The sequence below is a fragment of the Eptesicus fuscus genome, chromosome 15 (assembly GCF_027574615.1).
Source record: "Eptesicus fuscus isolate TK198812 chromosome 15, DD_ASM_mEF_20220401, whole genome shotgun sequence".
In the NCBI taxonomy this organism is placed as follows: domain Eukaryota; kingdom Metazoa; phylum Chordata; class Mammalia; order Chiroptera; family Vespertilionidae; genus Eptesicus; species Eptesicus fuscus.
This window is the reverse complement of record NC_072487.1, coordinates 57,563,530-57,635,618: the sequence shown is the minus strand read 5'-3', so window position 1 is coordinate 57,635,618 and position 72,089 is coordinate 57,563,530. Positions and strand designations below refer to the sequence as shown.

Here is a 72,089-nt window from a genome sequence, read left to right as displayed (position 1 = left end):
GCAGCTCTGGGGCGGTTTGTTCACGCCTGAGTCAGGGATCTGGATCCTTCCATCCTGCAGTTCCACCCCACCAGAGTCCCTGGCCGCCAGGTGCCCACACAGGGAAAGAGAGCCAAGGATAAGGATACTGCCGAGGGAGGAACCGGAATGGCAGGCAAGTGTCACTTTCCCCAGAAAATTCCCATCCAGCAGGGCTCTGCTGGAAGAGCCACCAGCGAACGGGGAAGGTGTCCTGTCCCCTCAGAGGGGAGGAGGCAGTGATGGGAGATGAGAGGAGGCCCAGCTGCCCGGAGGAGGGGGGCCTTTCTGTCCTGGCTGGTCAGGCTCTGCCTCCCAGAGCAGTGAAGCTGGTTCTCACCCGCAGGGAGAGGGAAGGCTGGACCCTCTCCTGTCTCAGGCTGAAGCCGCCCTGCCCCAGGGATTCTGCCCCTTGTCAGACTCCTTCCCCAGAGGCAGGAGCCCCAGAGGCACGAGCCCCAGCCCCAGCGCCAGCGAAAGTGGCCAGTTCTCAGTTCTCAGTCCTCCCTCGGCTTCACGCGTTCCGTGCCTGGACTCCCTCCCGCAGGGCAGCTGCTGCAAACCGGCTGTTAATCTTCAGGCTGAGAGCCACGGGGAGGAGGGCAGCCCCGGGGCAAAGGTTCCTGGCTCTGATTCACAACCAGGACTGACAGCAATAACCATAATGCCCGAGACTTTAAAAAATAAGGCTCGGCGCTCACCTCTAGCGCATTATTGGCTGCCTCTCTTTCCCACCCTTCACCTCCATTTCTCACTCGTCCTTTCTCGCCTGGATTCCCGGCACCTGCGAATCACACAGCACCGTGGAGCCCTGGAGCCCGAGTTCCCTTTCCTTCCCCCCTCTCCCCCCCCCCTCAGACCCCCACCCCCACCCCCGCTCCCCCAGACACAGAGGAACCAGCGAGAGCTGCGAGGCAGGGTAAAAGCACAGACCACATCCCCAAGGCTTGAGCAGAGTCCACCCGGAGCTGGGGACTAGAGGACGAACTCAGTATTGGGTTAAAGAGTGAAATTTTAATTGAAATCCAATTGAAGTTTTTAATATTCCAAAATGAGTCTTTTCTGATACCTGAAATGGCCAGAAATGTTAATATCTCGATCTGAGAGGTTAGCTAGGAATAGGAAAAGGGTTCCCTGTTCCCTATTTCCTATGAGAGCTGGTTTAAAGAGCAGTGGTTGGAGGGGAAATAAAATTATTTTTGGATTTCACTCTACCAAGTTCAGCCCATTCGACACACAGGTAAGTTATGCTTGCATTTCCGATGTGCTCAGATGTAAGGCATGCTGGAATCTGGGGGAGACAGGTATTAAATGTGGATTATGAGCTGGAAGGAGACACCAGGAGGTGGCACCACAGAGAAGGGTCTGGGGAAGCTAAGCTGGCCCAGGTCGGGGCTGGCATGGGCCAGTATGGGGGCCCCAGCCCAGCTCCCGAGGTCTGGTTCCCCACATTCCTGGGTTGGGCAGTCTGACTACTGGGGAGACTGATGCAGCAATGGGGGTCCAGGGCTCAGAGGTCAAACACTCCGGAGCCAAGAGGAGGTGGACCTGGAGCTGGAGGTCTCAGACAGTGGACAAGGGACCAGGCACATCCCATCCCCCGGAGGAAAGGGGGTGCCAAAGGGAGTAGGCAGGGCACCCGGGTTCCAACCACATTCACTGCGGTTCCGAGAGGGGCTCCCAGCCAGAGGTGGGACTGAAGACTAGAAAGTACAACCAGTAAAGCCCTTTCAGTTAAAGCAGAAATGAGTCCATGGGTGGAGTCAGAGGGCCCCTCGTAGCAGAGACTCAGTTCCCTGAGTTTGCTTCCCAACCACCCCTCCGCTCTGCTCAGCTCCTGAATGGGTTTTCATCTCTTTGTTTGCATAGCGCTCTATGCTTTCCTACAATTCAGTCCTTATCATCCTGTTGTGTAACTGTCCCCTTACTTTTCTATCTCCCACACTGGGCCTGGGGGGACAGCCTATCTGAGAACAGGGGTTTAGTAAATGTTTCAGGAGGGAAGGAAGGAAGGAAGGAAGGAAGGAAGGAAGGAAGGAAGGAAGGAAGGAAGGAAGGAAGGAGAAGAAGGAGAGGGAGGGGAGAGGAAAAAAAGAAAGGAAGAGGAGGGGAGGGGAGGGGAGGAAGGAAGGAGAAGGAGAGGGAGGAGAGAGGATAAAAGGAAAAGAAGGGCAGGGGAGGAAAGGGGAAGGGAGGGGATCCCTGCTCCTGGTGGTACATAGGCCCAGAATTTGGTTAGCCCCAAACAGACTTTAACAGGTCGGTTAGGGGGTGAGTCAAGAGGAGACCATGAGTGGTGGCTAGCTGGCGGAACCTGGATCTGGAGTAGATACTGAATTCCTCTTTTAGGGGAAAGGAGTACAGGAGCTTTCTCAGGCATGACGAGTTCAGGACCAGAGGAAGGAGAGATCCTGTGGGTAGATGTCAAGGAACGCAGTGGGAAGTGCTGAGGAAGGCAGAGCTCCGGGTAACACGATGCCAGCCGATCCTTGGTCTTTCTACCGTTTCACAGCCGACCCTGGAGGGCCACGACCATGCAAGGACATCTGTGCTACCTAAGGCAAGGGCAGCCCTTCCTCGGGGGTGCCTCCCGAGGCACTACAACTTGCAGGCCGAGAATCCCACCGAGGGGGCAGGGATCCAGCTCTTACTGCATCTAGTTCCCACTGCATTATACCGACAAAAGAGTTCTGTGGTTTGGGAGCATATGCTAAGAACACCTTCCCAATAAGATTCTTTCCATGAAAAGGCGGCGTTTCGATCAGAGCGAGCCGGTCCATATCAACGAGAGGCAACTGATTCCGACTGCCAGAGGGACGCGTCAAGCCCAAAACACCGTGTGCCTCCACCCTGCCCCGGAGGGTAGAGCTGGACAGACAAGGGGAGGATGGTCAGGCATCACACCCAACAGAACTGCAGATCTCTGAGCCCCATGCCAAGATTCTGCCAAACCGTATGGCACCCAAGAGATGGGAGTTAGACAGGAAAAGCATATGGCGGGGGTGGGAGGGGCTGCACTAGACACAGACTCGCTTTCCGAGAGGAGGTCTGCTCCCGCATCAGACTGTGGAGGAGAAAATGTGCTGCTTGAAACAAAACAAAACAAAAAAAAGGTCCTAGTGTTGCCTTCGAACACCAGGAGCTGTGTCCCGGCAGGTGGGCTGCGCCCAGCCCACAGTGGGCACACGAAGTGCAGACGCTTGGAGGGGTCCCCACGGGGGGTGCAATCCCCAGGAATCTAGACCTTCCTGGGTGCTGTCAGAGGCATCTGGCAGAAGGAACTTGATTACTTGATTCAAGACCCACACTACATGTTTTGCAAGTATAATTTTTTTCTTTTTATTATTTCTTAGAGGGTAAGGGGAAAAAAAAAGTACACACATAAAATTAAGTTTTGGCATATTTTTAGTGTTTTTTTGCCAATTGCTACATGGGGGAGGGGTGTCAGCTTTGGTTCTTTAAATTATGTATTAAAAAAAAAACACACACACAAGTGGTCATAAGTAATCTGAAAAGAACGAAGGAAAAGAAAGCTATCACAGGAAGCCAAAAGGCTACTACTACTGGGTGAGGAGAAACCACTCTAGGAATTTCAGAAAGAGATGAGCGCGGCGCTCGGAGAACTGGGTCAAGCATGCCCTATCCAGGCAACAGCCTGTCCTTCCGCATTTAACGGCAGACCGGGCCCTGGACGTTCCAAGAGTGAGACACTGTGCCCAAGGGCGTTCCTTGGCTCAATAAGACATGTGACGTTAACATTAATTAAGAGTTTTGGAGGACCTACAACGTGTCTGCTCCTATGCTAAATTTCATAATCATGCACTTCTTAAAATCCTCATAACAACTGTGAGGACATAGGAGGAGTTGCTATTCCCAATTCCCAAGTAAGGAAACTGGATGAAAGAAGAGTTAGGTCACCTTCCGGGTGTCAGATAGTGTCCCGGCACGTCAGGATTGGCCAGGGGATGGAGAGTCTGGGTTAGGAGAGTAGCACCGAGCTGGGAAACTGCCAGAGGGGAGAGAGGAGCCAGGGCACATCAACAGCAGGGACATGAGATGTTCTGCCCAAGATGGCCTCCTTTTCACTTCACCCACCTGTTGACTTCCTCTGAGGCACCTTGAATATTCCAAAAAGCTTCCGACACTCAGGAAAGCTGATTCAGGATTCAACCACACGTAGTGATGATGATGATGATGATGATGATAGTGGTGGTGATGTTGATGGAGGGGAGGAGGAGTAAGAAGAAGAAGATTGATGATGGATGAAGATGAAGATCGATGAGGAGTATGATGATGATGGTAATGATCAATGAGGAGGAGGTGGAGGAGGAGGAGGAGGAGGATAAATAAAGCAACCATCGAGCTCTTTCTATGTGCCAGGCAACTTTAGGTACTTTAAATACTTTATCTCATCGTATTCTCACTATAACCTTGTGAGGTAGAAATTATCATCACCCTCCATGTAGCAGATCAAGAAACAGCCTCAGAGGGGAATGAGTTCCCCAAGGTAACATAGCTAGTAGGTGGTAAAGCTAAAACCCAAATTCAGCTCTAGAGCCTCCAAAGGCCGTGGGCTTAGCCAGTTTGCTTGAGGGCCTTCTGATAGCAACATAGCCACAAGCCCAGCATGGATCTAAACCCCCACAATGCCTGTCAGGAGGAATTTGACCAAAGGAATTCCTAAGGTTACATGCAGATATGAAGGGCTATGACCATGACTTTGCTGTTATCATTGCAAATGCATTCAAAATAGGTTTGCCTTTTAAGTGTTGATTATTTTTGTTTTTGGGCAGAAGCTTTTCATTTTATGGGCCCAAACTTGGAACCCTTTTCTTAAGATTATTTTTCTGTGACTTCAATGCTTGGTAAGGTATTCTACTATGGCGGGGGGGAGGGGGGGAGGGGGGATGGGGAGAGAGATAGCAACTCTATTCTACTTTGGTCTTCTTTCTGGCTGTACATTCTTTTAACTCTTGAATCCATCTGGAATTCATTTTGATGTGTGGTAGTCATCACATTTTAGATCCATGGGTCTAGCTAACACTATTTCTGACAAAAGCCTCCTTATTGCCTCTTCCTGCAATTACTACCACAAGACAAGGCATTTTTCTCTCAAAACGGGAGTTCTCCAAGTACTTCTGCAATAATTTGAATTCCTGCCAATACATCCATGAGTCTCAATCTTCCTCAACTATGTATAGGTAATTCAACATTAGAACCTTTTAGCAAATAAATCTGACCAGAAAGGAGACTGGTGAAGAGAGTGACTATAGCCAACATTTGATGTCTCCACTCCCAAATTTCCATGAAATACAGGTCAGAGTAAGAAGAAGAAATCTTTTTTAAGAAATGCTTTTATGAAATAGATTTACTCCAAGAAGCAGGAGAAATTTTGAAGCATTTATGAGTCATTTTCTCAGCAAGATTCAAGAATATATTGCATCTATGAAGCTATAGCAAAGTAGAAATAATAATTTGATATCAAGAAATATTGGATAGAGATGAAAACAAACTGTCGAATTAAATCTGTAACTAAAGCAATAGATACTGCAAAAAATCAAATTACCAAGTAGAAGAGAAATGAGAAATTTAAAACTCTAAGTATAAAAATAAACATGTTTAAATGTAAGAAGACATGAAGGATATATTGAGGAGATTCAGTCTATGTATGACCCCAATGTCCACAATATTCTAGCCATTATAACAGTTTTATTGAGATATCATGCACATACCATATAAATAATCCATTAAATTGTATAATTCAATGGCTTTTAGTCTATGTATTTCTTTATAATTCACCATATTTATACTTTTTTAATGTTAGTATTTTATTCTTCTCTAGTTCCTTGGTATAAAAAAACATTTTTTCTCAAAAACTTGAATCACATATTTTTTCTACCATGAGCTTTATAATGGATCTTTATAAAAGTCTATAAAGTTATACTAATTTGTGATCACCTGAGAATCTGTCAGATATGTAAACTCTCCTGCCCCACCCACTCCAGACTTAAAGAACCAGAAAGTCTGTGGGTGGGGCCCAGACCCTCAGGTGATTCTGAAGGCCCTGGAAGTTAGAGAACCACGGATCTATGTCAGGCCTTGTAGAAGTACAACATGATTCTACACGACTCATTAAATGGTTACTATAACCACTCCGCTTTCTTTTTCATTTCTGTGTTCCTAACATATTTGTGCCTATTATTTTATTGTTGAAATAGAAACCACTGAATTTTATAATCAAATCGGATTAAGTTTAACTTTAATTTAAAAAAAAGAAAATTTTAAACTCCAGTTATTCACATACTTGTTATACTTGTTCATTTTTTTTAATGCCATCTTAGGCTTTCTAGTTTTTGTTTCTTTGAAATTCCCTTTCTGTTCTAGATTTCTTTATAGGTTAAACTAATTTACTCTCCTATAAATACTTTGGAAATTCTAGCAAAAATTGCATGTAAAATTTCAAAGGCACTCTCAAATCTGTATTTACTTAATCTAATATGAATATTGTAATTTTAATGTAACTATGGAAAATATGAAAAGTAGCACTTGCATTTTCTCTTGCCCTCTATTATTTCTGCTTTTATTTTGGATTCAGATATTATTTTCTCCTTTATATATGTAATATGTATAATAGTCTTTACATATAGCCTTCTGCCTTCTATGCCACTACTTATATCACTTTTGCTTAAATTATATCGGTGAGTTTAATTATTCAATGCTCACTGCAGTGTAATTCATATCTCAGCGATCTGGTACACCTTGTGACTAATTTGTGAAGCTATATTATGTGGGTGGCATATTTCCCCAGAAACCGGCATATCTCAGTGTCTTCCTATACCTTTCACATAGAATCCACAACCTTCTCCAGTAAGTTCTACACACAGCACTCCATTGTTTTCTGGCAATTGTTGTTGCCATGACTTCTAGCATCTGCTTTCTGCTCATATGTCAGAAACGGGTTTTCCTTTCTTATCATGATGCTTGCATGAATATTTCTTTTTCTTTGCAATCTTTTTTTTTTTTAATCCAATGTCCTTTTTTCATTTCTCCTACTGCCCTTTTTTTTTTTTTTACTCTACTCAGTGTGTTCTGGATTCTTTTATTTTCCATTATGCCTATTCATCCTGAAGGGAATTTCTGCTTTCTATTGCTTATAGCTGCCATCTCCTTGGATATTGCTTCAATATCTTTGCCCCTTTCCTCTGCAGACTGAGAACATCTAAAGTTTTGTCTTCTACCTCAATTAATTGCTTTTTTAATAGGATCCTGTCTCCATTTTCTTGATTACTGTGTGGATTTCATTTTCGCTATTATTATTTTTTTCACTCCTATGTATCCTTTTATTTTCTTACTCCCGTCTCTCCCCATAACAGCCTGGTCAGTTTACTAGAAGCAAATGTCCACATGTATCTTATTAGAAATTGGTCTTTTATTCTTTTTTTTTTTTAATGTGTTTTCAGTTTCTCGTAAGAACTATTTCAGAGGAAAGTGGATTTACGTAGTCACGGTACATTACCATGCCTCTCTGGTGCTACAGACTTGTTCTATAAACCTTAGAGTGACTTTTCTCTGTCCTCATCTTTATGAGGGAGACATATACTCATGCAGGATTGGAGCATTAGCAAGAAAGAATTTCGGACGAGGCAGAGGGGAAGGGGAAGAGGGTCCCTCCCAATGCCTCACATTCCCAGGCTCAGACCCACAGGAGAAAAACGTTGCAACGGGTATAGAAACGTGCAGAGATGAAGCAACCTGGAGGGGCGGGACCATCTGCGGGGGTCTTTTAACACCTGTAGGAACCAAAGACAGGAAAAGTCCTCTGGCTGTGCTTCATAAATACATTCCTGGTCCCACGATATTTTAGGGCCGGAGGATAACCAAGGCCCAGATGGGTCAAACCATCTCCCCAGCTGTGTGGCCTCATCTGCCTGGAATCCAGGCGCCTGACCTCCAAACTCCAGCCGTCCCATGACGTCACACAGCTATGCACTAGGCCAGTGGTCGGCAAACTCATTAGTCAACAGAGCCAAATATCAACAGTACAATGATTGAAATTTCTTTTGAGAGCCAAATATTTTAAACTTAAACTTCTTCTAACGCCACTTCTTCAAAATAGACTCGCCCAGGCCGTGGTATTTTGTGGAAGAGCCACACTCAAGGGGCCAAAGAGCCGCATGTGGCTCGCGAGCCGCGGTTTGTCGACCACTGCACTACACCATCCGGAGGGCTCCATTCACACAGCTACTCCCCCAGAGCTGGGCACCCTGGCAGCCTCCATTTAAGAACTGTATTGGTCAATCTCCTTGGAATTTTCTTTATTCTCGGATTGCCTCTTTATCCTAATATACTCCTCTCATTTTATGAGAACATTATCATCGTGACTAATTCACATCTTTAATAACCCTTGGAAAGTTCTCTTCCCCTGAATTATCCCTGTTTTCTCTGGGGTCAGTTCTGTTAGTTCATGCTCATTTTTTTGCTTCTCATTCTCTTCATGAGTCTTCCACCCACATTTTTGAAGGAAGGTCCAGGTGGATGAATGGAGAGGGGGGTTTGTGTAGCTCAGCCATTCCCAGCATCTCGCTGGGGGAGAGGCGTGAGGGCCCTGACTGGGCAGCAGCATCTCTCAGGGTGTGAGACAGGGACCATCCCCAGTGCCCACCGCCCCTCGGGCCTGAATAAAGAAGGCTGTATTCTGGATGACAACAGTCCCTTTTACGGGGACTAGCTTCTTGCATACACATTTCTTTAGACAATACTGTTCTCCTTCAGCCTTAGGTGGAACGCACACTTCCTGTTCTGGAGGATTGGAGGGGAAGAATAAGGAGGGAAGTTTGAGAAGTTAAACAGGGCAGCCCAGACCTTTTGTTCGTTGTCTCCCGGTCACTCCTGGAGCTGGCCACTCCTCTCCCACTCGGGACTCTCCCTGCGGGGAGTTCGGGAGGTGAGGAGGCGCCCTCCCTCCCAGGAAAGCCCGCTTCCCCTCCCTTTGCTGATTTCTGCCAGGGCAGACCCGCCCCCGCCCCCTGCACTCTGGCTCGTCCAATCTGCCTTCTTATTCGATCCTCTAATGTGTGACACCGAATTCTTTAATTAACTTATTCCTGGTGATACTTTTAAGAGTGACAGCGGTTGGCTGTGTGTCTCAGTCTGCCACCTGAACTGAAAGCTGGTAGAGGATTTCCAAGAGTTAAGAAGTGGAGAGCAGCTGAGAATGTTACAAATATTCTTTTAAAGGAACTTTCCTTAAGTGCCTTAAAATAGTATGTTTTTATGCTAAAATTTAAAAATGCTTCCTTAGATAGTATATATTCTATATAGAATCTATAAAATTACATATGTTTATATATTTTATGATTATATACATTTTATATAAATATATTAATATTTTATTTGTTTGGGTTTTTTAAATATATTTTTTTATTGATTTCAGAGAGGAAGGGAGACGGGAAAGAGAGATAGAAACATCAATGATGAGAGAGAATCATTGATCGGCTGCCTCCTGCACGTCCCCTACTAGGGATTGAACCCACAACCCGGCATGTGCCCTTGACTGGAATCAAACCCGGGACCCTTCAGTCCACAGGCCAACGCTCTATCCACTGAGCCAAACCAGCTAGGGCTGTTTGGTTTTTTAATCCTCATCAGGGACATGCTTTCCGATTGATTTTAGAGAGAGGAAAGAAGAGGGAGAGAAACATCGATGTGAGAGAAAAGCATCCACTGGTTGCCTCCCTGACTGGGAATCGAACCCATGACTTCTGTGTATGGGGCAACGGTCCAACCACTGAGCAACACCATCCAGGGCTATATTAATATTTTATATAAACTTTAAAATGCAATACTTTTTAAAGTAATAGATATTTTTCATAATGATAAAGGAATATTTTAAGAGGGTGTTGAGAAAATGTAGTTATCAGAATAGTGGCTTAAAACTCTGTCCCATGGAGACCTGAGGTTCAGAGGGGGTGACTCAAGGATAAAGGAGGAGGAGGAAGGAAAAGACTCCCAGTGTTCCTGCCCTACTTCAGAAAAAGTATTGCCACTTTTACCTATTTTATATATTTGGGGTTTGGGGTAAGACTATCTGGAAAATGATCACCATACCCTAATAAAACTGTCTGAAAACACAGTGTATTCGAGTATTTATACTTGGTTTACTCAGGGCTGCTGTGATTTATAAGTAGGCTTTGTTGTTTATTTAATAATCACTAAAGAGTTGGCGGCTTTTAACAACCAGAATGTATTACTATCTCCCAAAACATTTTTTTTTCCTTCTTCTTCTTGAATGCACCACAGGTTTCTCCTGCCACCTGGTGGCAACATATGTGTATTGCAGGGGCAATTGCTAAATTTAGCTGGTACCAGCTGCAGTCGCATATACAACTCACAAAGCAATGAAGATTGGTAGAGGACTTTGTTTTTTAACATCCATTACAAGTTACAAGGCATTTCTCCCTCCCCAATGCTATATTCACTGGTTCCTTAGACTCCTAGCATTCTGGAGCTGGATGTGTTTATGATAATTAATTATCTTCCATTTCAGATTGTCCTCTGTGAGGATTCAATAAATAGTTATTAACCCACTTATTGAATGATTTATTCAATTAAATAATTAACAAATGGGTGTGTGATGCTAACAAAGGCATACCCGCCCCATTGTGTTCACTGCCATCATCGTTATTAGTCACCTGGATTTTTGTAGTGGCTTTTAACTGTTCTCCTTATATCTGTCTCCCCTTCCATTTTACCTCAAGGCACACTTCCCGCTCCTCTGCCCAGAGCTCTCCAGAGGAAGAGCCAAAGCCTTCATCATGGCTTACAAACTCCTGCATGACGGGGCCTCTGAACTCAGCTCCACCACTCACTGCGTCCTGGTATTGCACAACATGCCCTCCTCCAGCTCCTCCGGGACCTTGTCCCAGACACCTGCCCGCTCACCCCTCCCAGCCGTCAAATCTTTGCTCCCGTGACACTTTCTCATGGAGGACTCCCCTGATTCACCAAGTCCAACGTTTTCAACATGTTCCTCCTTCAGAATTCCCTCTCCTGCTTTATTGTTCCCACCATACTCACTACTTCGCAATAGATGACACAGTCCACTTACCTTGCTTCCTTTCTGTCTCTCCCAATGTGAGAAAGGGGTGGTGGTCTTTTGTTTATTGCTGTTTCCCCGTAAGCTGGCTCTCAGGATTTGTGGAATGAAATCCTGGGTTCTCAAGTAATTTGATTCTAGCGCCGTGTCTCATTCAACTAAACCAGTGGTCGGCAAACTCATCAGTCAACAGAGCCAAGTATCAACAGTACAACGATTGAAATTTCTTTTGAGAGCCAAATTTTTTAAACTTAAAATTCTTCTAACGCCACTTCTTCAAAATAGACTCGCCCAGGCCGTGATATTTTGTGGAAGAGCCACACTCAAGGGGCCAAAGAGCCGCATGTGGCTCGCGAGCTGCAGTTTGCCGACCACGGAGCTAAACGAATCCAGCAGCCACAGATAATCTGAAACTCCAATCAATCACAACCCAAGTGAAACCTCTTAGCATTTTCCTTTCCACCCTTTACGTTTAGGTTCCAGAAGCTGCTTCCTCTCACGTTCACTTCCACGTCTCTCCCTGAACCGTCCCCAGGTTCCCTGTCCATGTAGGTTCCTCAGGTTTCCTCCCTCATCCTCCACTCCCCCCACATCCTCACCAGAAGTCAGGGCTCTGATTCCACCACCACTGAGCCACCAGGAGGGCCGGGGCCCCGTCTCTCTTGATGGAGGCAAGTGGGCCAAGTCCTCTAAGAAGCAAGGTTCTCTCTCTCTCTCCCTCTCTCTCTCTCTCTCTCTCTCTCTCTGTGCTTTTCCCAAAGTGATTGTAATAAAGACATTTTTTTAGTAATACTTTTGTCTATTGTTACATATGCAACCTCAGACAGCAAACAGGCCAAGGGCCCCAATATTTTCCCAAGGAGTCACCGTGTTGCTTAGTTGAGACACTTGTGCTGTCCTTGTTAACGTCTCTATGACCAGCTGGGTGGAGGTTAAAGACTTCCCTTCCCTCTAAACTCTAATTTGAGAACCTTGACCTTTCTGGGGAGATTGGAGGCTGGGGGACTCGAGCATTATGGGTTACCCGAGAAGAGAAGAGGAACTGAGTCAAAGCCTGACAGCCTCACCCCCCTACTGAGGCGCTCAGCTCGCTAGAGAAGCCTGTTGCAGGGAGCAGCCAGGCTACCAAGCTTTTGGCTCCAGAGAACTCGCCATCTCAGCTGGCAGCCAGGACTCTGGCGTTAGGAGAAGAGGCCTTTACCTGGAGAAAACCCAAGGGTGCAGGCAGGACCTGAACGTTTCTGCCCTTGAATCAGGAGGAATAGTGAGCAGGGACCTGGGCCACCACGAGGGGAGGAGGAAGACGTAGGATCATAGCTGAGCCACGCACGCACCCAGGAATTCCTCTGAGAGCAAGTCTTCGCAGCAAAGGAAACTTGGGAAGCGATGATGGTGTCGGCCAATGGGCACGGTGGGGTCATCTGGTCCCAGTCAGGCCTGGGGGTCCGGATGCTAATCATGTGAGGCGCCTACAGCAGAGCTGCTGATAAAATAGCTCCCCTGTTCAAAATGGGCACAAGACCTGGAGCAGAGGGAAGCCTGCACGATCAGGAGACAGAGCAGCCAGAACACTGCATTCACTCACTCAACAGACACTGGCTGAGGGGCCTTCTATTGTCAGGGGCTCTCCCTCCTGGAGCTGACATCCTAGTCAAATGACACAGCCACTTAGGACAAGTCACCACCACAGAACATCCCTGGCTCCTCCATACACGCTGGATCCACACCTGAGGTTAACTCTTTTTTAAAAAATATCTTTTTGTTGATTTTTAGAGAGAGGGGAAGGAAAGGGATAAAGAGATAGAAACATCTGTGAGAGAGAAACATCATCGATCAGCCGCCTCCTGCATACCCCCCCTCCTGGGGACCAAGCCTGCAACCTGGGCATGTGCCCTGACCGGGAATCAAGCAGGTGGCCTCTTGGTTCATGGCTCGACACTCAACCACTGAGTCACACCAGCGGCGCTGTGGTTAACTCTTAAGACAAGCTTCGGGGAGTTCAGTCCACTTGTACTAGAAACATATTTTAACCCTAGAAAAACTTTACCAACCAAATCAAAATCATAGTGCCTTGAAAAAGAAAAGAATGCCCATGGCTGATTTTATTATTGCTGTTTCCTAGAACTCTTGGCAGTCCACTCGGAATTCCAGGATTCCACAGAGCGTGATTTAACATCCTCTGTCCTCAGTCGGACTGACCTTCCGGGAGAGAAGTGGGCACACCCTCTCCCCCCCTAGGCAGCAGCAGTGTGAGATCTATCGAGTGGAGGGAGCCAGGCTTCATTACCAGAGCTCCGAGGCCCAACAGGGGCCTGCCGGAGGGTCCAAGCAGACTTGTAAATAGATGCAGTAAAAGAGTAAATAATGAATCTGCAATTGGAGGGAAAAGCTCCCAAGCAGCCCTGGCGATGCAGAGATAACCATTTTAGAAAGCGTGCCTGCGCGGGTACGCCACCCAGCAACGGTAATGGCTTCATATACATTCATGAGCCTGGGTCTCCCAACCCTTCCTCTCTCAATCACAATCATAAAAGACAAAGGCACAGGGAGAGGGGAGAGGAAGATAGATAAACTTTAAGAGTCCGAACTGCAAACACAACCCAGAGTTTGTAAATTGCTTGGAGACCTTTGGAGGGAGACTCGAGGAAATGAAAAGTAGAACATACAGGAATATTGCTGTTCAGGGGAAAGTCTCTGCCCGGGGCATAAAATCTTGTCTGGAGAATGGTCGTGAGGCGCCACAGGGCTCCACGTGAGATTGCTTTGTATCAAGGCCGCGCCTCGTTCTTTACCCTCGTTCTGTTCCGCCTGCCTCCGGTGGCCACCTCCGAGGCCGTTTCCTTGCGGCCGTGCCAAGGCGCTGTGGTTTTAGTCATATTAAAAACCGGGGGCCCGGGAGTCCCGGCTGCGCTTGCTGGCCGCTGCTACTCGCCCTCCCAGATGGACCCCCTGCCACAAAGGCAGGGGTCTCAGAGCTCAGACCCTGGAGCTTAAATCCCAGCTCAGCCGCTTTTTGTGTGACCTGCTCCTTCTTCCAGAAACGATGTAAGGTCATCTGCAAAAAGGCTTTTCGATGTTGTGCAATTTGTGCATGTGTTACCTGGTAGTTAGAATGGGGGGGGGGGGTATTGTTTTTAGAAAAATACACACACACACACCCCGCCAGTCACTTGAGGTGCAGCTACTGTTACAGGCTGGGGTCGGGGGTCCTCAAAGGCTAACATGTTGCTAACTTCTGGAAGGAATGCCGCCTGCGGCGGACAAGAGTGCGAGATCCCCGGCCCGCTTCCGTTCCCGCGGCAGGCTGTGTGTTTAGAGACCAAAGGCGGCCGAGAGCCAAGCAGCCGGCTCAGCTGAGCTGGGTCACCGGGCTCCGCGGCCCCTTCCCCGCGAGGGAGCCTGACCCCGGGCCCCACAAGCTGTTAGGGGGCTCCGGGCCGCTGCAGGAGCAGCTCTTCCGAAGCGAGGCGAGAGGAAGGTCGTACCCATTGGTGTTCAGCGCCGGCCCGGCTGCCGCGCGCAGGAGCCCTGGCGCGGGGCCAGCGGGATAATTGCATTTCACCTGCCCGCGCTCCCCCCGGCTCCCCCCGGAGAGCCGCGTCTCTCTTCCAGGCTGCCGCGATCCGGAACGTAAATACTCTCTTGAAGGCGGTAGTCCATGCCGGGGCAGCTGAGGTTTTGTTCCTTAAAAGGAAATCTTCTTGCAACGATACACTTACTCTAATTCCTTCGTTACTTCGGCAAACATTTATTAAGCAGCTACTGAATCAGTGCTCCACACTGTGCTGAGCACCGGGAGGTGGCGGCGGGGCATGGACGAGGCAATACATTTTTTTATTTTTTATTTTTTGCGTGGGGGGAGGGCCTTAAGAAGCTCGCGGTCTTGTTTGAAATCCATCGACATAAAGTAGCAAACGCCATTAAAAGTGGAACATGGCTGGAGAACCACAAAGAAAGGTTCTAAAGTCTCCTTAGAAAAGCCACGGAAGGTCCCCAGGGTCGGGGATGTTGGAGCTGAGCTGTGAACTGGAACCTCAGTTAGCAGATGAGGAAGAAGAAACTGCAAGGAAGGGGAGAGACGCAAATGCAGACCAGGGGGCAAGCAAGAGCTCAGAGTGGAAAGAATCAAAGGGAGATGGCAGGGGTGCCTGGTGCGAGAGGAGCGCTAGGAAGAAGGGAAGTCCCTGCTTGGGGGGTGAGGAGCCTGGAACTTCACGTCCGTGGGTTTGGAGGTTTTTCAGCAGTGGAACAGCTCATCTAGCCGTGTTTTGGCAAAGTCGCTCTGCGGCAGTGTGGAGAGAAGAGCGAGGGAAGGATCAGAAACAACTGTGTGGCCCTCAGTGTCATCCAAAACCCAGGGAGGGGGCAGGAGGAGAGAGGGGCAGGGACAATAGCATCTGGAAGGGAAATCCACGGGTTCTCGGCGACTGGGATGAACAGAGACACAGCAGAAGAACCCAGAAGAGTGGGCAACTGGGTGGATGGTGACACTGTTAAGCAGGATGCCACAGGAGGCAGAGGAGGGGCATGAAGGGCGCGGGTGGGGGTTAGGGAAGGCGGGTGGAAGTGTGGGTCTGGGCTCACCAACTCCCAAGGGTTCTCTGTAGTGACAGGAGGCTGCATTTTATCAACGAATTCATCTCTGGGGACTCTTTGTCAGTGGCCTTCAAATCTGAGCTTAAGAATCACCTACAGGGCTTGTTAAATACAGACTGCTGCACCCCACCCCCAGAGTTTCAGAGTTAGGAGGTCTGGGATACCCAGCCCCAAGATTTGTATTTCTAGCCAGTTCCCTGGGACGCCGAAGCGGCTGACCTGGAGCCCACGCTATGGAAACCGTGGCTCTAAACTTGTGTTTGGGCTGTGCTCCTCCCGCTCCCCTTGAGCTGAGAGATCCTCTGGGTGGGTAACTGAAGGGCTAATACAGGTGAAGATGATCACAAATATTCCCATTTACCAGCATAATTTCAAGGATTATTTCTAACCATCTATAATAATAAAAGCATAATATGCTCATTAGACCAGACGTCCTTCCAGATGAAGCTGGGGCTGCTAGGGCCGAGGTGAGGGCCGAGGCAGCCGCCATGGAGGGCAGGGGCCGAGGCAGGGGCAGCCGCGGTGGCAGCGGGGACCAAGCCCCTTGCATGAATTTCATGCATCGGGCCTCTAGTTAAGAATAAGTGTTTGGATTTGATGGCCAATCTCCCACTTTTTCTTATTCAAATGAGAGTTGTTGTGTTTTTTAAATCTTAGCCCATAAAAATAGGTGACATTTTTTGAGGACCTACTGTATGCCAGGCACATGACCTTGCTAAGCACGATCCATACGCTGCTCCTTGCGTTCTATCAATAACCCTATAAAGAGAATAGCATTGCCGAAACCGGTTTGGCTCAGTGGATAGAGCGTCGGCCTGCGGACTGAAAGGTCCCAGGTTCGATTCCGGTCAAGGGCATGTAACTTGGTTGCGGGCACATCCCCAGTGGGGGTTGTGCAGGAGGCAGCTGATCGATGTTCCTCTATCATCGATGTTTCTAACTCTCTATCCCTCTCTCTTCCTATCTGTAAAAATTCAATAAAAAAAAAAAAAAAAAATAAAAATGAGAGAATAGCATTGTAACCCCCATTTCTCAGATGAGGCACTGAAATGGTGAAAATTAGCCCAAGGTGGAGCTGCTGTTAAATGGGAGATTTACGACAGAGTCTATGTTCAAATACTCTAATATACTGCTTCCTTTACCATCCCACATTTTGTTCTGTGAAATAGGCTAGCTTACTCCAAGACAGGAATCTTCCACAACTTACCGTGTCATTAACCTACAGTGGTTTCCTGAATCTGTTTTCAAAAAACCTGCCAGCACATCGCTGGCAACCACAATGCAGTGTAATGATCATCTCTCAGCGTCTTAATAACCCTCGTGCATTGAACAATCAAGAGAACAGAAGGGTCAAGTGGAAGGCAACGCCCTGTAGTGCTGTGAATGTGTTTGAGGATTCTCTGCGCTAATGCCTGGGGGATACATGGGCATCCTCAGCATATTAGAGTGTAAGAGCCTCTCACAACATCTGTTCCAACAACATCTCTAGACAGTACATGCAGTATCGTCCTTAGAAGACAATTTTCAGAAAGCCCTAAACAATTGTTAAGATGTTTTTGGCCACCTCCAAAGAGGAAAGCAGACAAAACAAGCAATTCATTATCCGACTCTCTCCATAGAATTTATTGGTTATTTAGAACCTAGTAGTTATTGAGCCCCTCAGTTACATGCCTAGGCTGTAAGATCAGAAGACATCAGAAATTTGTGACCTGTGTCTTAGCATTATTTTACAGTAAGGAATTTGTCGGTACATTTGAAGATTTTTTAAGCAGAACAACTGCTGTAGCTATCGGTGACTTTGGCAAAGTCACTCTGCGGGCAGTGTGGAGAGAAGAGGGGGAAACTAAAGATGAAAAGTTCAGAAACAACAGTGTGGCCCCCTCTCTGTCATCCCAAAACCAGTGGGAGCCTGAAAACAAGGTAGCATTATTTTTTAAAATTTTTTATTTATTTTAGAGAGAAAGAGGAAGGAAGAGAGGGAGAGACATAGATGAGAAAGAACCATCGATTGGCTGCCTCTTGCACACCCCCTAGTGGGGATCGAGCCTGCAACCTGGGCATGTGCCCTGACCAAAAATCGAACTGGTGACCTCTTGGTGCACAGGACGATGAAGGCAGCGTTATTTTAGTGCACAGTCCTACAAGCTGGGAATTGTGAGTAGGGCTGCTTGAGAAAGCCACAGGTACCAAGATACCTCTCTCTGAGCAAATTACGCTCTTTGATGGGCATAGGTGAGTAGCCTTCTAGAAACGAGTGCTAAAGAAAATTTCAGGAGGACCACCCCCAAACTATCACAGAGCCAAGCCTGGCCCACAGAATCCCAGGCCCCCCAACAGGGGAATCTGAAATTAAGTCTTGCTGTCACAGGCAGAAAATCCCCAAGGCAAGCCCTGACATGTGACCTACTCCACCTCTCTGTCCATATTACTAGCCTCCCGTCTCACCACTGGACCCTGGACCTATGTCCCAGAATCCTAAGCTACTTATTTCTTAAGAGCCCAGGGCCTGGGCCCTGGCATTCATAACTCTCACCACCACCACCATCTCCACATCGCAGCTGGCTAATGCCTCACTCCCTACTGGGCAGGACCGTTCAAACCGAATGCTGCCTCCTGCCCGCCCCCCAGTAAAATCTTGGCTTTAGCTCCTGCTGCCCTGAGCCAGACACCACACCACTGCCCCTTATGCAGATGCGCCTGACATGGCCAGTCCTCACTAAATTCATTTCCTCTGCTTCTTGGGCTTCTAGCCCAGTCTCTCTTGCAGTTCCATGTGGTCACATGATTCAGTTCTACCGAAAGTGAGAAGTGGTCGCCCAGGTCTAGCCCATGAAAACTCCCATGTGCCTCTTTCCTCTTCCAGCGACTGGGTGTTGATTTCCAGGGCATCACTGAGAGCCATTCATTGAAGATGGCAGAGCCTATCAGCCTGGGTCCCTGAATGAATGCCTGTGCACAGTCCCCACCAACTGGAAATGTCTTGGGCTGTTCACATAAGTGAAAATGAACTTGAATGTATTTGAGTCATTATACAAACTGCAGTTGGACTATCCAACTAATATAAATAGATCAAGTCCCAATCTACGAATACCCTTTAGAGAATCCTCCACAAGGACCCCCTATTCTATTGATGAGGTCCCTGGCCCTGTACTCAGACTTTGCTTGACGGGTTTTTCTACCATGCGTGGCTGAGATCCTGGCATCTTATCTGTCCATCCCATCTAACTAAGCACAGCACTATGGGCTCAGGGATGGGAAAGCTAGGTTTAGGGCAAGGAGATGAGTGAGCACATGCACTGCCCTGTGCCCATCTCTTTCCATCTGCTCACCCAGAGACGGCTTGACTGGCATTCCTCAGTGAGGACAGTGCGAGTCTGGAACGTCAGTGTCACTCTGTGAAGAGAGGAGAGGGTGCAAAAAAACAATGCCCACGTATTACCCCTTTCCTTACTTTTCTAGAGCAGATTTCTTCTTCTTTTTTTTTTTTTTTTGAGCAGATTTCTTTAAAAAAAAAAATGGTTCTTGTGACAGGATATATGGAAAGTGCCACTGTGGAAAATAGTATGACAAATCTTAAAAAAATTAAAAATAGAATTACGATAGGATCCAGCAAGTCCACTTTAGGATATATACCCCAAAAATTGAAAGCAGGATTGCAAAGAGATATTTGTACACCCATGTTCATACAGCACTGCTCACAATAGCAAAATGTATAAGTAACCCAAGTGTCCACTGACTGATGAGTAAATAAGCAAAATATGGTATACATACATACAATGGAATATTATTTAGCCTTAAAAAGGAAGAAAACGCCGGCATATGCTTCAACATGGATAAACCTTGACATTATGCCAAGAAAAATAAGCCATACACAAAAAATAGAAGGGTGGTTGCCAGGGGCTGGGGAATAGGGGGGTGGGGGTGGGGGAAATAGGGGCTATTGCTTAATGGATAGAGTTTCAGTTTTACAAGAAGAAAACAATTATGGAAATGGATGGTGGTGATAGCTGCACAGCATTAGGAGTGTATTTAAAACCATGAATTATACAATTAAAAATGGCCATATACACTGTTTTTGACAATAAAAAAAAGAGGGAGTTCCCTCTGTCTGCCTGTCTCCAGTCTTGGGGTGGTTTGTCATGTTCTCCCCTTTCTTATGGATCCAAGAGTTGTTGTTGATTTTTCAATCTCTTAGGACCCAATGGTGACTTCCAAGCTCTTTTCATGTTGAACTGGAAATTGGAACTCCCTCTTTTTTTATTGTCAAAAACAGTGTATATGGCCATTTTTAATTATATAATTCATGGTTTTAAATACACTCCTAATGCTGTGCAGCTATCACCACCATCCATTTCCATAATTGTTTTCTTCTTGTAAAACTGAAACTCTATCCACATTTTATACAGCCCATTATGTCTGGGTATCAAGAAAAAATTAGAAGGCATACCAAAAGTCAAAAAACACAATTTGGCCTGGCTGGTGTTGCTCAGTGGTCGGGTGTCAACCCCTGCACCAAGAGATCACCAGTTTGATTCCTGGTTACAGGCTCGATCCCCAGCAGGGGGTGGGGGGATACAGGAGGCAGCCAATCAATGATTCTCTCTCAACGTTATGTTTCCATCTCTTTCTCCCTCTCCCTTCTTCTCTAAAATCAATAAAAGAATATTTTAAAATTTAAAAAAAAAACACAAGAATTTGAAGGGATAGAGCATCAGAACCAGATATGGCAGTGATGTTGCAATTATAAGGCCAGGAATTTAAATAATAATAATTACTATGCTAAGGGCTGTAATGGATAAAGTAGAAAATATGCAAAAATAGATAGGCAAGCAGTGTAAGCAGAAAAATGGAAATCCCAAGAAAGAACCAAAAAGAAATGCTAGAGATCAAAAACACTGTAATAGAAATGAAGAATGCCTTTGATGAGTTTATTTAGATGAGATTGGCTAAGGAAAGAAAATCTGACCTAGAGAATACATAAATAGAATTCCCATAAACCAAAAAGCAAAGAGAGTAAAGACTAAAAAAAAAAAGAAACAGAATATCCAAGGACTGTGGGAAAACCACAAAAAGTATAAAATACATGTAATGGAAATACCAGGAGAGAAAAAAGAGAGAGAGAAAGAAAACTGAACAGCATATGAGATAATAATGAATGAGAATTTCCCCAAATTAATGTCAGACACCAAACCACAGATCCAAGAAACTCAGAACACCAAACAGGATAGATGCCAACTATTTTGGAAAATTTTTTGAAACTATTTACAAAAGCTGAGTATGTTCACACCCTCATGACCCAGCACTGTCACTTTCACTCCTAAGAATATACAAAACAAAAACAAACAAAATAACACATGTGTACCAAAGATATACAAAAGAATATTTATAGCAGCAGTATTTTGTAATAGCCCAAAATGAAAAACAATATAAAATTTCCATCAATCCAATGGATCAGATACACAAATTGAGATGTAGCCCAGCCACTGTGGCTCAGTGGTTGAGCACTGACCCATGAACCAAGAGGTCACCAGATTGATTCCCAGTCAGGACACACGCAGGCTCAATCCCCAGTAGGGGGCGTGCAGGAGGCAGCTGATCAATATTTCTCTCTCTCTCTATTCCCCTCCCTTCCTCTTTCTAAAGTCAATAAAAACCTTTTTAAAAAATTAAGGTGTAGTTACACAATACAATACTAGCAATGAAAATGAGTGAACTACAAGCTACACTAAGTAACATCTATGAACCTCACGAACATAATACACAGAAAATAAACCAGACACACCAGGATAAACACATGAGTATGCTCTCTTTGTGATCAATTGACAAACAAATTTTGCGCAATTTTCAGAATGCTATACATCAATTAAAAGTTTTCAATGTAAATCTGATAAATGCTGTTTTGAAGAAATGTTACTGTTTCTAATAGAGGTTACTTGCCTCACCAGTGTCCTCACATCCTTGCCTGAACTGAACTGATGTTTGTTTCCTTTAGGTCGTGGGGTGCCTTGTCAGTTTACATGTGTATTGTAATTTCTCTTCTAGAGTGAGCTGTCAGCTGCATTTTGAATAGTCAAGAACTAAAAATGACCTTGAAGCAGATCTTTCTTCTTCTGCAAAGAATCTCTTGAATGCCTGTCCTCAGAGACTTATGAGCAAAACTAAGCATTAGCAAACCTAACAGCATTTTGAATGGCTTTCAGTATGATCCCTTGTGCAGAGTCACCAAGCAGGAGGCAGAAATAAGGGTTCCAGATGTGTGTGCTGGAAGGTAGTGTTAAGTGAAACAAAGAGAGTGCACTGCTAAGAGGTCTATTAGAAAATTAAAACATCTCAATGGTCTATGACCCAGGATGACTGTCCTTCAAACAGGTGTGAAAGAACTTCACCTTGGCAGCCTTGATGGCAGCTAGAGCAGAGCTAGCCCCTGTCACCTTATTTCAGATAAGGTGATATTTGGGGGGAACTGTGCCGGCACAGAAAGCACTTGTCCTCCCTGGAGCTTTCTTAGGAGCCCCATCTCTTCCTAGAAAACGCTCAACCTTGTTCCTGCTGCCCACACCTTCTGCCCCAACATTTCTCAACTGCTTCGCCCCACCACCTATCGACTCAAATCTTTACCACTTCTGAGGAGCAACCATCAACTCAACTTGTGCCATTCCCACTGCCCTAGGGTGGCCTCGCATGCCATGGATTTGGTTCAAAGAGGGAGTGGAAATTAAAGTTTCTGGACAGTTTGGCTTAAACGTCTCCTTCACAGACAAACAAAATAGGTCCAGATAAATGGAAGCACGGAACAGAATGACAGATCTCAGAGGGGAGGGGAGTGGAGAGGATGGGAAGAGATTAACTAAAGATAATACATGCATAGCCCATGGACACAGACAATAGTGTAGGGAAGGCCTGGGATGGGGCAGGGGATGGGTGGAAGGGGCCAAAAGGGGGGTGGGGGAGAAATGGGAGACATCTGTAATACTGTCAACAATGAATTTTTTTTTAAAAAAGTCTCCTTCACTGAGAGTTCATTAACAACATTGCTCAAGATATGGAGGCAGAACCAAACCTGAAGGCTCTTGAACACACAACCACATTGGAGGGAGAGAGAAGGGTTCAAATGGATTTAATTACCACAAAAGTTGTCATAACACATAGACTGCAATCACAGGGAAGATAATGGGAGCTTCTGAGGACCTGTAGCCAACTGAGAACATGAAAGGCCAGACTGTGACTGATCACTGGCATAGGAGTGCAGTGACAGAAATGACAGAATTAGGAAACTAAGGAGAAAATAAACAAATGGGACTACATCAAAATAAAAAGCTTCTGCACAGCAAAAGAAACCATCAACAGAACAAGAAAGCCCACTGCATGGGAGAACATATTTGCCAATGTTATCTCCAAAAGGGTTTAATCTCCAAATTTAACAGTGAACTCATACAACTTAACAAAAGGAAGATAAACAATCCAATCAAAAAATGGGCAAAGGACCTAAATAGACACTTTTCGAAAGAGGACATACAGAAGGCCAACAGACATATGAAAACATGCTCAAAGTCAATAATCATCCAAGAGATGCAAATCAAAACAACGAGGTACCACCTCACACTTGTCAGAATGGCTATCATCAACAAATCAACAAATGACAAGTGCTGGTGAGGATGTGGAGAAAAAGGAACCCTCCTGCACTGCTGGTGGGAATGCAGACTGGTGCAGCCCCTGTGGAAAACAGTATGGCATCTCCTCAAAAAATTAAAAATGGAACTGCCATTTGACCCAGTAATCCCACTTCTATCCCAAGAAAACAGAAACACCAATCAGAAAGGATATATGCACCCCTATGATCATAGCAGCACAATTTACAATAGCTAAGACTTGGAAACAGCCTAAATGCCCATCAGCAGATGAGTGGATTAGAAAACTATGGTACATCTACACAATGGAATACTATGTTGCTATCAAAAAGAAGGAATTCTTACCATTTGCAACAGCATGGATGGAACTGGAGAGCATTATGCTAAGTGAAATAAGCCAGTCAGTGAAAGAAAAATACCATATAATCTCACTCATTTATGGATAATAAAGAACATTATAAACTGACTAGAGGCCTGTTGCACAATATTCATGCAAGAATAGGCCTTCCTTTCCCTGGCTTCACTCCTGGCCGCCCGGGAGCCGCCAAGTCCCCGCTCCCAGGCCACCCAGGAGCTGGCAAGCCCTCCGCTCCCGGCCGGAGCACTGCTCCTGTAGCTCCCCCTCATAGCAGGTGTCCCGCCCCGACGCTCCACACCTGCATATGCAAATTAACCTGCCATCTTTGTCGGGTTAATTTGTATACTCATTCCTGATTGGCTGTGGGTGTAGCAGAGGTAAGGTCAATTTACATGTTTGTCTATTATTAGGTGAGATTAACAAAAATAGAGTCAGAGAAGTATCGAACAGACTGTCAAACTATAGCGGTAAGGCTGGGGAGGGTTGGGGGGGGCAGTAAGAGATCAACCGAAGGACTTGTATGCATGCATATAAGCATAGCCAGTGAATGCAAGACACTGGGGAGTGGGGGGGCGGCAGTGAGGGCATGTGCTGGTGGGTAGGGAAGGCCGGGGGAAGGTCAATGGGGAAAAAAGGAAGACATATGTATTACTATTTGTAATACTTTAAACAATAAAATTTTTTGTAAATGATAGAATTATTTAAATATACCAGTCAGAAGGCCACACACAATGACTGGGCTCCTCTGTAATAATACCATCCCATCATCACACCATCATAACAACAATAATAAAACACAGCAACAGTGTCAGGAGGAGAAGGGACTTCTGAACTTCCTGTCTTATTGACTTATGGGGTTCAAGTATTACACATGGGAAATGACTGGCACACATTATTTGTGCTCCAACCTGTATAGACTTCTGGTTTCACCCATAAATTGACTACTCTTCTCAGTGAAATAACGTGTTAAAAAACATTTTAACATACATTATCTTCAAAACAGTCCTTTCAGATCAGCAGTCATGGCAAAGACTGCTATTTGTCCTCTAACATGAATTACTCTCTTCCTCAGTCACATAACTCCAAAATGTCAGGCTGCTCAAAATAAAGACTGTAACCTGCTAATGTTTCATGAATTTTTGTTATTCAAAGTTTACTACAAAATGCATGCATATTTCCTTAGGCTTGAGCCTTATATAATTCTTCCCAGATGGATACTTACATTTTTTAAGCTGAATCATTTTTCCAAGCATATTTTTAATCCTTTATATCTTTCCTGTCATCACAGGCTTTCATAACACCTAGCGTCCTTTGAAAATTTAATCAAGATGCTATGTACTTCCTCTCACAGCTCATTAAGATGTCAACATAACCATGCTGCTTATCAGCCCCTGTAGCAGATTCCTTTTATTTCATATTACTCTCAAGGAAGGTTCAGTCAACAGTGTATTTTTATTGAGAATGGGCTGAATTTTTAAGTCAAACTGCAGGATTACACAATATATTTATAAAAATACATATATTCATTCTCAACTTTATTCTCTTTAAAAAATACAACTTTACAGAAGTAAAAATAAATTGTCTGACAGAAGTCCCTTCCTTTCTCTCCCCTTCACTAAACCATTGTTTGCTGATAATAATCCCAACATATGAATTGCTTAATTTTTCTTGATCCCAATGAAATCTTAATTCTCTTTATTAAGTGTCATGAATTACCAGACAGCCTACATGTAAATTAATCTAAGGTCTACTGATTTTCCTATCAGACCACTGCTCACCACACACATGCACTAATGAGATATATATTTGGACCACTACCTTTCCAACCAGTTCCATACCTACTCTGAGCTTAGAGAACTTACTTCATTTTTTAAAAATTTTCTGTTACTACATTCTTTTTTTAAAAATGTATTTTATTGATTTTTTTTACAGAAAGGAAGGGAGAGGGACAGAGAGCTAGAAACATCGATGAGAGAGAAACATCGACCAGCTGCCTCCTGCACACCCCCTACCGGGGATGTGCCCGCAACCCATGTACATGCCCTTGACCGGAATCGAACCTGGGACCTTTCAGTCCGCAGACCGACGCTCTGTCCACTGAGCCCAACCGGTTTCGGCTGTTACCACATTCTTATTCACCATCTCTTAAATGAAATATCAGAGTTGTGACAAACCAAAGTCAAGCCTGACTACAAAAAGTCCCTAAATAGACACATACAGAAAAGTCCTAAATTCCTTTAATGGAAAATATGTAGCACAAGCTCAGGAAAAGTTATCGATATATAAAGTGTACAATGATTTTCAAAAAGCAGAATAAAAAATTAGAGCTAAGTGACTTGCTGAGTGACAAAATTATTAATTTACATAACTGTATAGGGTTTCTCTTTTAAGTGTTTCTTCCTTGTTTCAGCTTCTTCAGATGGGCAAACAATGTCATGACTTGGAGGCAGGCAAAAGTTTCTTAAGACAGAAAATAATAACTATGAATAAAATACTGGGAAATTAGATTGCTTCAAAATTAAAAATCCATGATCATTAAAAGGCATCATTATAAAAATGAATAGGTAAGCCACAGCCCAGAAAGAAAATAAGTGCAAAATACCTGTTTTACAAAGGATCAATATCCAAGATAAAGAACTCATACAACTTAATAATAAAAAGACAAATCCAATAAAATATGGGCAAAAGATCTGTAGAGACACTTTACAGAGGGAGATAACAAATGGTCAATGTGCACACAAAAATAAGTACTCTACATCATTAATCATCAAAAAAATGCAAATGAAAACCATAAAAATCACAATTACCCATTGAAAGCAGACAAAATTAAAATGTTTGACAACCTCCCCCTACTACTCTCTTGGAGTCTTTAACAAACAAATGTAGCACAAGTGTAAAACTCAATTGTAATCAATTTGTGATTTGAAGTAATTTTAATGAAATGGTGTTAGGCCTTAAAGGAGTAAACAAAAAAATACACTCAAACAAAAAATATACCCATTACACATATTTGGCTTCTCCAGCCTTTACCCTCAGCAAGGAAGAGTGACTAATTTAAAAAGTCAGAATTGGTATTAATTTGGCCACATTTTATTAGAATGTGAGATCACTGAGTTAAGCCAGCCAATGTTCTTGTTAGCTTCTTATCTCCTTTTAGGTAAGGAGATCTACTTGACTTTCTCAGGGTTACCAATAATAGGCTGTTAAGCTGGTCAAAAGGTCTCATTTATGCTACAAGTTGGGTAAGGAATCTAACAATCTGCTTTGCAAATCTCAAGTCTCTGGACAGCAAGGGTAGATTCAGGGTGGGAGTTTCAGGCTTAAGCTATGTTCTCCAGAACATCTTTCTCCTAAGATCTTTGAACTGAAGGTTTTAGGGAGCTTGCATAGATTTTTAAAAGTTTGTACCAATGTCCCATTTGGACAGTAATTATTTAGTACATACTCTGTCAGTCAACACACCTGATGAGTTTTGAATGGGTAACTCAAGAAAACTATTTTTTAAATCATAAAATAATATAATACTTCATTGGTGCTAAATAACTTATTTTAATAGCTTTGTCTTTAACACAAGTGTAAAACAAGATTTCTGCCATTTCAACTACAGTCAAACCCAAACTTCAAAACTAAGTCAACAATTAGTAACACGTTAATTTTGAAAAGTACAAGAGTATCAAACGTAACAAAGAACTCATATTTTAATGCCTTTTGTCACAATATTAAAAATAAATTTCTTAGTATACAAAAGCTATCAAAGGTCCTATCCCATCCCCCAAAAAAGTTTTTTAGCAAGTAAAAGTATAGTCCCTGCTGGTGTTTGTATTTGTTAAAAATGTTTTTAAACTTTTAATTTGAATGTGATTTGAGTACTTCGCCATCCAAAAATGCTGGATATATACTAATTCTTTGCAGGTAGGCAGGTTCATAGTCTGGATAGAAGAAATGTCAGTCACAGAATTTTAAAATCATAACTTGACTTTTAAACTATAAAATAAAGCAAGAAAATCTAAAAGAAACCAGATACAATGTCATCAGTTTTCATTCAAGTGGACTACCATCTGAGATTTTAGTTTCTGTTTCTTGGTTAGCTGGTTACTGCCAAAGGCACAAGGACAATTCTCATAAAAGCTGAGCATTTTCGCATAAGGGTAATTATATTTAATTTAAAATAAAATTAATAATATATGTACATACAGATTAAAATACAACACAAACACATAGTCAGAGACATTTCAACTAGAAAACTGAAAAGTTCCCTTTAGAAAAGAGACATAAAGGGAAAATTTTTAAATTAAAATAATACTTTTTGTTAAATCATTAAGATGATATTACCATCAGTGTATTCAAACCAACTAAGATCAAAAGAACATGTGAAATGCTGAAAATAATTTCTTCAACAGTTAAAAACAAATGAGTTTTAAGGAAAGAGAAAAAAATAGTAGCTTCTCAAATGAAACTTACAAAGCAAAACATAGGACTAGTAATTTATTAAAAATTATACCCCTGATTTTTTTTTGAGAAGAAACAGTATAAACAAGGGCATGAAATAGACTTCGAGACTCATGCTAATACTCTGTTCTTACTGAAAAAAAAAAAAAAACTATTAAAAAAAAAAACTAATGAAATTTCAGATATTTCCATTTAATGTGGGCAAAATATACAATGTTTATATCTGAGATATAAACTAGTAATTTACTTTCTTTGCAATATAAAGTGATTTAGGTAAAGTTTACTCTTCCCCGTGTTCAAATTAAACAGGAATTGTTTTCCATATCTAAAAATTATAATGGTAATATGAAATAGAAGTTTAATTTTGCTAAACTAAAGCTCAAATAAATTTTAAAATATCTAAAAAAAATAAAAAGAATTTAATTTTTGTAATTTTGCAATGATAATAGGTTCACTTTCTCTAACACTGAAAAAATCTAGCCTGCTTTTATCAATATAAAACTATAAGATAACCACAATATTTTTATATAACTTAGAAGAACAATTTCACATGATACACTCACAACACTGGAGAATTACAATCCAGAAAGGAATAGTCTCCCTGAAAAAGAAAGAAGTTCTTTCTTTTTGTCACCTCCATTCCTTATGTGTAATCTTTATTTCACATCATTTACAATAGAAATACTTATCACAGTCTGCTAGGTAGATAAGAAATTTTTTTGCCTTCTAAAACACATCAAGTAAATTTACTCAGTCTTCTTAGTGCCCTTCTTTTTAACTTTATCTGAAATAACAGCTGTAGACTTTGTGGTCGATGTGCTTATTTCACTTTTCTTTTCACATGGTAAGAACTGCTGCCAGCCAAACAATATCCGACTTACTGTAGCCTCAAAAGGAGCAAAAGGCACAATAGAGGTCTCTGTAGTCATCATGATTATCTGGAAAAAAAGTTCAATTTTGAATTTAAATACAAATGTTTGCTCTCAAAGTAAAAGGGATAAGTAATAAAAAAAATAGAGAAAAATTTCAAAATGTGTTCTTTTTTTATTGAGATGTAATCAACATTTAACATGCTAGTTTCAGTGTACAACGTATGATTCCATATATGTACATACTGTGAAATGATTACAATTAGTCTAGTTAACATCCATCATCATACATAGTTACAAAAAAATTATTTCTTGTGATGAGAATTTTTAAGATCTACTCTCTTAGCAACTTTCAAATATGCAATATAGTTTTATTAACTATAGTCACCATGCCCAATAACTTACTTAATTTATAACTCGAAGTTTGTACCTTTTGACCCCCTTCACCTATTTGGCCCACCACCATACCCTGCCTCTGGCAACCACTAATCTCTCTTCTATCTATGAATTTGGTGTGTTTTCTTAATTTTTAGATTCTATATGTAAATGAGGTTAAACTTTATTTGTCTTTCTCTGTCTTATTTCACCTAACACAGTGGTCAGCAAACTCATTAGTCAACAGAGCCGCAGTCTGCTGACCAATGACCTAGCATAATGTCCTCAAGGTCCATGCATGTTGGCACAAATGGCAAGATTTCACTCCTTTTTATGGTTGAATATTTCATTGTATACATATTCATCATATAGTCTTCATTCATCTTTTGATAGCCACTTAGGTTGTTGTCATATCTTGGCTACTGTAAACAATGCTGCAATGAACATGGGGTTGGCATATACTATTTTTGTTGTTGTGATTAAAATATATTTTTATTGATTTCAGAGAAGAAGAGAGAGGGAAAGAGAAACAGAAACATCAATGATGAGAGAAAATCATTGATCGGCTGTCTCCTGCCCACCCTCTCTCTACTCACTACTGGGATCCAGCCTGAAACCTGGGCATGTGCCCTGACCAGGAATCGAACGCTGACCTCCTGGCATATATCATTTTTGACTTAGCATTTTCGTTTTCTTCTGATAAATACCAGAAGTAAAATGTTAAATCATATGATAGTTCTATTTTTAATTTTCTGAGGAACTTCCACACCGTTATCCATAGTAGCTATACCAACTTACATTCCCACCAACAATGAACAAGGTTCCCTCTTCTCCATATCCTCACCAAGACTTGTTATTTCTTGTCTTTTTTATAATAGCCATTCTAACAGGTGTGGGGTGATATCTTATTGTGGTTTTGATTTGCATTTCCCTGATATGATGTTGAGCATCTTTTCATGTACTGTTGGCCATTTGTATCTCTTCTTTGTAAAGAAAAAAATCTATTTAGGTTCTTTGCCTAGCAAACAGCAACAGCTGAAATGCTAAAGAGCAGAGCAGAGACTTCAACAGACAGGTTGAAGTTCAAGGCTAGGCAAGGTGAAACTGCCCAGAGATACACTTCAGGTTTAAATTGAGATCCCAAAAGGGTCACATTCCAGAAGGCAAATCTGAAACAGAACAGCACTAACAAAGACTAAAAGTAGCCATCAAGAGGATTTAAATAATTTGTTTGCGCATTACACCTGGCTGCTAGAAAAATGTTGAAAGTAGTCCCTGCCTTCAAGGACCTTACAGACTAGTCAGAGACAAGCAAGTAAATCAATAATTATAGAACAGTAAAGAGAAGTGCAGTAACAGAGGTTTGCCCAGAAACATTTAAGTACAAGATATAGATTTGGAAGTCATTACCATACAAGTAGAAGGTAAAGGCATGAATATGAATGTGCTCACCTGGGGAGAACATAGTGAAAAAAAATCCAAATATAATGTTCACCTCCAAGTTTATTGGGCACTATCTAAGAAAAATTTCCTTACATTAAAGTATTCTTTGGATTAAATACTTAGTACAGTAAGAGGTACTAGCGAAATTATTGACTTCATGGACTGTGAATAAAAGATAAAAGAATTCAGCTTTAGCCAGTTTGGCTCAGTGCATATAGTGTCGGCTGTGGACTGAAGGGTCCTGGGTTCAATTTTGGTCAAGAGTACGTACCTTGGTTGCAGGCTTGATCCCCGGCCCTGGTCCGAGGAGTGTGTGGGAGGCAACCAATCAATATGTCTCATATCGATGTTCCTCTCTGTCTCTCCCGCTCCCTTCCACTCTCTCTAAAAATCAATGAAAAAGTAGCCTCAGGTAAGGATTAACAAAAAAACAAAAGAATTCAGATAAAAACAATGGCCTACTGTCAGAAAAACAGCATTTTTTAAAACAATATACAAAAGAGAAGAGTGCCAGGATCTAAAGTATTTCCTGAGAATGTGAACTATAGTAAGTATTTTTCAAATCGAGTGTTTTAATAGAAGCTCTACTCCCAGTAGAGTCATCACTCATCCAAGAAGTATTGCCAACATCAGGAGTTATTGCTGAAATAGACTCAGGAGGTTCAAGGACGGGCTTCTGTGAATTCAGACTCTTATTAGGCCTTGATTCAGCAAGGTGATACAAATATAATAGTGAAAAATGGAATGACCCCTTATTCTTTTACAAATAAAATATAAAACTATCTCCTTACTTAGCAAACTATTAAAAGAAAAAGCATATTACCTAAATTGAATAACATTTGACTTCAAGTGACAGCCTTATAATATTTATATATGGAAATGTAAAAGACTTAGAAGATACAAAGAAACCCTGAAAAAGAACAAAGTTGGGAGTACTTGTATCACTTAAGGTGAAGACTTATTTGTTTGTTTTTTAATATGTTTATCTTTAAAGATCCAAGATTTTGCAAGACACACATATACCCAGAACTGGGTGGAAATACAACATTTTAGCAGTGCTGTTGCCAACCCGGGGGAGGGGGGAGAAGCACAAGGGCTGGATGTTGGCTGGAGACACACCCCCACCGCAAGGTGGAGCCAATTCCAACCTGACAGGGAGCCTCAGTGCCCTATCTCCATGGAAACCAGTGTAGCACTGGGATGGGGCCCTGGGGAGCCTATAGGAACATCTCTGGCAGGTATTTCCCATTAAAAACAACCCCCAGTGCCATCCCCACCCAAAGCTACTGCCCAGCTTCCCCTCTTCCCCCTCAGCCAACACTATAGAATGGCAAAAGTGACTGTACCCCCTGTGGGGAAGAAGCAAGGGAGGGCAGCAAGGTGGCTGTGGCAAAAGAGGTACCCTCTGTTGCAGTGGGGACTGCTGCTAGGGCACAGAAAAAGGCAGTGCTTTGAGGGTGCTTCCTTCCCTTCTAGAGCTGCCCAAGATTTGGGTCAAAAGGGGATGGGGCCCAGGAAGGCTCTATCACCCTAGGAGGCAGTCACATCCACTACCAAAGACAGTGCTACCTGCATCCTGGTGTGTCAGGGACATGGGTCACACCTCCCTTCCCGGCCTGCGGGACTGTCAGAGGTCTAGGCTGAGAACTCCAGGGAAGACCAAGGCAGGATGAGGGGACAAGACAAGAAAATCTTCTCCAACTTGGCATCAAAACAGAGCAAGTTCAAAGAAACAAAACCTTGATTTGTACAGCAGGTACTCCTGGCCAGCTCCCAACAGTGGGCTCACCCACTAAGGGTTGGCCCAGTAAAAAAGTTGGGCAAAGCTAGGGCATGGCCACCTTCAGGGCAGTCACAGAACTCAGAAAGTGAGTCTACAGGATACAGGAGAGAACAGCAGAGCCAAAGCCCTGCTGCTCTGACGGGGCCTGACCACACACCACGTAGGAGCAGCGTCTTTCAGGCCGAGTCCTGGCAGGGGAGGCAGGTCTCCGGGGAGGTAAGTCTAAAAGATGTCCCAGAAGGAACATGTGAGTGTCCTCTGACGGCCCCTGACTGAGCTCTTCAGGGGAGATGGAGAGGAGACCATCCACCCCTCATGGCCAGGCTGTACTCCCCTGTCCCTTTCGAGAGGGGCCCAGGTAGAGCACCCTAACTCTGAACAGCAGGGCGGTCAGTAGCAGTGGGCGTCCCCGGGCCCTCAGGCGCTGTGCGTCTGGATGAAGGAGAGGACGTCCTCCTTGGATAGCTTGTCCGGGTCCTGGGGCTTCTGGGAGTCATGTACACGGAGGCCATCCCCCCATTCCCAGAAGAGCCGGCCAGAGTAGCAGATGTGAAATGGGGCAATGGCATCTGCAGGGAGCTCATAGGTAGAGCTCTTGGTTTTCTTGTTGTAGAAGAACTTCCTCTTAGAGCTTTTGCTGAATCCCATCGTCCAGGGCTCCTTCACTGTCCTGACGATGTAGAGGCCAGTGGGCACAAAGTGCCGGTCGTCCCGCCCTGCGTAGCTGAGCTTTGGGGTGCCGCTGGAGCCCTTGATGATCTTCATCTCCAACCTGACAAACATCTTCTCCATTTCCTCCAGCCTGTACACCTCCTTCACCCTGATGGGATTCATGCCAGGCCGACTAGGCTTGGAAACGGCTTTCACAAATTTCTCAGCAAGCTGAATTCGCTGGTTAAAGTGCTGCTCCCGCACGTCGCTGCCATTCAGCACAAGGACATCGAGGATGTGGATGGCACTGATCTTCCGCTGGGCCTTCCCCTCCCCTTTCAGCTCATGGACAATCTCCACAGAGAGCAGAGTGTCCCGGGGCAGCTCGGTCTTCAGGTCCAGCTTGACCCAGCGGTCTGACTGGCGGCCATCCCACGTGTAGATCTGTGACTTCCCCAGGCCCAGGAGGAACTTCTGCTCACTGCCAGACACCATGCAGCGGTAGTCGAGCACTGGGCGGATCTTCTCCAAGGTTTTGGAGGTGAGCAGCGTGGGCTTATAGCTGAAGATGTCGATCTCAGTGCCCTGGATCAGCTCCAAGAACTTAGACTTCGGGTCTGAGGAGGAAGGAGCCACACGAGCCTGGTCCGGGATCCCCCAAAGACGGAGGCACTGTTTCCGGATCTCTGCCTGCCGAGGCTCACTCAGGGTCGTGTCTTGAACAAAGGCATGGATTTTGGCCAGAGCTTTGATCTGCAGACTACAGTGGCTTTCATTGGACCGTATCATGTAGTCGGTAAATTCATAGTCTCCCTTGATCACCTCCAAGGGAACCACAAGGTTGACATCGGCCTCAGTGTTCCGCAGCTGGTTGAGTTTAATATTGACTGAGAAGAGGTACTCCCGCACGTCATCTATGCCCACCTTCAGGCCCTTGCACACCACATACCTCTCTGAGTTGGCAGGACGGCTGGTAATCGGCTTAAAGAGACATACTCGTTCAAAGCAGCAGTACAGCAGGTAGATGAGCCCCACACTGAACGGTGTGAACAGGTCGAAGGTTTTACAGATGAAGTGGCCTCCTGTCCAGACACAGAAAGTGCCATGAGGAACTGACAGAGCCGCAGCTGCTTGCTGAGGATCTCCTGCAGGTTCTCCTGGCCCTCCACGGAGAAACCCCCATCGGCCATCAGAAAGTGGACACCCTTTCGATCTGTGTTATCCAGGACAAAGTTCCGGAAAGCAGTGATGTTCTCTGGGCGGGTGATGTCTCCATCTCCATCGATCCCACCCTCGCCGTAGTAAGGTTCAAAGAGTTCACTGGAAGCTGAGTAGAAGTCCTCCAGCTTAAAGTCATTCGGGCCCTTCAGAGTCATTCCAAAGCCCTTTGCGTGCCACTTCTTCCTCCACAGCACATACTCCGAGAAGCCACCAGGGCCTGCACAGACATCAGCAAAGTACAGAAGCTCAGCCTCCCAGTCCTTCACCAGTGGTTTCCCACAAGAGTCCCTCAGATTTGTAAAACTGTGATCAAATACAAAATCCATATTAGCCATCTTCATTGCCGCCCTATTTAGGAAGAAGACTCCTTGGATCATCTCGTAGGGACTGGCCAGGTCTGAGCTTGCTGCATCTCCTCCCTATCCAGGACATCAAACACACTCTTACACTGCAGCACACTGTGAAGCAGGTCTTCCCCACAAAACTCTGTTTCATCTTCAATAATCATCTTCCTTTTTCCCACAACCATCCAATCACTCATTTCTTCAGTGTCAGGAATTTCAGTGGTACATTCTGGGAACCATGACACCTGCTCACAGGCACTGGGCTCGGGCTCATCTCGCCAGTCCACATTCAACTCCTGTTCAAAGCCTTGCAACGTCAGACCCAAGCCTCTTTGACCTTTCTGGTTAGAGGCCTCAACGATGTCCTTCCGACTCTGGTTGTATTTACCCAATCCTTCACTTTCCCTGAAGCCCATTTGGCTTCTGGGAGATGCTGTTATACATGCAACAGCGGGAAAAAGTTCCCTCCACAATAGAGTTTGCTTTGAATGCATCATCAAAAGACAGCTGCGTTGCTTCCCCTTGGTCTCACTGTCAGGCTTGTAGTAGATACTTTTGCTGCATGATTGTTAGAGGAGGGAGGTTCATCATCAGATGTAGAGCTGAGGCTCAGGGCAAGCTCTGCAACTCTTTTCTTCTGTTTCTTGCTAGAGGCAATGCATTCTGGATCATTTCTCTTCTTTATTGTTAACGGAGGGGAGAGGGCAAGCTGCCAGGGAGCGGAGAGGGGGGTCAGGCCACCGCTGCTGCTGCTGCTACTGGGCCCAGCCCTGCTGCTGCCAGAACTGCCAGCTCCTCCCTCACTTTCGTTTTCCAAGACCTGTTATAGATATAGTTATTAAGAAAGTTTGGTATTGGCTAAGGCTAGACATATAAAGCAATGGAACAGAACAGAGTCCAGAAAGAGACCCACACCAATTGTAAGACCAATTTACTTTCAACAAAGGTGCCAAGATAATTCAATGAGAGAAAGGATAGTCTTTTCAACCAATAGTGCTAAAACAACTTAATATTCATACTAGAGGCCCCGTGTATGAAATTTGTGCACTCAGGGAGGGGAGTCCCCAGCCTGGCCTGTGCCCTCTCACAGGGTGGGAGCCCCACGATCTATCTCCCCAAAGAGGTAGGCCCCACCCACCCACCCATCCGGGGCTCCTTGATGGATTGCCCCAGAGAGGTAGGCCGGAGCTGGGGGTCCCGCCTCTGTGCCAGGCGGAGCTGCCGGGACCCTCCTCCACGCCACACATGCAGCGTCAAGTCCCCGCCCACCCACATGCGCCCGCTGAGCAAGCAGCCACCTGGTGATGGATTGTTATGGCGTGAGGGCATCATGGCATGAGGCCATGACGACACTTTGGCTTTTATTAGCATAGATGAAAAAAATAACCTGACCCTTACCTCCTGCCAATTATAAAACTTAACTTGAGATGGCACACAATGCAATCTACAGATCGTGTATCATGGAAATGTACACTTGAAAACTATATGATCCTATTAATAAATGTCACCCAATAAATTTAATAAAAATATTTTTAAAGAAATGGATCATAAACCTAAATGTAAAAACAGAAACAATAAAACTATAAGAAAAACAATGCAGGTGAAGAATCTTTACAACCTTGAGATATGGTAGAATATTTTAGCTAGGACACAAAAAAGCAGGACCATAAAGGGAAAATGATAAACTGAACTTCATCAAAATTAAAAACTTCAGCTCTTCTAATGACAGTGCTAAGGAAATAAAAAAAGTAAGCCACAAACTGGGAGAAAAATAATATATATATATATCTCACAAAGGTCTGGTATCCTGAATATATAGAAAACTATTACAACTCAATAATAAAATAATCCAATTTTTAAGTGGGCAAAAGATTTGAACAGACACTGCCCCAGAGATGATATATAAATGGTCAGTGCGCACATGAAAAGATGCTCAACATCATTAGTCATCAGGAAAATGTAAATCAAAATAACAATGAGACGCCACATACCCACTAGGATGACTCTAATGAAAAAGACAAGCATTGGTAAACATGTGGTGAATTAGAACTCTCATATATTGCTGATAGAAATGTAAAATGATAAAGCCACTTTGGATAATTCCTCAAAGTTCCTCAAAAGATTAAATGTAGAATTACTATATGATCTAGTAACTCCATTCCTATATGATTTACCCAAGAGAAATATAACACATGTCCACACAAAAACTTGAACGTGGATGTTCATAGCCCATTTTCATATTGGCCAAAAAGTAAAAGAACCCAAATAGCTATCAAATGTTGGATAAATAAAATGTAGTACAATAAACCTTTGATTTTGCAGATCTCAATTTAACGGACTTCAAATTTAATGGACAAAATTTCTGGTCCAAATGTCATAGGTGAAAATGCTTTTAACCAAGATTTGCTTATAATTAAATTAATAGGTTATTTTTTTGTTGTTGTTATTAATTCACTGTTATTTTTTAAATATATTTTTATTGGTTTCAGAGAAGAAGGAAGAGGGAGAGATAGAAGCATCAATAATGAGAGAGAATCACTGATTGGCTGTCTTCTGTATGCCCCACCCTGTGAGTTGAGCCTGCAACACAGGCATATGCCCTGACCAGGAATCAAACCGTGACCTCCTGGTTCATAGATTGACACTCAACCACTGAGCCACACTGGCCAGGCGATTTAACAAATTTTAGAATATAGACCATATGTTAGAAAAAACACTGTAGTAATTTCACTGACATAAATAAATATTACATATCTATAACCATAGTCTACATATTTAAATCCAAGAGTCACCTCGGTATACAATGTTTGGCAAATGATTAGCACATGATAACACCACATCATGCACTCTATAATTGGTTCTGTTGTTTCGTGGTATGACTTCCTGCAGCAGTTTTAACTTGTGCCTGCAGGCTGATGTTCCCATGCGCTCTAAGCCAAGTCCCAGCCGTGTTACTCGCAGTGACTTATGAATGCATGCATTTACTAGACCTGTTCGGTATAAATTTAAAATTACTGTAATACAAACAGAAACCTTTTCTGTGAAAAGAAATTTTTCATACATACTTAATTTTAATTATACAAACATGTCTACATAAGTAAAAACAGGTAAACTAATTTGTCAATTTTTTAACATATGCATTTGTTATTATATAACGGACTTTCTCAGCTTTAAAGGACAACCCCTCACTTGAATCAGACCATTATACTGAGATTTTACTGTATATCCATAGGATGGAATATCATTTGGCAATAAAAAGGAATAACGTACTGATATATACAACACTGATGAACCTCAAAATCCTTATGTTAAGTGAAAAAAAATCAGTCACAAGACCACATATTGTATGATCTCATTTACATAAAATATCAGAATGGGTAAATTTATAACAGAAAGTAGATTAGTAGTTTTCTACAGCTGGGGAATTAAAGGAAAATGTGAAGTGACTGCTAATGAGTATGAGGTTTCTTTTTGGTGTGACAAAAATGTTCTAATGTGGTGATGGCTGTACAACTCTGTGACTATAGTAAAAAACACTGAATTGTATACTTTCAATGGATTAATTGTATGGTATGTAAAATATTTCTCAGTAGAGCTGTTACAAAGAAATACATACAGCCCCAAATTTGAGGACTAGAAGAGGAAAGCACATGTGAAGAGATGTTGCTTCAGATATCAAGTAATGCATTACTTGAATTACCACCACAGATCACTTCCATTGCAGAGACTACTGAAGAAGGAATAAATGATCCCTATAGTGGCTTGGTTCTTTCTAAGACATAAATGTATGTAACATATACTGCTTCCTTTTAAGAATCCTGTAGATAGGTTTTAGTCAAAACTATCTAGGCAATGAAACAGCTATAAAATTTTTCTAGGCCTATCTAGTAAACTTATTTTAAAATCAATTGCCTAGCCGTGAATAGGAAACAATCCTATATAATAAAAAGATAATATGCAAATCTACTGAACAGCTGAATGACAGGTTGCTGTGACATGCACTGAACACCAGGACCTGCCCCCTGGTGGTCAGTGTGCTTCCACAGGGGGAGCGCTACTCAGCCAGAAGCTGGGCTCAGGCTGGCAAGAGCAGCGGCAGTGGCAGAAGCCTCCCTTGCCTCTGTGGCAGTGCTAAGGATGTCTGACTGCTGGCTTAGGCCCACTAAGCGGGGAGGGGGAGCAGGCCTAAGCTGGCAGTCGGGTATCCTCCGAGGGCTCCCAGACTGTGAGAGGGCACAGGCTGGGCTGAGGGACCCCCCCACCACCACCAAGTGCACGAATTTTGTATACCAGGCCTCTAGTTAATAATGGTAAGAATAACAATAATGAGAATTAGCCTCATGATAGAGCTACAAGTAGAATTCATAGGATGTGTCAGATGCAGTAATAGAATGGCATATATCATCTCCAATCCTCTCAACAATCATACAATGAAAATGAGGAAATCAGGATTTAGAGACATTAAGTGACTCGCCCATTCAGGGATTAGAGAGTAAAGCTAGGTGTGAACTTAAGACAACCTGTCTCAAAAAACTGTGATCTTATATGATACTATCTCCTATCTTCAAGAATGAATAAAGCTTCAAACCAGACAATAAACAATAGAAGAGAATGACCACAAATGCCTAATATGAAATTTCTAAATTTTAAAGTTCAAAAGAACCTCAGAGAACATCTATCCAAGTACCTCATTTTCCAAATGAGATGACACTGTCTCTGCAGTCTCTCATCAGCCTTGGCTATTTTCACTACTCTCTGGCCTCTACTATATTCTGAGGCTACCTTCAAGTCTTTCCTGGTAGCCTCAGCATAAATCAAATGACGAATCAGGAGAGGTAAGTTTCAGAAAGTCATGGATTTGCTGAGTAAATTCCCTAAAGTTCATCATTTTAGATTGTAATAACAATAAAAAATAAATGTTCCTGTTACTTGCCTCATATGCAGAATTCTGATTACACAGAATCTGTAATACTGATTTATTGCTACTTTGAACTCTTACCTTTGTGACCACAAGAAACATAGTATAGAGGAACACAAGATCATGCCTTGATATTGACAGGTGCTCAGTGTGCTGGAATGTGAAGATAATTGACCCCAGCAGGGTTACCTTGGCAGGGCTGAAAACAAAACACACTTTAAGTCAGTAAGTAATTACCATAATCTATGTCTATATTTCTCAAAGAGTACTCTACAAAATACTAATTTAATGAGTTATTAATAGATATAACACAAAAATGAGCCCTGTGAAATGCTAAGTTATATAAAACTAAATAAATACCTTTCTTCACAGCGTAAAGTATCAGAGATTTTAGAATGTTCATACATATTGTGACTCTCTGATAGAGTACATTTATTTTTTTTTTAATATATTTTATTGATTTTTTTACAAAGAGGAAGGGAGAGGTAGAGAGAGCTAGAAACATCGATGAGAGAGAAACATCGATCAGCTGCCTCCTGCACACCCACCACTGGGGATGTGCCCGCAACCAAGGTACATGCCCTTGACCAGAATCGAACCTGGGACCCTTCAGTCCACAGGCCAATGCTCTATCCACTGAGCCAAACCGGTTTCGGCGAGTACATTTCTTTATGCGATATTTCTGGAACATATTGGACCACTAACACTTTCTTACAAAGGATCTGGAAGTCCCATGTTTATCAGCATAATTTGGGACAAGTAGATTAGTCCTGAAAAACCTTATAATGCTAAACAGACTTCTTGGATGGAATGGGGGAAGTAAAAGAAAGCTCCCATTTGTAGTATTTTCTCATTTCCATTGCGTAAATATTCCCATCACAACCAACTTCAGGCTGCTGTGTAAAGAGAAGAGAGATACACAATTGGCTCTCATAAAACAATATGAGCTTGCTCCAGCACATAACTTAGCTAACGCCAGCACAGAATATTTGCATTAGCTAATATCTTAATAAATTAATGCTGAACAGTTCAAGTCTACTAATATAAGATGTTATACAAATAAGAAGCACTACTTTAATGTCATGTTTGCCACATATTTAAAGCATATCTCAGTTAACAGATCATTATCTAGCCCTTTAAGATGACTTGAAAAAGATAAATAATAAACTTAGAATGTAAAAGCTCCTATCAGCCATTTTATGAAAAATTGGTAATTAATTTCATTATTACAAGCTAAGAATTGAGTTCAAAACAGGGTTAGGTTTGGGCAACAGGGGTTTGGACTTTGCTTAACAATGATTGGGCAGCATTCCTGTTTTGGAAAAGTAGTCTCTAAAACTTTTTACTGTGTATCCAGCCCTATTGGTAAAAAAGTATTTAAGACACTCCCTAAAATATATTTATCAATTAATTTGTAAATTATATAAATGTACAACTGTTATTATAAAATGTACAGCAAATTGATACTTTAACAAGTTGAGATAAAAAACAAATGAAAGTAGGTTTGTCTTCATGTCATTTTGCTACTCTTTGTTTCTAATAATTTGGTGTCTGTACTATAGTGCCTCATCCTGGGCATCCTCTAGTGCACACACATTCCATTCTGGATTGGGTTCTCTTAAGAGCATATATCCAGAAGCAATGGATCTGAGGAAAAGTGATTGTGGACAATAAATTGGGGCAGGAAATTGGAAAAGGGCTGGGCTTTAGGAAAAGTCAATGAGGTTGGTTAGGAAGATCAGGAAGCATTTAAGAAATTCTTAATAGTAGTTTCCTGTGAAATAGTAAATAAACTATCTGCTTCCAAAATACAGTGGTGGAATAGGCATAGAATAACAGTTATAGGCATTCTCATTCCAAAAACAGAAGAATAAAGTGGTCACTGGTCCTACAGAAGTTCAAAATCCAGCAGGGCAAATTCCATTAGGTTTTGAGGCCTGAGAGCAATCCTCAATGGCTTGAAGTTGTGTCCTCTAAGTCTGCAGTTCCAACCTCTGCACTCAGGGCTCTGGCCTTTACACATGTGACTCCAGCCTGTGTGCCTGGCCTCAGACCTCCAGGCCCACAGCCTCACCTTAAAATAATTCTTCCTTTTCCTTGAAGGGTAGCACATGTTTGCAGCTGAGCAGTTTTATCAGCCTGTGTCCTGCCTGTAGAATGTTAGGAGTCTGACAGCCTTCTTTTATTTCATCTTATCTCTGTCCCTTTCAGTCCAAGCTGGCAATGTCTCTGCTGAAATAACATTTTCAAAGACCTTGTGGGTCTCCTGTGTATGACACAGGAATCCATGCCATTAGTCAAAATGGTCCTTTACAAATCCCACCTCTAGTCCTGGTTTCTGTTGTGATAGCTGAATGGACCCATGTGTCCCATGCCTAATCTCTTTTAACACTAGCAAAAATTATTTAGCAACACCTTTGACTTTCTCTCCACCGCAGGCTTTTCTAGGAACAAGTCTACTAATTTTATCATCTTTTCCAGTCTGGAATGGCTGAGAATTTCCTAAATCATCAAGTCTTGGTTTCTTTATTTAGCAGTTATTCCCTCAAGTCAAATCTTTCCTCTTACACTTTATTATAAGCAGCAAGGAAAACCTAGTACAGAACTTCAACACTTTGCTTCTACATCTCCTCAGCTAACTAACCAAGTTCATTGCTTACATATTATGCTTTCCACAATTCAGCTAAGTTTTCTGTAACTGTATCATCTCTTCAGTTTCTAATATTATGTTGCCCATTTCCTTCAGAGCCCTCACCAGCACCTCTAACATTCATATATCTACCAACATTCTGTTTATGACAATATATGTATTCTCTAAGACCAAATAGGTTTTCTCTGCTATGCAAAAGTATTTGGCAATATATATATGAAAACTTAAGTATATACACACAATCACAAAATATCATAATGGACAAAAATATCATAATTGCCTGACAAATTGTCAATCATATCATTCATCTAATATTTATTGTCTACCATATGGTAGATGCTTGGGATACAAAAGCAAAAAAAAAAAAATCCCTGTCCTTGGCATCTTGTATTCTTTGAAGGAAGTTGGGTGGGGAGGTGAAGCCAAGGGGAGAGGAGAATAAACACAATGAGTAAGTAAATGATAGAATATGATAAATGCTATGTGAAAAAAAGAATAATAGAGGGAAATGCTCCCATTTTAAGCAGGGTAATCCTCACTGAGGTGAGCTTTGAGAAAATACTTTGAACAAAGTAGATAGGGAGGTAGCAACCTGAGAAAAAAGATTCTCGGCAAAGAGAAAAGCTAGTGTAAACCAGACCACGCCAGGCTTTTTCAAGAACAGAGTGTAGTGAACAAGGGAGAGAAGAATAAGAGATGAAGTCAAAGCAAATTGGGTGTGGGGAAGAGACAGACCTTGGAGGGCCTTACAAGCCATTCCAGGGAGTCACTGCAAGGTTTTGAACAGAGGAGAAACATAATTTGATTTTGGTTTTAAAGTCCCAAGAAATGGCTTATAAAAGTATTTCAAGGCATGCACTCAAAATGAGAAAAATTTCCCCTTAATTACACTAATGCCTTATTTATAACTTATCATCATCCAAAACCTTCTTTGTTCTATTTCTGAACTGCCTCAATTCAAGCTTTAAGGAGTACTTTCCAAGTTATATATCCTGGAATTTGTTGGTTCTCAAACATACCTCACCACCCATATTGCTTCTCCACCTTCATTTTTAATCCATTCTAATGAGCTTATTTTCACACGAAGTCTTTCCTTGCCTTGCTTATTATGGCCACTATTCAATAAACCTTTCCCTTCCTGAATTGTGGGAACAGAAACTGTACTTCTCTGTTTCATTTTCAGGTACATTTGGGATACATTTGTGATTTATTTAACACTGGGTCAGTGTCATTAAAGAATATCTAACAATTGAATTTTCTTAAGTAGACACAAAAGGTAGTATGCATCCAACAAGTATAGAGTGGGTTATTTCCTCTAATCTTTTTCTTATTGTTATGTACAATTAAACTCGACTTTCATTTTTAAAGCAACTAATAGGGCTTTATGACAATGCTTTGATTTGTTCTCTTAAACTTGACATTTTACTAAGAGAACTATGTAAATTTGAAATCTGGGTGATTTCATTAATGAAAATACCAAGAGCCTGCAACTGATTCATTTCCATTTAGAGAAGTCTGTGCCTATGTAATTCACTCTCCATAAACTCATACTCCTCTCACAATTCCATAACAATCTAGAAATTTTTGTTTTATTTTATTTCCTAAGGAAAGGAACCCACAAATAAATGAATCAATATAATTTTTAAAACTACATTTGAGAGCAGTCTTTTTGAAAGAATTAAAGTTTCCTGTTTTTCTTCCCATTATCATCACTATTTATTTTTTTCACCTATATTTCATCCATATCTAGAATCCACAAAATGTTTTTAAAAATAAATTTGGTGGGATCTAAGGTTAAAAAGCCAGATTCTCAGTATAGTTTATACCAACTCACTAGGACATCTTCATCCATTCATCAGCTTGTGGTTTCCAACCTCCTTTTACCAATAGCTCAAAATTTGTGATAATGCTACCACCTGCACCTAAAAATAAGAAAATAAAACAAGAATATTTAGCCAAATTTTCTAGAGAAATATTTAAAACAAAGCCATAATTTTACTCCCTGACTTAAAATCCCAAGAGGACCCCAAAATGTAATTTTGGGGAAGAAAAAAGTTGCCTTGTACATTACTGGTACTGACACTATTGCAATTCTTCCCTTTCAGCATATGGCAACTGTCTATTGTCCAATAATTAAATTAAAATTGGGTCCTTAGGCACAGAGATGTGGCTAGAGGTTTGTTTCAGACCTGAAAAATAAAATCCTCTGTTTTACTATTTCCTTCCCTGATATTAGTTTTAGGTGAAATACACTATAATAGGAGATTGGAGAAATTTGTTCAATTCCTACATACAAAAGAACTCAACAATAAAGGTAAATAATGCAAAGTAAACATGAACCCATAATCAATCATATTTACCATTTCCAGTTATTTAGAATTTTAAAAAACACACAATTTTTTTTTACATGCAGCACATAATTTCTTATGTAAACTTGGTTTATTTATGATGGCACTACACCTTAATTAATTATGAATCCCTCCGATTCTGGGGCTGCTAATGAAACCAATCATAAAAATTTTATATTGTAAGACAGTTGGGCTCAAAATAATGGCTGGTGAAAAGTGCTAGTTTTAAATTAACTTTAATAGTTAACAGGAACAAGGCTTCCAACCTCCAAAAAGACATTATTAAAGTATATGGTCCTCATTAATATAACTAGAGAACTGTTCAGTAGTTGTAGTACACCAATAACAGAACATCTATGAACATATACTGTTAATATTACCTCGGGCCCATCCAATAGCTATCATGACTATCCAGCCATTTTTGTAATGGCTATTAGCATGTGTGACTCCACCTACTATTTTCCAAGTTCTGGTCACTTCCTTCATTCCTGCAGCCAAGAGTTGAACAGGTAGAAAAGAATAGCCCTGGGAAACTAGGTCACATGGGCAAAAAAAAACAATATACCTGAAATTAAAATTTAAATATTTTTATAAATGGAATCAGAACAGAAATAACAATACAGCTTGTCAGCAATAACAATTTGGCAAAACACAACAAACATAAATATAAATTCCATATAAACATGGAATTTTACTTTAAGACTATAGATTGAGCAGAATCAATTTTTTAAAAACCCCATGAAATCCTCCTACCTAATAAAAGAGCAATATGCAAATTGACCGCACCTTTGCTACGCCCAAGCCACGCCCACCAGCCAATCAGGGTGAATATGCAAATTAACCCAACCAAGATGGCGGTTAATTTGCATACCAAGACAGCGTAGAAAGAAGCCAAGCCTGCAGAGGGGAGCGAAGCTGCGGAGAAGCAAGCAAGCGGGGCGACAGAGAAGGAAGGGAAGCAGGCGGGGCCAGGGAGAAGGGAGGAAAGCAGGCGGGGCAGCGACCGCAGCAGGAAGCCCTATTGCAGGAATCTTCCTGCAACGGGCCACTAGTACATATAATAATCTGCCAAAAAGTCATGGTCCGAGGGAAATTTCATCTTGTTTGGACTTCTGAATACTCTATATATGCAAAAAGTATTTACTGAGTTCCTAATTTGTGCCTATACTCTTCTAGAAGCTCAGTACTAAATCCACTAAAAAAATAAAGCAAATGTATAATCACTTTAGGGTAAGGGGTCCTCTAAGTAAAGTGCCTTTTTCTCTAGGAAAGCTGAGCAGGGACTGCATTTCAACGCCCTAACATCTTCACCTGCGCCCCTTTGTGCAGTACATAAACTGCAACCTATACAAGAAAGGTCATAGCTCTCAAGGATACAGATTTGTATTAAGGAAAAATATGTTTCATAGAGCTGAAAGAAATGAAGCTTGTTCTTCAATTCAGTCGAGTAAGATTAAGTTTTTTGTTTTTTTTTTTAATATATTTTATTGATTTTTTTACAGAGAGGAAGGGAGAGGGATAGAGAGCTAGAAACATCGATGAGAGAGAAACATCAACCAGCTGCCTCCTGCACACCCTCTACTGGGGATGTGCCCGCAACCAAGGTACATGCCCTTGACTGGAATCAAACCCGGGACCTTTCAGTCTGCAGGCCGACGCTCTATCCACTGAGCCAAACCGGTTTCAGCAAGATTAAGTTTTAACCAATTAAATTGTGATACTAGTTTAAGATAATTCACTCCTCCTCAGGTGAATTATTTTTTGAAGCTTCATTTGTTCTAAGCATCTGTTCAAACAGTTTAGCAGTAGTGTTAAATTGTAAAACACTCTACATTTCTCCCCCCATTCCTAAAAATACTCTCTAGCTGACAATTTTGTGCTTAAAGCAGAATGTATCTTCTTTCTAACGGAGTGGTATGGAATACACTGTATGAAATAAGTATTATATTGCTTAAAAAAGAAGTTGATAATCTTATTGCAATTCATGATTCATTAAGTAAGAATTCCCAAATCTATGCATGGAATATGAAATCTATTTGCCAAAATACTGCTTCAGAGACCCTACACAAGATGCCATAGTTTGTTCAGCCTGAGGCATTCTTCCTTCTTTTTTTATTTTTCATTCTTTCTATCTCCACCTATCAATTCCTTCTAATTCTTCAAGGTCCCACTCAAATAGTACCATATACACTGACTCTGGGAGTTTTGTTTTATTTAATATTCTCAGCTCAGACTAAATTCTAATGGCTCTGTACCACTAAAACAATTGGTTCCTATAACTAAACATAGATCCCTCTTAATACATTTTTCCTTTATGATACACAGGGTGGGGCAAATGTAGGTTTACAGTTGTTCATATAGAAAATAATACAATAATCTATATATAGCCCTAACTGGTTTGGCTCAGTGGATGGAGTATCGGCCTGTGGACCGAGAGGTCCCGGGTTCGATTCCGGTCAAGGGCATGTACCTTGGTTGCGGGCACATCCCCAGTGGGAGTGTGCAGAAGGCAGCTGATCGATGTTTCTCTCTCATCGATGTTTCTAGCTCTCTGTCCCTCTCCCTTCCTCTCTGTAGAAGGATCAATAAAATATATTAAAAATAATAATAATAATCTATATATATAAAAGCTTAAGCGACTGAACGACCAAACGACCGAACGACCGGTTCCTATGACGCACACTGACCACCGGGGGCAGACGCTCAACGCACAGGATTGGGCTCCCTCCTGCCTGGATCGGGCCAAAACCGGCTATCCGATATCCCCCTGGGGTCCTGGATTGCGAGAGAGCGCAGGCCAGGCCAAGGGACCCCACTGGTGCACAAATCCGAGCACTTAGCCTCAAGTTATTAAATAATAGTACAAGAATAAACTCTGTGTTTTGTGTACTCTCAGCTGTAAACCTACTTTTGCTATACCCTGTATAGAGGCTACAATTCTCATTATAACAGACTTCAGATGGCAGGAATAATTCATCTTGTTATCCCCTCACCTAAATCTCAGCACAATGAAAAGTAGTCTTGAGTTAAATAATTTATTAACAGTTAATCTCCAGGCAAAATACAAAATATATCAAATCAAAGAATAAGTTGATAATTAAAAAGTTTGAGAGAAAGGAATAACTACCTGAGATAGTAAAAATCTTTTTGAAAATAACTGGTATGTTTTAAAAATTTTACATGTTCATATAATATTTTGAAAGCCTCTATACACCTCCCTCTTTAAATCTAGAACTGATTTCTAAGAAGTTAGCTAGATATTAGGGGGAGAAATGAGTTACACTTAAATACGCAATTTTAAAATGTATTTTTAAATAAAATTACAATATTTTGGTATCCACTGTAGACCAGATTAAGAAAGGGGGATTTGGTTTCTAAAGTGAAACATTCAAACGAACAACAAAAACAAAAATACAAATGACACCACTTTCATTCTCTACACTGAGACTATCTTCAACAAATTAGAAACCTATACTATTACAAGAGCAATCTTGGATCTTTTATATTCAACTATGTAACATTATGACATACAATCCAAAATTTGTAATTATTGCTATTTTTAATAAATAAGTCTTTATTCCATTTAATCATGTATCTCTAAAGTATACCTATAATAAGCTAACATTTAAAACAGAAAATAGTTCTTATTTCAAGTGTTAAGTAGTCACAGGGCAAAAGAACAATTGTTTATTGTGCTCAGTACACTTATAAGTAAACATATCTGACTAAGGGTTCCTTAAACAACCATTCCTACTCTATAACACAAGTTAGCTTTTTAAAATTTCTTTAATGAAACACTCAACCAATACTCATTAAGCAATCATTATGTCCCGCCTTCTGTAAAAATGATCACTTCACCTTTAACTAAAATTGTCACATCTGAAAAACTTTTTTCAACTTGTAAAGTGCCTATAGAAAACATCAGAAAAGAAGAAATGGAACATAATGAATAAGAAATGGAACAAAAGGGCAACTGATTTCTCATCCTTTTTTTTTTTCTCATTCACTTTTAAGTTATTTCAATTAAGGATGAGGAAAAAATGACAAAGAATAGTGCGAAGTAACAGAAGTTAATCTAAAACAGGATACAATCAGAATGCTAAGCCACTAACAAATGAAAGTTAAACCAATTTAAGTAAAGATTAAAATAGAAATTAGGTTAATACCAAGAGTTGAGCAGAGAGAAGCTTCCCATGGTTAGCCACTGAGAACTCTGTTTTCATTCTACTATTAATTCCATACCTCTATAAAGATAGTATTACTTAACCAAGCCAAACAAAACTATAAACTAAATATAGTTCATATTAGCACAATAGGACACCTTTGTTTCTGCTCTTATTACTCTAAAAAAAATAATAACCTTATATGATTTGAAAAAGACTATTGCAGAATGACAGACGTATAAAACTATATATTTTCTTGTATTTTTCCTCATAAAAATGCCGTTATGCAAATATGCAATATATAATAGATATTTGAAGTTTAAATAAAACAAACAGGGATACAAAAATCAACACACAGAAAAATTACGACATGTTTATTTCCCCCAGAAACAGTTTCAAAAGGAAAAATCCTATGAAAGTGTATACTGTCTTCCCAACAGTTGTTCCCCTTTGCCAGTAGATGGTGCTAATCTCCAGATGTGAGCACCACCAGCTATTGTACTAAAAAAAGATGACCTTTCCAATAAGTGCATTCATAGAATCCCTTAGTTTAACTTGTTAGAGTTTAAAGTACATTCCAATCACTTTATCTCTCAAATTAAAATCAAATGAACAAAGATTATATGTTCTCAACATTAAAACCTTAAAAAATAATAAAATATAATGTGTCCTTAAGCAAGTATCATGTTTTATAATTAAGGGTCTATGAGAACAGAGATAATATTTGTATTTCCAGAATCCAAAACAATCTACTACATAAGCACAGACGAAAGGACTAGATACCCTACGTTTTGAATCCTGGCTCCTTGGGCAAGTTATTTAATGCTTTTTGCTTCACCTTAGCCTTAAATGAGAATAAAACAGTATCTATCTTACAGGTTTCTTGTGAGGTATACAAGAGATAATATATGTAAAGCACATAGAAAACTGTCTGGGACATAGTAAATATACATCAGTGGTTGCTATTGTTGTTGTTTTGTAATGACCAACAAAACTAGAATTGTTAAAATGCTCACCAGCAGAAGAATAAATAAAATATAGATATTAATATAATAAATTATGTAGCAGTGAGAGGGAATGTACTATAGCTACATACAAAATACAGATTAATCTTAGTAACATAATGTTCAGTGAAGAAAACAATCCCAGAGAACTATATACAGTCATGTGTCTCTTAACAGTGGGAATATGTTCTGAGAAATGTGTCGTTAGGCAATTCTGTTGTGCAAACATCATAGAGTGCACTTACCGCACAGGGGACATCAAAACTAATGGCAAGGGTTCTGGGAAGATGGTAACAGCAGGAGCCCTTAGATTTTGATCTCTTCAAATCTCCACATAAAAACAGACAATGCATCTACACAACAAAACCAAAATCCCATCCATAACACCTAAAACAAACTATGCGGCAAGGTACCCTTTCAAATCCCAAAATGCAGAGACAATTCACCAACACCCACAAGGCCTGCACTGTTTGAAAGGAAAAACAAAACAATAAGGTGGCAACTAATGAACCTAATAACAACTCCCAAGTATAGCCAATTAGGAAAACACTGACAGTAGCTGAAACTAGGAGGGATTTTGGCACCTCTAATACTCCGTGAGACAAAAGGTCCAAAATAAGAAGGTCTGAAAAGAGGTTGAATCAATTTAATCACCATGAACTTCCAAAACTGATCCACCTAGACTATATTCTAGAACAAGCCCACATTAAGAAGAAACTACTGGTGTAAAATCAAAACTGAGGAGAATAGAACAACAGAAGAAAGAGGAGACCCAGACCAAACTGGGGCAGGAGAAAAGACCTAGGAAATCTCAGAATGCAGGCCAACCTCTTTAGAACACTGGAGAAAGACAACAGAGGCAGAGCTCTACAAAGTCAGAAAAACTTTCCTGAATTCCACCACATGCTAAAAGTTAAATAAACCTAATTACCCATAAAAGTGACCAACAGAAAAGGATCAAGGTAAAATCCCAAATTTATTATAAGAAATAAATAAATAAATCCTGCAGACAATAAATCCCTACAGAAATCACTCAAGAAAATATGTCCATAAAACATAACAAAACTGCAACCTACTATTTTAAAGCAAGCTAAAGACATTATGAAAGTGGTAAGAATACATAAAAGAACAACATACATCACAATTAGAAAAACTGAGGACTGAAGATAAAATACTCATGAAGTAAGAAAAAAATAATTTTACAAATGAAGATCAAACTGGAAGAAAAATAAAAGAAATAAATATAAAAGTGTCTTCAAAACACAGAATACAAAAAAGGAAAATATTTTAAATTTTAAGATAAAAGGTTCACTAAAGAAAAGCAAAGGAAGGATAATATACCAATAATAGGAGTTCCTGAAGAAAAGGGAAGAGCACAAATACTAAAATAACTTTCTCAATTAAAAAATAAATGTGTAGCTACTAAAAAGACATATAACACACCTAAGAATACTGACCCAGAATAAACAATGCTAAGACATATTTTGTTTAAATTTTTAGGCTTTGAATATATGCACTCCTATGTTCACTGCAACATTATTTACAATAGTATATAGTGTGGAAAAGTATAGTATGGTTGCTAGTTCAAAGATACAAACAGCCCAAGTACTCATCAATAGGTGAGTGGATAAAAAAGCTGTGGTACATTTATACATTGGAATACTACTCATCCATTAAAAAGGAGAGAATCTTACCTTTTACAAGAGCATAGATGACCTGGAGTATATTATGCTAAAGGAAATAAGCCAGTCAGAGAAAGACAAATACCATATGATTTCATTTACATGTGGATCTAATGAACAAAACCAACAAGCAAAACAGAAACAGACTCATAGATACAGAGAACAGACTGGTAGCTGTCAGAGGGGAGGGGAAAGGGGGATTGGGTGGAAAAAGTAAAGGGATTAAAAAAAACACACAAAACACTCATAAACAGACAACAGTATAATGATTACCAGAGGGAAAGGGGGTAAGGGAAGACAGGAGAGGGTAAAGGGGGAATAAATAGTAATGGAAGGAAATGACTTGGGGTGGTGAATACAATATATAATTTTATTAACTGATGTCACCCCAATAAAGTTAATTAAAATATTATTAGACTTTACTGGGGGAGAGGAATCTTTTGGGCATCTAGAAAAAAAAAAGCATGTGACTTATAAGGGAAAGAAAATTAAATGATCATCAGATTTTTCAAGAAAACAGAGTAACATTTAAAGTATTCAAAGATAGAAAATGTGATCCAATGACTTTTATCCGGTAAAATTCACTTTCAAGAACAAAAGATAAAAACTTATGAATATGTGAGAATTCAGGGACTACTGTTCTTGATGAATCAACTAGAGAATAAGCTTTAGACAACCAAAGTTACTAGAGAGACAAAGACATAAGGATTGGTGATAAGCATTAAATACACAGTTAGATATGAAACTAAGACTAAATAAGGATTAAGAAGAGTATATAGTACGGAAAACTATAGTACAGTTGCTGGTTCAATTACCAGTCAGGGCACATGCCTGGGTTGCAGGCTTGATACCCAGTAGAGGGCATGCAGGTGGCAACCTATTGATGTTTCTGTCTCACATTAATGTTTCTCTCCCTTCTCTCCCTCTCCCTCCCTCTCTCACTCATAAAAAAAAAAAAAAAAAAAAAAAAAAAAAAGAAAGAAATCAAAGGACTTGTATGCATGTAAGCATAACCAACGGATGCAAAACTCTGGGGGGTGAGGGCATATATGAGTGGGGTGGGGGGGTGGCAATGGTAAGATATGTACACATAAATACCTTAATAAAAAAAATTGAAAAATAAAATAAATAAAAAATAAAAAAAATAAAAAAAAAAGAAAGAAATCATAGTCTAAATGCATGTGACTAAGTCTAAAAAATCTAAGTCTAAATTTTCTCTTATGTTAAGGGGGATAATAAAAGATCTGAGGTTAACAAATAATTAAACACTATACTATTAATTCACTATATAAAAATGCATTTCTGCCCAGTGGCGTGGCTAAGTGGTTGAGCATTGACCTATGAACCAGGAAGGTCATGGTTCTATTCCCGTAGGGGCACATGCCCAAGGTTGCGGGCTTGATCCCCAGTGTGGGACGTGCAGGAGGCAGCTGATCAATGATTCTCTCTCATCATTGATGTTTCTTTCTCTCTCTCCCTCTCCCTTCCTTTCTCAAATCAATACAAAATATATATTTTTAAAATGCATTTCTTATTTTTCATGTGTAACATACCTTTTAGCTTAAGCCAAGAAAGAATATTATTTTTAGAAAAGCAAGTTTATTTCATTGAAGCAATCAACTAGCCAAGATCTAAAATTCCTTGCTACTCAAATACAGAAATCCCTTAACTAACAACATACAAAAATCCATTCCTTTAGAAATGTAGTTACTGAACCTACAACTGTACCTACTACACTATCCTATATAATAAAAGTGTAATATGCAAGTCGACTGAATGGCCGCAATGGAACAACCATCCAGACGACCATCCGGGACAATGCTATGACACCCACGGGTGCCAGGCCAGCCAAGGCAGGAGCGATGCGATTTGTCGGGGACCCGGCCATTGCCCCATGATCGCCCCGCAGAGGAAGGCTCAGGCCACCGGCCGGCAGGGCGATCAATCGGGGGGCTCCCTCTGTGAGGGAAGCCTGGGTCCCGGGTGCCTGCAGCCAGAGGGAAGCCCAGGTCCCGGAGGGAAGCCAGTGCTGGCAGCCAGGGGAAGGAAGGCCTACTCTTACACAAATTTTGTGCATCTGGCCTCTAGTTAACAAAATAAATCCCTGCTCTGGTAGGCTGTTATTCTACTGGAGACAAACCAACATAAAAAGAAATGAACAGATAATATGTCAGGTAGTAATCAGTCTAAGAAGAAAAATAAAGGATGATGTGATAGTCATGAAAGAGGAGGTGCTATTTCATTCTGTCTGAAAAAAAGAAAATATGAAGCTTCTGGGGAATGTTAGCAAGAGAGAAGATAGCAAGCACAAAGGCACTGAATTTGAGTTGTAAGAATCCAAAACAATTTCTACTCATTTTCTTCACTTCAAAACTATATTCAAAACAAATCAATGTTAAATCTTATAAGGCTCCCAAAAATCCAACAGAGTATGACTTTGGTATACAGTTGGTCGCATTATTGATTTTCTCCTGTGGTATGTCCGTGTGTATGGGTTACGTTCATAAGATAAACTATTTGGGGCCAAATATTTGATGGTCTTTCATATTTGAAATGCTTCAACTAAAGATACATTAAGACAATGATAACAGTAACTGCCTCTGGGAGAGGATAAGAGAGAAGAAGGGTAAGAAAGAAACACACTTTGCACATAAAACCTTTGGGATTATTTGAGCTCCTTCCTTTGCATATGCATTAACTTTTCAATAACATAAAATATTTTTAAAGAAAAAAATTCCATTTACTAATAATTTACAAAACATTTTAAATATCTAATAGTTCACCAAAAGGCAACTTACCAGATTGAAGATGCCAGTAATATATTAGTGTTGTTTGCAAGAAACCTCAATGGAGGCTCTGCAAGCAGTAAACAGGATAAAATTCCTCCACCAAAACAGTGGAGCATAGCAGTAAACCAACTTGAAATAGGATTCTTCCATGCCACTGCCGCTGCTCCTGAAATGGTAAAGTAAAAATGGTATGAGAGAGTTGTATACTAAATAACTCCCAAAGTACCAGTGGTACTAAAGAAATAGCAACTTTTTAATTTCATAATTTTCAAAATGTATCATTACTCATGGGTGTGACAATCACAATCATCATGAATATCTTTTGTTCTTTAAATCAAGACTAAAAACATTTGTTAAGACATGGGTGATTTGGGGCAACATTAAAATACGCTGTTCAGGCTCTTATCACCAGTTTCCTAGTAGCATAAACAATATCCACACCTACAATATCCTTTCATTCCCAACCCTACTGTAAGTACTCTCGGTTGAGATGTCAAAAAGATATATTAAGAAAAATGTATAATCTTAAGTACTTAAAAAAAAAATTGAAAGTCTAAATAAATAAACTTTCAACACGACAGGCTAGAAATAGAATAAAATAAACCCAAAGGTGAAAGTTCATGAGGAACAGATATTTACATCATCACAAAATGTCTCTGAATGCTGAGGCTAGGACTTCCAGTACTATCTATAATAATCTATAATAATAAAAGGATAATATGCTAATTAGACAGGATGTCCTTCCAGCATCATTCTGAACAAAGCCGGGGCCAGAGCAAAGCCCAGGTCCCAGGTGCCTGCCGGAGGTCAGAGGGAAGCAAGTCCAGGTCTTGGGTGCTAGAGGGAAGCCAGTGCGCAGCCGGGGGAAGGAAGACCCATTCTTGCACTAATTTTGTGCATCGGGGATCTAGTGCTGAATAAGAGTGGTGAAAGTGAACAACCCTGTCTTGCTCTTGATCTGAAGGGAAACACTTTTGGTTCCACACCCCCCAGCTCTGGCTGAGTATGATGTTGACTATGGGTTTGTCTTATATAATAGCCTTTATTATGTTAAGGTATGTTCCTCTCTAGTCCCACTTTGCTGAGTTTTTATCATAAACTAGAGGTCTGATGCATGAAATTTGTGCAAAGGGTTCAGCCCCCACAAAAACGGCAGCTGCCTCTGCCTTGGCCCCCGCCCACCATGGCTTCGTCCGGAAGGACATCCAGTCTAATTAGCATATTATGCTTTTATTATTATAGATGGGTGCTGCATTTTGTCAAATACTTTTTCTGCATCTATTGATATAACCATATGATTTTTTTTTTTTTAAATCCTCATCCAAGGATTTTTTTCCATTGATTTTTCAGACAGAGTGGAGGGAGGGAGAGAGGAGAGGGAGAGAGAGAAACATCAATATAAGAAAGACACATTGTTTGGCTGACTCCAGCACGCACCTCGACCAGAAATCAAACCCAAGACCCTTTGGTCCATGAGCCAATGCTCCAACCACTGAGCAAACTAGTCATATGATCATTATCCTTAATTTTGCTTGTGATACATCACAATAACTGATTTGTGGATATTGTATCAACCTTGCATCCCCAGAATAAATTCCACTTGATCATGGTGTATGATCTTTTTAAGAATTGATGGATTCAGTTTGCTAATATTTTGCTAAGGATTTTTGCATTTATGTTTATCAGGGATATTGGCCTATATTTTCTTTCTTTGTAGTGTCCTTATCTGGTTTTGGAATTAGAATAATGTTGGCCTTGTAAAATGACCTTTGGAAGTCTTCCCCACTCTTGAATTTTTTTGGATAGCTAGAGAAGGATAGGTGTTAGTTTTTCTTTAAATTTTGGTAACATTCACCTGTGAAGCCATCTAGTCCAGGACATTTGTTTGCTGGGAGTTTTTTGATCACTGCTTTGGTTTCATTAGTTGTAGTCTGTTCAGATTTTGTTTCTTCTTGATTCAGTTTTGGAAGAATGTATGTAACTAGGAATTCATCCATTTCTTTCAAATTGTCCAATTTGTGGGCATATAGTTGTTCATATTTTCTTATAATCCTTTGTATTTCTCTGGTGTCGTTACTTCTCTTTAATTTTTTTAGTTATTTGGGTCCTCTCTCTTTTTTTCTTGATGAATCTGATTAAAGGTTTGTCCATCTTGTTTATGTTTTCAAAGAATCAGCTCTTGGTTTCACTGATCTTTTGTATTTTTTTTTAGATTCTATTTTGTTTATTTCTATTCTAATCTTTATTGTATCCTTCCTTCTCTTCACTTTGGGCTTTTTCCTGTTCCTTTAGTTATAAGGTTAGTTTATTTGATATTTTTATTATCTCTGGAGGTAGGCTAGTATTGCTATCAATTTCCCTCTTAGGGCTGCTTTCACTGTGTCCCATAGATTTTGGGTGGTTGTGCTTTCATTTTCATATCTGTAAAGGTATCTTTTAATGTCTTCCTTGATCTCATTGACAACCAATTCATTGTTCAGTAACATGTTATTTAGTCTCCATGTGAATGTGTTTTTCAGTTTTTTTCTTGTAATTAATTTCTAGGAACATACAGATACACAGAATACCCAGAATAGGTGTGCAATAAACCAAATGTTAACTCTTATCTCTTGAGAAAAGCTTGGGATTAGGGAAGATGATCAAAGCGGCTTTAACTTTATTTTGATTATATTATTTAATTATATTTGAATTATTTAAAATAAAATGTTCATTTATTATCTGTATATTTAAACAAAATTCTAACACATTATGTCATATCCTATCTGAGGAATACGATGCACCTATTCTAAAGAAGTAGCAACTTTACATGACAAAAAGAAAAACATATGTATATAAATAACATGTACAGGAAGAAATCATTAATGGGGGAGGGAGGAACCAGAAAACCAAATATTTCTATAGGTACATACACATGTAAGTAATACATAAAATTAGGTCTGCAATAATATGCGACCAAACTATTAACTATTGGTACCTCTTAGGGGGAAGCCCATTTGTGCAAAAACGAACAACAAAGTAACTATGAAAATGTATATGCAAATTCAGTACAGTAACATCATCCTACTTGTATTAACATGGGAATGCATTCATATGTACTCAGGAGAACAAAAGAAAAGAGATATAAATATTTAAATAGTGCAACCCACCATTCCACACAACAAAATGTGCCCGGGAATGAACATGAGTTGGCAGATGTGAATTTTCTGTGGTGTACACATCCTGTCAAGAGAAGTGATGTCAAGGTTTAATGATACCCATCTGGTGACAACTCAAGAAATGGTGACCTGTTCCAATCTGGAAGAAAAATTAGTTACAAGAAACTTACTAAAAGACACGATGTCAATCTCCAGTGTAGCAATAAACCAAAGAATTTTTTAGTTATTTTGATGACACATGATCATGCTGTCTTTAAAGCTAATACCACTATTTCCCTAAATACATGTATGTTGTTATCTAACTAAATATGTGTTTAGGCACTGTTCAGTATTGCCGCATACAGTGATGACTGATTACAACATTGGTTAGTCAGCACTGTGTGACCTTCTGGTCAATGGACACTAGCTGCCATATTGAGCAATCCTCATGTTGAAAGGCAATATAGAGTACTTAATAGTATGGAGTCTATGCCCAGCCAGTGAGGCTCAGTAGTTGAGTGTCAACCCATGAACCAAGAGGTCAACGGTTCAATTTCCAGTCAGGGCACATGCCTGGTTGCAGGCTCAATCCCCAGTAGGTGGCGTATAGGAGGTGGCCAATCAATGTTTCTTTTTCATCAATGTTTCTATCTCTCTATCTCTCTCTTCCTCTCTCTCTAAAAATCAATAAAAACATAATTTTTTTAAGAGTATGTCATCTAGAGCTTAATTACCCACAAATAAGTCCTGGTTCCAGCACTTACCCTTTGTAGTAAATGCAACAATTTGTTTGCTTTCCTATTTATTTATTTATTTATTTATTTATTTATTTATTTCATATTATAATTAATTTCCCCTAATTGTATCACAAGTGAGAAAGGCTGCTATGATTGCACACCAGTTCTGTGATCTTTTTATACACCCTCTAACCTCTCCAAGCTTAAATTTCAACTTTCATAAAATGGGAATAATGCATAACTTACAAGGATTTAAGATGAGTGAACATACATAAAAACATGTATTTATTACCTAGCTCATGGCACAGACTCTGTTGATTTATCTGCTGAATGGATTGATCATTGACAGTAGAAAAAAAAGAGGTATGCAAAATGCAACCCTTGGGCTGCTTCTGACTCAGTTCTCTGAGCCAAGCTATAATTCTTTTGAGCTCTTATTACAAAGCTGGGATGAGAAAGGCACATCATGGCACTGAAAAAGTACTCATAACACCAACCAGTCTTAAATCACTGAAACTAAGATCTTATTAGGGAAAAAAAAGAAAAGAACAGAGTTGAAGGGAGTGTTCCCCTCGCATCAGTCCTAATTTTCAAAATTATGTCACCTGGAAAAATTTCTCTAACTCAAACTGGCCTTTCTATAACACACACTATGGTAACACATTTTACAGTAAGAGGAATTTATGATAAAGTTATTTGGATGCTATTTTTCTTTGTATATACGTACTGGTATCAGAATTAGTTTAATGTGAAGTTAAAGTATGAAAATATAGAAAGTTAAACAGAAACATCTTGCATATCTTTAGAGCATACAAAAAATATTTGATAACAAAAAATAGTTTATGTGGTATTTTTAATTTCATATTTTTAAAACAAATATGTATTTCTTACCTAAGGAGCAAGCATGTTAATTAGAATGCATTATTTTATTTTTAACATACTGACATTTAAAAGAGAAAATTCTTGCCCTGGTTGAGTGCATAAGTTAATTGAAGCATTGTCCCGTATACAAAAAGGCTGCAGGTTCAATTCCCAGTCAGGGCACATATCTAGGTTGCAGCTTTGATCCATGGTCATGGCACTTACAGGAGGCAACTGATCAATGTTTCTCTCACCTCTGCCTCTCTTTCTTTCTCTCTTCTCTCTCTCTAAAAATCAATAAAAACATATCCTCAGGTGAAGATTCAAAAAATTTTTATTAATAAATAAAAATTTAAAATAAAAGATAAAATTCTATCCTATCTGGAATGTAAATATTTGTGATAACAATTCAATAGAATTATTTTCCCCAAAACTCTCAGCAAAATTTGTCACATTGGCATATGAATCTAATTCAAAGTATAAGATGTTTAAAGTACATACATATAATCACCTATGAACTTTAACATCAAAATATTTTCATTATGAGAGGCTTTCGGTCAAGATGGCAGCATAGATAAATGTGGTACTCCCATCCTCCCACAACCACATAAAAAATACAACTAAACTACAGAACCACCACCATTGAGAACCACCTGAAATCTGGATGAACAGAAGTCCTACAACTAAGGGTATATTGAAGAAGATACACTGAGACTAGTATGAGGGTCAGAGAGAGAAATGGGCTATCCATATGTGGTAGATAAAAATTGGGAGGATTATCTCTACTCCAAGATGCCCCCTGAGGAGCAAGGGGTCCCAGCCCCACACCAGGCACCCCAGGCCAGTGTTCCAGTGCCAGGAAGATAAATTCTGGCTGTAAAAAACAGCGGGGATTGTGGCTGAGTGACAGGGAGGGCTGTGAGAGTCCCAGGCAGTTCCTCTTAAATAGACTAATTCGGATCTACTCCCTCTGAGTTCTAGCATGGGGGCAGCAGCCTGAAAGACACCAGGGACACAGAGGGAAGAACTAAAGTATCTGCCATCGAATAAGCAGTAAGGAGTCAGCACCGCAGCCAGGGCCATGGGCTTGTGGGCGCCGCGGCAGCTGCTGTGGCGGCGGCCGCGGACTCGGCGCAGCGGCTCTTGGTGAAGGAAGAGACCATCTTTCTGCAGGAGGGGCTCATCCGCGCCACCGACCTGGCCGAGCTGCCCAGGGAGATCCTCGGGGCCCCGGAGGCCGCCAACACCAATTTGGAGGATTCTTAGGATTTCCCATCTTACATTCAAGTCCTCTAGCCATTTTGACAGAGGAGAACCAAGAAGGCAGCAAAGTTAAACAAATGAACTGCGAACTGCGCCGCGCACAGCAATTTCAGGGGCACGACAGAGCGTCTGCCACCCAGAACCACAGGAGAGATGGCTGAATGGTGGATTTACAGCTAAGAGGGAAGAGGAAACCAGCGAACTCGGAGGGGATGAGGTTCGGAGGCGCGTGGGTCGGGCTGGTGGTGGGGTAAGGGACGTGCGGCTTTTGTTCCAACCCTAGGGGAGATTAGCTCCCCATCACCCTGAAACCCAGCTTCTGGGGATGCGCGGGAGACCCAGACGCCTGCGGGGAGAGGCGGGACTCTTGCGGAGGTGCGCCCAGCAATCAGTGTTTGCTGCGCTGGAGTGCGGAACGAGGGGGCTTAGAAACGTGGAAGGCAGAAGGAGCAGACTTCTAGCCATTGCGGTTCACCGCGCCATGGCCTGTTGGCGCCCTGAGACCCCGCCCCGCCCTGAGACCCCGCCCCGCCCTGAGACCCACCCCGCCCTGAGACCCCGCCCCGCCCTGAGACCCGCCCCGCCCTGGAACCCGCCCCGGACGTTTTGAAGACCCGCCCCATAAGTCTTGTAGGCGCATCTGCGCTCCAAGCAATGGCTTGTGCATGTGGGTGGCCTGCCCTCTGGCAGCTTGACCAGATGAACTGCAGTTCTAGTCGGACTGCTCCAGGGCCACTCAGACAGGAGGAGGAAACTACAGTTTTTGCAGTAATCCCTGCTGAGTGCCTAAGGCAGTAGCTGACCTACACCCCATTGGAGACCCAGAAACGAGGGCATCTAGTGGTCTGTGTGAGATGACACCAGATTTCAACCACGCGCATAGGGGACACATTCGGGAGGCAGATTCAGTGAGCGCCGGGGCCTTGCTGCACCAAGACCCGGCCCATAGGCGTGTCTCCTGCACAGCAACTCTTCCTTTGTAGACAAAGAGGGCCCTCATGGCCAATTGGCCTGGAGGACAATTCCTCCCGGTGACGCCAACAACAGTCAAGACTTAGCTATACAAAGGAGGACCAAGATGGAGGCATAGGGCGGAAGCCTGATTGTTGCCTACCACAACAATTTTGAGACTACGATGGGAGAGCAGAGCAGACACCATCCAGAACCACCAGAGGGCTGGCTGAGCGGATGCTCTACAACTAGAATAAAAGAGGGGTATGCAGGATGATGCTGATGCCGGTGACCCAAAGACCACACTTTGAGAACTACAGCTCAGGCGACACAATGGCGGCCTGGAACGTGCTTGGCGCAGTTCCCCCGGTGGTCTCCGGCTGAGGGGACGGCTCCACTGGCTGCCGAGCACGGACAGACGAGCCCATGGGAGACATGGGGTGGGAGACTCTGCGCTTGCTGACCTCCGAGTCCTTCAAGAATCTCAATGCCCCGGAAGCGGCCAGGTGCACACGCTCGGCGACCGGCCACCGCTGCAGACCCAAGGGCTGACGCAGCGACACCGGACCAGCCCGCCGCCGTGCACCGGGCACACCAGAGCTTCGCCGAGCCCGCCGCCCAACGAGTTCTGCGGCAGCTGTCCTGGAGCTCTGGGAAAATGGCCGAAGGAATTGCTGAGAGGGAATTGACCAACAGGAATTGGGATCAAGAAGACGAAACCCCGCTGGGACCCGGATGCAGGCGAGGTTGCGCGCCTCTGGACTCGGGTGTGGTCACACGCCTCTGGGTCTGGGTGAGGCCTCACGTCCCTGGGTCTGGGTGGGGCCACGTGCCCCTGGGTCCAAGTGAAGCCGGATTCTGGGTCCGGGTGAGGCCATGAGCCCCTGGGTCCGGGTGAAGCTGGATGCCAGGTCCGGGTGAGGCCATGTGCCCCTGGACCCGGATGACACTGGGTCCCGTGCCCGGGTGAGGCCACGCGCCCCTGGGTCCAGGTGAGGCCGTGTGCCCCTGGATCCGGGTGAGGCCACACGCCCCTGGATCCGGGTGAGGCCACGCGCACCTAGGCCCGGGTGAGGCCACGTGCCCCTGGGTCTGGGAGAGGCCACACGCCCCCGGGTCCGGGTGAGGCCATGTGTCCCTGGATCCAGGTGAGGCCTTGCGCACCTAGGTCCGGGTGAGGCCACGCGCCCCTGGGTCTGGGAGAGGCCACGCGCCCCCGGGTCCGGGTGAGGCCATGTGTCCCTGGATCCGGGTGAGGCTGGGTCCCAGGTCCGGGTGAGGCCGTGCGCCCCTGGGTCTGGGAGAGGCCACGCGCCCCTGGGTCCAGGTGAGGCCGTGTGCCCCTGGATCCGGGTGAGGCCACACGCCCCTGGATCCGGGTGAGGCCTCGCGCACCTAGGCCCGGGTGAGGCCACGTGCCCCTGGGTCTGGGAGAGGCCACACGCCCCCGGGTCCGGGTGAGGCCATGTGTCCCTGGATCCAGGTGAGGCCTTGCGCACCTAGGTCCAGGTGAGGCCACGCGCCCCTGGGTCTGGGAGAGGCCACGCGCCCCCGGGTCCGGGTGAGGCCATGTGTCCCTGGATCCGGGTGAGGCTGGGTCCCAGGTCCGGGTGAGGCCACGCGCCCCTGGGTCCGGGGTGAGGCCATGTGTCCCTGGATCCGGGTGAGGCCTCGCGCACCTGGGTCCTGGTGAGGCCACGCACCCCTGGGTCCGGGTGAGGCCACGCGCCCCTGGGTCCAGGTGAGGCCACGCGCCCCTGGACCCGGGTGTGGCTGGGTCCCTGGGCCCAGGTGAGGCCACGCGCCCCTGGGTCCAGGTGAGGCCTTGCGCCCCTGGTCCCGGGTGAGGCTGGGTCCCTGGGCCCGGGTAAGGCCACGCGCCCCTGGGTCCGGGTGAGACCACGCGCCACTGGACCCGGATGAGGCTGGGTCCCTGGGCCTGGGTGAGGCCATGTGCCCCTGGGTCTGGGTGAGGCCTTGCGCCCCTGGGTCCGGGTGAAGCCGGATCCTGGGTCCGGGTGAGGCCGTGTGCCCCTGGATCCATCCAGGTGAGGCTGGGTCCCGGGCCCGGGTGGGGCCGCGCGCCCCTTGGGTCTGGGTGAGGCCACGTTCCCCTTAGTCCGGGTGAAGCCGTGCCCCTGGGTCCGGCCGAGACCAAACCAGAGGGAGTCGGACCTCCGTTACCACCATTTGTCCACCATCCAGAGCTGAGGGGTCAGTGCTGACATGTACACATAAGGAACTGTTGGACATTGAAATTGGGTCTCAAAAGAACTGTTGGTCCAGAAAGAAACTCACTACAGACTGATTCATTTGCCTGTCAGCATAACTATTATTGCTCGTCTCACATTCAGTTCTTATAAGTATATATCTAGTGACATATGATCTCGCTCATCTAGGGGAAATGATGAACAACATAGACTGAGGAACAAGAACAGAACCAGAAACAAGGAGGCATCGATCGGACTATCGGGCCTCAGAGGGAGGATAGGGGAGGGTGGGAGGAAGGGGGAGAGATCAACCAAAGGACTTGTGTGCATGCATATGAGCCTATCCAACGGTTAAGTTCAACAGGGGGTGGGGGCATCGGTGGGGTGGGGGGTGGGGGGAAGGGGGGGTGAGGACAAATATGTGACACCTTAATCAATAAAGAAATTTAAAAAAATAAATATCTGCTAAAGTATCTGCCATCAAGGCAAGAGCTGGAGAGGCAGCTTTCTCCCAGACAGAAGTGCTAACAGAGGCCATTGTTCCTTTTATGAACCCTTCCCCCACAGAGCCGGCAGGAGGGTGCCATATCTGAGTCTCCATCAACCTGGCTAACACTGTTCACCCTGCCCCGTTGATTTCCTGAGTCCCCATCCCACCCAACTTGGGGGCTCACCCAAGCTGTTTTTCAGTGGCTTTTCCATACAAAAGGCATATCCTGGCTCATGCTTCAGACTTCCCTGAAATCTCTCAAACAAGTAGCACTTGGCCTTGGCATGCTCATACCCCTCGCTAATTGGCTATAGCCCTGGCACTACAGGCAGCCAACCTTTGTTCACAGATTGACCTCGCCTGGGCACCTCCAAGCCCAGAACAAATAGCAACCACCTGCAGATCACTTTGTAGCTTATACCAGGTAGGCCCTAGGGTCAACACAGGCAGTAGCTGACCTTGGCCTATATCACCTGGGAGGCCCCAGAGCCAGCATACCCAGTGGACAGCTTCTTGTCAAGGCACTACTCAACCACATCCACAAGAAACACACTCAAGAGGTGGACTTAGCAGGCACTGCTGAAGTAAGTCCTGCTCTGTGGGGTGGGCACCAGCACAACTGATCCTCCACAGTGGTGGCAGCCAGTCCTTGTGGCCAATCGATCTGGGGGTAAATCCCTCCCATTGATGTGCCAACAGCAATCAAGGCTCCAACTGCAACAGGAGGGTGTACACAGCCTACACAAGAGGGCGCACCTGGAATGCCTAGATGGGGTAAACGGGGAGCCAGTCCCAATGGACCCTATAGGACACCTACTATGTTAGGCCACTCTATCAAGTCCAGGAGACACAGAAGCTCTACTTGATACATAGAAACAAACATAAGGAAGCTGTCAAAAGGAGGAGAAAAATAAACATGTACCAAATGAAAGAACAGAACAAATCTCCAGGAGAAAAAAATGGAGACAAGCAATCTACTAAATGCAGAGTTCAAAACAGTGGTTATAAGGATGCTCAATGAACTTAGGGGAAAAGTAGATGAACTTGGAAAGAAGTTCAACAGCATAAAAAAGGACATGGAAACCATGTAAAAGAACCAGTCAGAAATGAAGACTGGTTCATTTTAAAGAACTAATTGCACTGTAGCTATTTTCCAAACAGTTAACATTTAGCTTGCTGGTGACTGACGTGAAGAATGATTTACAGGGAATAAACAGTAGAATGGATGAAGCTGAGAATCAAATTAGCAATTTGGAATACAAGGAAACAAAAAACACCCAATCAGAACAGCAAAAAGAAAAATGAATCCAAAAACATGAAAATAGTGTAAGGAGCCTCCGGGACAACTTCAAGTGTACCAACATTTGCATCATGGGGTGCCAGAAGGAGAAGAAAGAGAGGAAGAAGTTTAAAACCAATTTGAAAAAAATGACAGAAAACTTCCCTAACTCGGTGAAGGAAATAGACATAGAAATCCAGGAAGCACAGAGTCCCAACCAAGATGAACCCAAAGAGGCCAACACTAAGACACATCATAATTAAACTGTAAAAGGTTAAAGACAAAGAAAGAATCTTAAAAGCAGCAAAAGAAAATCAGTCAATTACCTACAAGGGCCATAAGAACGTCAGCTGATTTCTCAACAGAAACTTTGCAGGCCAGAAGGGATTGGCAAGAAATATTCAAAGTTATGAAAAGCAAGAACCTATAATTAAGATTACTCTACCCAGCAACGGTATCATTTAGAATCAAAGGACATATAAAGAACTTCCCAGAGAAGTAAAAGCTAAAGGAGTTCATCACCAAACCAGTATTACGTGAAATATTAAAGGGTCTTATTTAAAAAGAAGTAGAAGAAAGAAAAAGAGCAAAAATATGAGCAATAAAATGGCAATAAATACATATCAACAGTTGAATCTTAAAAAAAGACAGACAAACAAAACAGTACAGAAACAGACTCATATATACAGAGAACATTTTGACAGCTGCCAGATGGAATGGAGGTTTGGGGATTGGGTGTAAAAACTGAAGGGATTAACATGTACAAATTGGTAGTAACAGAATAGTCATGGGATATAAATACAAAAATACAGCATAGGGAATATAATCAATATTCTAACTATATATGGTATCAGATGGGTAGATTTATTGGGATGATCACTTATTAAGTTATTTAATGTCTAATCACTGGGGTGCATACCTGAAACTAATATAATATTGTATGTCAACTGCAATTGAAAAATAAAAAATGATTTAAAAAATATTTTCATTATGAAATGAAAGCTAAAATAATAAAGTCACATTCTATTCCCATAAATTCACTTAAAATCTACAAAATAATCTCAGGCTCTGCCCAAAATGAATCATTAGACTATGTATGAAAATGTTTCATTGACTTAATTATAAAAAAGCTTGGAAAAATATTTTTCGGTACATTGCATACATGACATTTTTATTTTATGTACTCAATCTATTTTAGTTCCACAGTGTGTGCCTATTTTAAAGAACTAATTGCACTGTAGCTATTTTCCAAACAGTTAACATTTAGCTTGCTGGTGACTGATGACTTCCAGAAAGAAGCAGTTCTAGCTTTCTTAAAGCCTCAACTCCAGGTGTTAAGTATTTTTAAATTGTATATTAGTGAACTTTTGCCCTAGTCTTTGCCTATAGATTTATCTCCTTGAAAAGAGAAAAATTAACAACATAATCTACCTCATATGCCTAAAGTATGCTTTTCATCAAAATTACTAAAAATAGTCATGTAGGCCCTAGCTGGTTTGGCTCAATGAATAGAGTGTCGGCCTGCAGACTGAAGGGTCCTGGGTTCGATTCCAATCAAGGGCACATGCCCTGGTTGCAGGCTCGACCCCCAATGGGGCTTGTGCAGGAGGCAGCCAATCAATGATTCTCTCTCATCAATGATATTTCTATCTCTCTTTCCCCTCTCCCTTCCTCTCTGAAATCAATAAAAATATATTTTTAAAAAACAGTCATGTAGGCAACAAATGCTTAGAGATTGTCTATGACACAGTAGATTCCAGGAGTTTGGGATCAGGTTTGAATCATAGTGGGCCAAATAAAACCACCACCCACCCACCTGTGGTTATTTCCCTAGTTCCTTAATATATAACAAGAATAGATATATTTGGCAACTGGCACAATACCTAAATTGATCCTCAGATTCAAAGATCATTAGGGTAAGAATGGTCAAGTAGAAATCCTTAGAGATACTTTCAAAAAGCAATATCACAAAGATGGGTGCCATAACCAAAAACATGAAAAATGAAAAGATGATGATAGCTATCATGTGCCATTCAACTTGCCTGTTTGGTCTATAGAGAAGACGGATGAATTTGGAGAAGGACTGTGATTATCATAATCATAAATGTAGACAGGTAGTGACTCCAATTGCAGCCGGTATTCCAGATGCCATATTGTTACTGGAACAAAACAAAATAACCCCTGTAACCTGGTAAGCAAATGCTTTTTTCTCCATATTAATTTGCAAAGAATCCCAGAAACACTTTGCTTTTACCTGGCAAGATGAAGAGTACACTATCACAGTCTTGCTTCAGCTCTATGTCAACTCTCCTGGGCTCCAACGAAAGTTAGAACTTTAGAGGAGAGCTCTTTATAGTCAAAACTGAGGCTCCTGAGAAGGGGATACTGCCCAGCTGGTGTTCTAGTTCAGCTCACTCACTGCACAAATAAATATCCCAAGCTACCCAGTCAGCGTTTGAACTAAATACTGGTCTCCTGCCTTTATGAGCTCTTTCTACCACACTACACTCCCTGAACAATATTTTTCTGTCAGGTCGCTAAAATATTCTAACTTTCCTTTCAACTAAAACATGAAAGACAATCTAATTAAGATTCTCTATGGGGGGGGGGGCCGGGGGCAATGGTAAGATATGTACAAATATAATACCTTAATAAAAAAATAAATAAGTAAATAAAAGATTCTCTAAACACACAGAAGTAAATTGTGGGTTGTCATTTCTGAGACATCCTTTCCTACCTGACACTGGGCAGAATCCTTTTAAAGCATCATATAACAAAGAGGGTTTGGGGGGCATTATGAATGTCCTATTTTTATAGATGTTGATTACATGGACAGTCACTGTGAAAATTCATTGAGCTGTGCATTTACGATTTTTGCACTTTTCTGTATGTTTTTATATGGGGATTCATAAAGATTGCAAAACTATGCTGCTGCCTTTCCAAAATGGTAGAACTTTACATTTAAAAGGGTGAATATAATGTAAGTTAAACCTTGAAAAAGCCTGACTTAGAAAAAATTCTTGCGGCAGCAGTGAAGGGTTTGACCGCCCCTGCCACTGACTGGCAGTTCTCTAGGGCTCCAAGTCAGCCGCACCGCCCCCAGTATAGCTCTGGGCCCCCAGTATAGCTCTGGGCCCCCAGTATAGCTCTGGGCCCTCAGTACCGGTGGTGGCTCCTGCCTTATCACGTGGAACAGACCTCTGACCATCGCTCATGGGTCTTTCCCCATCCCAACAGAATGCAAATCAAAAAGAAATAAAAACACAAACAAATTCATTAAATACCTTGATATCTGCTTAAGAAGCACAAGTCACATGGGAAAAGAAAAGGGGGAACCACCCTATCTCCTTGGATGTGATGCTAGTGGAGAGATGAAAGATGGAGTGTCCCAGAGGGAGCGCAACTTCAGGGACCTGTTCATCGAAATCCAACTTACTGTCCAAGGTAACGTAAGGGACCTCCTCACCCATGACCTGCCCCAGCTGTGGGAGAGGCTGAAGATACAGAGAATCAACAAGTGGCTAATGGTACAAACCAGCCATCTTCTCTCCGCGGATACTGGCGCCCATACAACTATCCTACTAACGCTCCCTCACCAGATGGCAAAGAGACCAAGGCAGGTGAAGTGCCATCTGAGAACCCTGCTCCAGCCACCTAGCAGAGCAGTGCTTCGCAACACCAGGCCCCCCAGAAACCTTCACCATCAGCAAGTGACCTACAGAAATAATGACCGTTCAAACAGTAAAACAAAAAGCAGACCACGATCTTACCAACACCAAAGAAATATACAAGCAATAAAGAGGAAGACTAGCCCGATGCACGGAGATTTGTGCAAGAATAGGCAAAAAAAAAAAAAAAAAAAAGAAGGGAAAAAAAAGAGGAAGACTAAAAACCAAGATGTGGACATTAGAATGTTTATGATTATTGTTTACGAAACCAGCACAAAAGGGAGAATGTCAGCCAATGTTTCCAGCTATTTTTCTGGGAATGCCTTCACAGAAGACAAAAAGGCAGCCTCCCCAGTTTCAGCAACCACTAGGTTTATATTTTTTTCATGGTTTTTACTGTTTCTGTAATATGATTTGAAAGAAGAAATATTAATACCACCTGGAGAGAACCCCAACCAAAGAAATCTGAAATATATAGTAAATGCTTTTTTCCCCCTTTTCTGTTCATTTTGGATGGTGGTGCTAAACTCCCAATGTGATTTAAAAAGAAATTTTATGCCCTTCTTATTTATTTCTAGGATAAGGGGAGGATAACATTTTTGCTTTCTTTTTTTTAAATATAGTTCTATTGATTTTAAAGAGGAAAGGAGAGGGAGAGAGAGACAGAAATATTAGTGAGAGAGAATCATTGATCTGCTGCCTCCTGCACACCCGCTAATGGGGATGGAGTCAGCAACCTGGGCATGTGCCCTGACTGAGAATCTGAATTGTGACCTGGTTCATAGGTCGATGCTCAACCACTGAGCCATTCCAGCCAGGCACATTTTTGCTTTCTTATGCGACTCACTGAAAAGGTGCAGCATGAAATTCCTTAAAAATAAAATTTTTACCCTTAAAAAGAAAAAAAAATTATTTAAAACCTCAAAGATATTTGGCTTATGTGGGTATCATGTATCAAAATTTAGAATATTAGAAATTATAATAAAATAATTTAAAATAGTTCTTTATGTATTCATTTTAAAAATAATAAATGCACTAAATGTTAACATAAATACTGTATTTTTTCATGAAAAATAGCTATTTTCCAAAGTAAAAACCATTTAGAGAGAAAAGCCACACTTTTATATTTTACCAATCTCTTTAAGGTCTAGCTTCAAGTAGATAACAGCTGGAGTGGTGTATCTGCTTCTGCATTCAACGTTACAGTATCACTGGTTATGTAGCCTCTGGAAAACTCCACTGTACACTTGTGAGAAAGTGAGTGTGAAAAAGACAACATCTGCATATTACGAAAATAATTTTGACCTGCAAGTGTGAGGAACCCCTGGGGTTCCTGGACCACACTTTGAGAATCTCTGATTTAGCCTACACAAGAAAATACCAACTACTGAATATGGCATGAGAAAATGTACTTCTTTTGAAATCAAGGAAGCAATATCTTATACAGATTATCTGTCCTTAATACAGTAAGATTCCCCTTTAACAGGTCAAAACTCCTGCCAAACAATGATTTAGACTGGGCTATAAACTTCAATGTAGATGAGAAATATGTGTGAGGTACAAGAGTTTTAAAAACCAGTAGTCTGTAAGAGGTACAGCACGGCCCTAGCTGGTTTGGCTCAGCGGATAGAGAGCATCTGCCTGCGGACTGAAGGGTCCCAGGACTGAAGGGTCCCAGGTTCGATTCTGGTCAAGGGCACATCCCCAGTAGGGAGTGCAGGAGGCAGCTGAAGGATGTTTCTCTCTCATCGATGTATCTAACTCTCTATCCCTCTCCCTTCCTCTCTGTAAAAAATCAATAAAACATATTTTTTAAAAAAGAGAGGTACAGCATAATCCTCAAGCCCCAAACCCAAGTTCCAGACCTCCACCGCAATAAGGCAAGTAAAGCAATAAAGCTAACGGTAATGCTTTTGTTTGGGGGGGTGGGGGGTGGGGGGAGAAGTCCTGCCTTCAATTTGTAAAACACAACAAAACACGCCCCATGATGAAGCCCAGTGAAGCAAAGCGCAGTAAAACGAGGCATGCCTGACTGGTGTGCCCAACTTGAGCTTTTGGTTTAAGTGTTGATACACTTTCCTACAAGGAAAGCGATCCGAAACTATCCTTACTCCAAGCAGCCAAGTCGGACTCGCTCTCCGGAGCTGTGTCCCCAGGTGACTTTGAAGCACTTTGCAAGGAAGCGGTGACTGAGGGGTCCCAGGTTCAGCTCCCGGAACTGATGCCCCCCATCCCAGGCACCAGTTCCGGGAGCCCTTCCCGGGCTGCGGACCCCAGCTCGCTCCTCCGGCCTCAGTTTCCCCGCCTGGACCGGAGGGGTCGGTGGAGCCGGCCCCTGGCCCCCCTCCAGCTCGACCAGAGGACTCTCTAGCTTAGAGGCGGCTCGGCCGTCCTCACCTGAGGGGGCCGGTCCGCGGCGCCCCGCACTCACCCGGCTGACGCTTCAGCGCCATCACGGATACCAGGTAGTGGGCGATGTCAAAAAAGGGGAACATAGACATGCGAGAAAAGGAAATGGTCAGCTCATCCCACGAAGAGGCCATGACGACGACCTACCGCGGCGACCCAGGCAGCCGGGGTGACGGGTTCCCGGCTCACGCGGTAAGAGCTGGGGGCGGGGCAGCCTCGGGCGCGCTCTTCAGCGCGGCCTCCGGGAGCCCTGCGCGTGCGCCCTGGCACCGCGTCCGGGCGCGGAGGGGCGGGGCCGAGGGTCTGGAGGGGCGGGGCCGAGGGTCTGGAGGGGCGGGGCCGAGGGTCTGGAGGGGCGGGGCCGAGGGGCGAGAGCCACTGCATTCGCGGGCGATCGGCGGGTGGGCGGGGTGAGAGGGTTCCGGCTGTTTCCGCGGGGCCTGAACTCGTTCTCCTAATAAGGGTCCATCATCTTCTCCGTGCTGGGAGCTGTGCCAGGCCGAGGAGAATGGGCAGATGAATTTATTTGACATTGTTAATGTTAACATTTAGTGCATTTATTATTTTTTAAATGAATAAAGAACTATTTTAAATTTTCCTGTTACAATTTCTAATATGCTAAATATCGATATATGTAATCCACATACACAAAAACCTTGTGGGAACCTCCAGAAATATTTTCAAGTCAGCTTTTTTAAAGATT

At 42.3% G+C, this 72,089-nt stretch overlaps 1 protein-coding gene across 2 annotated transcripts; it reads right to left on the bottom strand.

The window, feature by feature from the left end:
• Positions 1-28,313: 28,313 nt before the first annotated feature.
• TMEM38B (transmembrane protein 38B) lies at positions 28,314-71,557 on the bottom strand. 2 transcript variants are annotated; one of them, XM_008141830.3, is made up of 6 exons: positions 71,409-71,557; positions 54,394-54,550; positions 45,127-45,311; positions 44,233-44,320; positions 39,830-39,947; positions 28,314-29,082 (listed from the first exon to the last, which is right to left on the bottom strand). In XM_008141830.3, the coding sequence occupies exons 1-6, from the start codon at positions 71,518-71,520 to the stop codon at positions 28,891-28,893; spliced, it is 852 nt and encodes a 283-aa protein (XP_008140052.1). In that variant the 5' UTR covers positions 71,521-71,557; the 3' UTR covers positions 28,314-28,890. The 2 variants fall into 2 exon arrangements, with proteins under 2 accessions (XP_008140052.1, XP_054583201.1); XM_054727226.1 differs by lacking the exon at positions 71,409-71,557 and adding an exon at positions 56,240-56,447.
• Positions 71,558-72,089: the final 532 nt, after the last annotated feature.

Excerpts from the sequence above, each read along its gene's own strand:
- TMEM38B (XM_054727226.1), bottom strand. The coding sequence starts at position 56,381 with ATGGATGAATTCCTAGTTACATACATTCTTCCAAAACTGAATCAAGAA. Across the intron at positions 54,551-56,239 it reads TGGACTAGATGGCTTCACAG|GAGCAGCGGCAGTGGCATGG; the intron begins GTGAATGTTACC and ends TTACCATTTCAG. Across the intron at positions 39,948-44,232 it reads GAATGGATGAAGATGTCCTA|CCCTGCCAAGGTAACCCTGC; the intron begins GTGAGTTGGTAT and ends TTTTGTTTTCAG.